The sequence below is a fragment of the Lepeophtheirus salmonis genome, chromosome 6, assembly GCF_016086655.4.
Source record: "Lepeophtheirus salmonis chromosome 6, UVic_Lsal_1.4, whole genome shotgun sequence".
Taxonomy (NCBI): domain Eukaryota; kingdom Metazoa; phylum Arthropoda; class Copepoda; order Siphonostomatoida; family Caligidae; genus Lepeophtheirus; species Lepeophtheirus salmonis.
Window position 1 is genome coordinate 2,258,239 of NC_052136.2, and position 72,089 is coordinate 2,330,327.

At 31.0% G+C, this 72,089-nt stretch overlaps 3 protein-coding genes across 3 annotated transcripts in view; 2 read left to right on the plus strand and 1 right to left on the minus strand.

The window, feature by feature from the left end:
- The window catches only part of Ist1 (IST1-like protein), a 6,903-nt gene extending 1,161 nt beyond the window's left edge, over positions 1-5,742 (plus strand). Inside the window, exons 3-4 of the mRNA XM_040714590.2 lie at positions 891-1,191; positions 5,242-5,742. Coding sequence (XP_040570524.1) covers positions 891-1,191; positions 5,242-5,634 — 694 coding nt within the window. The 3' untranslated portion in view covers positions 5,635-5,742. The remainder of the gene's footprint in view (positions 1-890; positions 1,192-5,241) is intronic.
- Positions 5,743-13,704: 7,962 nt separating this feature from the next.
- On the plus strand, positions 13,705-36,011 carry LOC121119302 (ionotropic receptor 21a-like). The gene is made up of 15 exons (XM_071889091.1): positions 13,705-13,814; positions 16,184-16,331; positions 16,393-16,516; positions 17,977-18,120; positions 20,559-20,649; positions 24,583-24,775; positions 24,846-24,933; positions 26,254-26,406; positions 28,348-28,489; positions 30,912-30,989; positions 31,474-31,607; positions 31,668-31,774; positions 32,868-33,035; positions 33,768-33,861; positions 35,835-36,011. The coding sequence occupies exons 1-15, from the start codon at positions 13,730-13,732 to the stop codon at positions 35,976-35,978; spliced, it is 1,893 nt and encodes a 630-aa protein (XP_071745192.1). The 5' UTR covers positions 13,705-13,729; the 3' UTR covers positions 35,979-36,011.
- Positions 36,012-70,645: 34,634 nt separating this feature from the next.
- Positions 70,646-71,366, minus strand: LOC121120148 (soma ferritin). Its single transcript, XM_040714989.2, has one exon. The coding sequence runs from the start codon at positions 71,275-71,277 to the stop codon at positions 70,735-70,737; it is 543 nt and encodes a 180-aa protein (XP_040570923.1). The 5' UTR covers positions 71,278-71,366; the 3' UTR covers positions 70,646-70,734.
- Between the last annotated feature and the right edge of the window lie 723 nt (positions 71,367-72,089).

Below are 72,089 nucleotides of genomic sequence, written 5' to 3' on the forward strand. Positions count from 1 at the left end.
TATTAACCCATTTGGCTATACTGCTTCCTTCGAATTTTGACAATAGATTGGCAAACTAAAACTTCATTTTCCTTTCAGAAAATGCCATTTACTAAAATTTATATAGAATAAACTAAAAAATAAGTCGTAATGATGAATTTTTCTAATCAAATAACTTAAAATTACTACTAAGTAACGATCTTAAACCATTTGAATATACTACTTTACCAAAATATAAGGACTCCATTGATATTTTGTCTCATGGCAATGTGTTTTTGAAGTAGACGCCACATATAAAATACATATTTTTCTCATTTGGTGAGAGACTATCCATGATTAAACAGAATGTACTCGTCAAGAAAGGCAAACCTTTTAAAAAAAAAAATTATTTGTCTTAAATGCATTCCATGGCAGTTACGAGACGAAATGAAACAATTTTCATTAATGTATTGTCTTACTTAAGACAAATATTTTATTTTCTTGACAAATATTATATTAAATGTGACGACATCAAAAAACTGATGGAATATATTTTAGTATAATGATTCACTTATAAGTTTATATTATGGATTTCATTTTATAAAAATGAAGCATTATTACCTTCAAAACAGTATGTAACTTACTCTATCACTTGGGATTATTTTGTCATGGTAGAACCATACAATATCTAATGGTAAATTGATTATAAGATCCGTCAAACCAAAGTTGTAGTTGTTATCCAATTTTTTAGTTGAAACACAGTAAAATCTATAAAATCACTGTTATCCTATTTCAACTAAATCATATCAAGGGTGGTGCAAGTCTTTTTGAGCATATTAAATAAATTTAGTGCTTTTTTTTTAAAATAAAAAACATGTATCAAATGTTTGTCTATTATCGATATTGTATTAATAATATTTTTTCTCACTAAGGTTTGGTCTATTACAATCATCGTCACAAGTAGACTGTGGATTAGTTGAAGCAGTTTCAAGTTTAATTTGGTCCGCTCCTCGTTTATCCTCTGACGTTCAGGAACTTACAACAATTGCCAAACAGCTTAGTTTAAAATATGGTGAGCCATTTGCACAAGTTTGTAGAGAAAACCGTGACGAAAACGTGTCTGAACGAATTATCCACAAACTAAGTGTTGAGGCTCCTCCTAAACTTACAGTCGAGAAATATTTAATTGAGATTGCCAAGTACTATGACGTAACTTATGAGCCAGATCCACAAGTTAGTATTTTCTAGAATATCATTTAATCTTTGGAAAAGGGTTCCCAAATTTTATGGTATCTATAATTGAGTTCGTTTTTTTAAGTGCAATTGTGTAATATTATGTAGTCCCAAGTTGTCCAAATATATTTTTTGTATTTTTCTTTGTTTTTTATATGAATCAAATGCTTACTTCCCACAACTAACAGGGTGTTGGTTAATTTATATATTTTTCATAATGCAATTATATTTCTAGCTATTGAAATATTAATATTTCATGTATTTTTTACCTTTGAAGTAGTGCTGTGTAAGTCCTTATTTAGGACTGAAGATTGCAATCCCGTCCAGTTCAGTCTTGAATATCAGTCCTAAAAACCTATACAGTTCAGTCCTTGATAACGTCTATCAACTTGATTTCTTTTTTTTAGAATCAGTTTTAGTAATGCCATTCTAAAGGACCGACGGTCCTAGGACTGGACTGGGCAGATTAAATGAGGACTGACACAGCCCCAGTGTTGTACGGTGTACAGTGTTATCTGAGTACTGACACATTTAAAACGGTACTATACTCAATTGGTATTTGAACCGGTTCTTGAAGAAGTGCCATTGTATCACAAAATATTAGACGTAACCCCTGAAACTTATTAACCCTTTTGTGAATGCTTCAAACCCGAAATTGTGATTTTTCCTAAAATGTCAACACGCTTTATTCGTAAACACCCCCCCAAAAAAAAAAAAAAGTCGCTTCCACTATTACATGCAAGCCATAAAATACAGTTAATAGAATAAAAATAGAACCATAAACTATCCACAATTCTATAATTAACTTCGAAGTACTCTATACTCTGTAGACAAGTAAAATACACGGCTAGGTACTTTTGCTTTAAACTAATTTGCCTCAAGACATTTCACCTTAAAATCATCTTGCCTCAAGTATATTTCGCATTAATACATAATTAAATGAGGTTTATAGCTTCCCTTTTGAATTTTCTAATCAAAATATGTAAAGTTTATTATTATAAAATGCATTAATGTTGTTTTCTGTAGAAATAATGAAGGAATTATGCCCCAAAATTCAAATGCATATATACTAACGAAATAAGTTCGAAGCAGGGACAAACTTGCTAATCGAATGAGTTTAATAACGAAAATAAACAAACACGACAACGATACGAATAAAAAAGAAGGGATAATCACTTCTACGTTATCAATTATTATTAGACAAGATGGATTATTCTTATTGGGAAATACTCATGGATTGACGAACAATCATAAGATGAGGCAATATACCTATTTAAAAATATACTTTTTTGAATTTAGATATGTTCCCGCATTTTTCCCATGTTCTGAGATGTGAAACGCTCGAAAATCATTTTTTTAAGGTATTTAAATATGCCCTTTATCCCACGTTATCGGTCTTCAATCGCAAATACCATTTTTGGGTAGTTTTTCGACAAAAAGTATAAATAAAAGACACGATTGAATGTAAAAAAAAAAACACACACACATAAACTAAAATAGGATTATGTTTGAATAATAATTTTTGTATATTTTATAATCTAATTATCAAGATTGCCCAAAACAATGTAGCTAAAGAAAAAAACTTAGGTGGAGGGATTGGAGTACTAAAAATGTATACCTTACATCTATCAATATTATTTTCTCTTAAATCTACACATTTTTTGGGAAGAAGCTATTAATATTTTGTAAAGGTTATAAGCTCACCTCAATTGGCTTATATTAAGATAATTTGTCTTATACTAATTTGAAAATCGGATTTGGGCCTTTTATATATTTTCTTGGACTTCTATTACTACAAACTTAAAATTTTGACAGGTAGTATTTGGATCAAGTTATTATCAAACTAATTTGCTACTTGCCGATGAGGCAGGGTATAGGACATATTTAGATACCTAAAAAAAGGTTTTTGAGCCTCTCACATCTTAGAGCATGGGGAAAAATATGGAAGCATCAAAATTCAAAAATAATTAATGAGTCAAGATTGTAATTCCATCATTAGTCCCACAGAAAACAACCATTTAATGCGTTTTATAGTAATACCCATTTTACATTTTGATTAATCTTGAGGCTAAGTATTTAAGGCAAAAGTAGCGGGCCTCAAATTACATAACTAATAATATATCAGTAATAAACTTAAAGCTACATTTTTATGGTCCCCAGGTAAGTCTGGACCCTGAACTTAACTTAATTGTGTCTATTTGGAGTAGAAGTAAAGGAGGGAGCTTTAATCAACTAGGATTAATAAAATTCCAATTTACTATTTTTGCTAACATCAATTTCATTTTAAAGAGAACTTTAAGCTTAAAAGTATATTTTAAGGCGTGGTATCTAATAGAATTTTGATTTTTAGAGAGTTAATCGATTAGCTACAATACATTTTTTGAGCCATTAAGTATTTACTAGATACTTGTTTTGTTTTGATTATCTAATAATAAGATTATACTTGAAAGTTCGACGGAGTAAGGCAATATCAATCCGATCAAATAGTACATAAGATTAAAGATTTGACGTAATATGAATATGATATAATCCCCCTTGATAGGTTTAGCTTTAATTCAGGTGAGGAGAGGGGGGGGATCCTAACAAAGGATCAGAATATTAATGCTGTAAAGGAGTTAAATGTAGCAGGTACAACTTTCTCTTAATTACAAATTGATGAAGGAAAGCAAATAAAATTACAACTGAAAGAGTTAAAGGTGTAATTAAAAAAAATATATATTTTCACAAATAAAAACAAGAAAACAAATTTCAAAATTGTCTTTTATAAAAATAAATGACCTCCTTCCCTTAACAATATTTTTAATTTATATTTTTAGCCTTAAAAGTGTTTGTACCGTAAAAATACTACTTTGAAGTGAGCAACCCATAGAGAAAGACAAATATGGAGGTGACGAGGATTTTAATTTACCGGTTGGCTTATTTAGGTGGACAGAGAATAAATATTATGATCTTGACAAGTTTAATACAGATGTTTAATTTGGTCTAGTAGTAGATAGTATGTTAAAATTCGACGTAAAAAACCCAGCCTATTAATTGATAACTGTTTCGGCAAAATACACTCTCTTAACCATACAGTTAACAGCTGAAACTAATGGAACAGTCAATCGTATACCTTTTCACCTCTATACTTTATTTCTTTATGGAGCAAACTTACAAAATCTGACATAGGGTAATAGCTCTTTTCCTTCAAAAAATATACTAATTTATAAAAGTATTTATATATATTTTAAGTAGGAAGGTAATAATAGGTCCAATCTGAAAAAATCTCATATGGGGGTTATTAATAAATATAGACAGGGGTGTCTGCAGGATTATATTTTTGGGAAGGGTTGGTTTTTATAATTTTTTTGAAAAAACAAAATCCAAAAATTACAATATTTTGGAGAAAAAAATTTGAGGAATTAAATTTTACTTAAATAAAATTGAAAAATATATTTTTTTGAAAAAAAATTCAAAACTCCGTAGTTCTTCTCAAAAAATTCAAAACTCCGTAGTTCTTCTCAAAAAAATTAAACTTTTTGGAATAAAATTTGATTTTTGAAATTTTTTTCCGAAAAATTTTTATTTTTTATGATTAGATATAGATTTTTAACGATTTTTTAATGAATTTCTTGTGTACATTTGTAAATCTTTGAAATTTTTTATTTTTTTTTATTTTTTCCATGAGATTTAATTTTTTGTAAACATCTGTGGATTTTTCACTTTTTTCCCCTAAAAAAATAATTTATTGTGACTAGATATAGTTTTTTATTTTTTATGATTAGAAATTTTTTTTTTAATGAATTCGAAAAAAAATTTTTTCGTGAAAGTTTTGGATTTTTCACTTTTTTCCCCTAAAAATAATTTATTGAAATTTTTTTGAAACAAAATGTAATATTTAAAATTTTCATCTTGAAAAGAAAATATATAATCGTATAGAAGCCCCTGTTGGCGCTTGTGTTTGTTTTATTTGGTTAAGAAAAGGTGGCGGCCAAAAATATAAGGATGTGCATGTGCTAACCTAAGCCTCGTTGTAGTTATATAATTATATGTTTATTTTTTTATGCGCAGGTTATGAAGCATGATGCAGAGCAGCAATTAATTGACATAGGGATTCCGAATCTTCCCTTCATTCCTGGTGGCGGCCTTGGTGGAGGAGGGTTTGACGCAAAAATTGGAGCTGTTGCAACTGCCCCTGCTGCGTCAATACCTTTTAACTATCCTCAGCCCTCTGTTAAAACCATACCTGCTGCTCGTGTCGATGATGAAATCCCACCTCCTTATTATCCCTCATCCAAAGAATTTGATTTTGACGATGATGATAAAAAGATGCCTTTTCCTGATTTGCCGGATATCCCCTCCGATTCTTCTCGTAAGTCGACTCCAGAATTAACTAATAAGGAAGATGAAATTGATTTGGATGACCTGACAAGAAGATTTGAAGAGTTGAAAAAAAGAAAATAAATTATACTAATATTTTCATACTTTATACTTAAAGGACTCCTCCTTTGCCTATTATTTCATTTTTGTTGAAGAGTTATATTTTCATTCGGAATATACAGTGTGCAAGTAGTTTTTTGTTACATTTAATACTTTTGTTCGTATCTCAGAGATGGATTAGTATATTCCACAAGAACGTCGTGTCAGATGCTACGACGTGCTAGTATCGCGGCTAAACCTCATGGGATTTGAAACGATGATTATGACTGAAAACATTATTAAATGTAAAAAAATCCCATCTCAAAGCTAAGTTTATATCATTTGTCAAAAAAAAAAGACAATTGTAGCTTCTCGGCTATCTGTGAGTTCGTTCGTTTTCACAAAAATGTAGAGGTAAAGGAATCAATATCTTTATTGGACAAGAAAAAAGGACCAAAATCAGTTGGTACCTGTTAGCAAATTATTCCCAAATATGGAATTATTATCCAACAATTGTTGAGAAGTTTTCTCAGCTTAGCAAGAGATAATTCAAACTCAACCTGTGAAGGTTCAGAACACTGATTACCAATCAGCGTTCTCAATGTTGATTGGTCAATAATCCCTGATTAGGAGGAAAGAAGCAGAAACATCGACAGGTGACCACAAAACATACTGCATATTTTTGTTTAAGCGGGGTAAACGCTTGTCTGATCTTGATAAGTTCAATGCATCTATTATGTTTGGATATTATGTTAAAACTCAGAGGAATAAAATTAGCCTAATAAATTGATGGCTATTTCAAGAGAAATACCAAATACTAAGGCATACCAAAAGTAACAGCTAAAGACAGTTTTCTTATATGGTATCAGAGTCAAAATATTTGACGGATGGGTGATGATATATTTCCAAATTTGATTTTGATAACTTTGACGACCTTTTTTCAGACCTTTATTAGAGAAAAAATACGTATATTATAAAATTAATTACCTCTGAGAGAGCAACGACGGACTTAACAGTATAAATGTATGATTTTACTATTACTAAGAATCAATTTATATCTCCTCCTGCAGATTGGGGATCTGGAGAGCAAGATAAAAAAATTACAGCCTTTTATATTAATAAAAGACTCTAATTTTTTTATTGTATAGTAACAATTTGCCTTCGTGGAAATTAAGACTTCTGAACTCTTAACTGATAAATTTTAAACTACTTGAAATGCTTTACTGGATTTTGTACCTAGTTTTTTGGTTTCCTGGAGTAATTTTAGTAGGTATCGTCTCGGTTTCAATCCCTCAAAGTAATGTTCCTGTTGTCAGGACAGATTTCTTTCTTTTGGTATCGGTATATTAAGGCTGAAAGGTTTGTTATCAACCCCTGAAAGTAAAATAGTCTTGACTACAACAACACTCGTACCTCTATTGTGACTCTGGAATATATATACTAGACTGTACCCAAATGATAAAAGTTGGGAATTGAGTATCATCGCATATTTTTTATTTTGCATTTTATTCCTGTAAACAAGAAAATAACCATCAACCTCCAAAAAAAAAAAGGATCCTTCATGGACGCTTTTTGATTTGAAAATCTGTACAATGTCGAAAAAAATTAAATTTTCATGTTGTTTCTCTAAAATTATTAATTTAAATCAAGTGACATGATTTTTATTTTTTTAAGTATTATAGATGAAGCATATATTTTCCAACAATATGCCAACAATCCATTTCTAACTTGCCTCATCGTATGAGTATTTTAGTTCCAAACATGCTGCCAATGAATAAATATTAAGTTTTTGGTACCCCGTATTACGCGCTTTTATTTTGATGTTTCTTCTCCTCCTTTTTATCACTAAAATCTCATTTTTGGGTAGCAAGTATGTAATATATTATTATCAAATATACTTTAGTTGTTGCGAACTAATACTGAATAAAATAAAAATCCTGTAACTGGATTCAAATAGATAATTTTAAGGAAACAACATTAAAATTTCATGTTTTTCGACATTTTACAAATCAAAATACCTACATGAAGAACTATTTCTTGGACGTTTGATGGTTCTATTCTTGTTTAGAGAAGTAAAATGCAAAAATGAAAAATATCAGGCAATGCCAAATTCCCAATTTTTGTCATTACGGTACACCCTAATATATACTCATGTCCGGTTTTACCCTGAATGTGTGGTGCCTTTTTTTTTCCTATTCCACATTTGAAATTCACTTCGAATTTTGTTCTTAAGAAAATTTATATTGAATCTTGGCATTTTTTTAGAAAAAACATAGGGAGTCCTTTTTATGTTTTTCTTTCTTTTCAAATACTCATTTTTTATAAAATATTTATCAATTTAAGACAAATCTACCCCTTGGAGGTTGTTGCTATTTTTATAATTGCTGGACCAAGACAAATTACCCGATTGTCCCTCCTAAAATCGAACCTGTCTGTACTTCGGATTAATATTTGTCTTCGAAGGACCGGTCCTGTAATATATTTTCAAGTAGAGGGATTATATTGTAGTGACGCCATGAGGGGATTACCAGATGGTGCCCCTATGGATCCGGTGGCACTGTTTTGAAGACGCACTTGTTCATGGAAGAAGCGTTGTTACTTCCTTTTTAAATGATAGCTTGCTTTTGTAGTTGATAAGACGTATTGATTTATCTTTGCAAATGATATTTTTTTTCTTTGTTTAGCAGAATTATTTTGTATATAATATGCATGTTTGCTTATCAGTTTGATAGCTATAGTCATTTTTTTTATCTAATCACATTATATTATATGTAAATTAATACCTAATGGCTAAGAGTAATGATTAGGCTTAGGATATCTGAGCGATCGTTCAATCACTCAAAAAAATTCTCACTTTGTATGTATATGTGAGGTAGCCAGATTCTGACAACAGCCTATTAGAGCAAAGGGAAATTCGGCCCAAAATTGACTGTTGAATAATTCCCGTTTCATTTATGTAGAATGTTGGACAAATAGTCAGTGATGGTCATTATGAAATTTATCCCTCTATGTTCTAACAAGACTGTTGAAGGTGTTGCTCACTTCAACTGTGCTCCCACCACTAATATGGACGTTAAAATGTCTTTTAGTATGTTTAAAACTTCCAATACTGATTGAAAGCAAAAGTTATCAAAAAAAAATCTTTTTAATATCTTGATTTGTCTAAATAATATAGCAAAATTTATCAATTAATTATGATAAATATACAGGGTAAGGCAGGAAAACAGGGACTGCTAATTACTGTTTATTTTCTCATTACTATGAGAAGGTTCAGTGATTATTTTTGGATATTTTGTTTCCGCTGTCCTTTTTATATGAATAAACTATACCAATCATTTAGTCGTTTCATCATCGTGAGCGAGCAATAAGCAAAAAGGCAGCGTATCTCAGATTTCCTAGATGCTGGAGTTGATGTGATGAAGATTACGGACATTGTTAAGTGTTCTAGGAGCCTGGTTTTTAAGTTGGCCAAGATCAAAAAAATGGAGAACACCTCTTTCAGGAAGAGAAGGGAATTATTTAAAGAGGGATACGAAGTTCTTGTAAAGTTTAAAGAAAAATAAAACGGAGGATCCTACTAAGTCCATGAATCGCCTCGCAAAAAACTTCACTGTGCCTCCCAGGACGGCTCCCTCTCTCACACATGCCAAAAGTTCTACTCAAGTAACATGGCTCGATTCTGATCCAAAGTGATATGATCCTCTTCCTCAACAGTTTTGAACCCACTGAATTTTTCTATATGGAGAACTTTGGAGAGGGAAGCCAACCGGACCTCACACCCAAATGCGGACTCACTGAAGTCCTCTATAGTGGCTGCACGGGGCATCTTGTCAAAGGAGTTTGTCATCAATTCCTGCATGGCCTTCAGGCGACGTGCATAGGATGTGACCATATTGAGTGAAATAAGTTTTTCAAAAACCTTTTATACATGTTTTGTTAACATTATTTTTTTTTGCCCATTATTGAAAATATAAAATTATTGATGTATTTCTAAATCCAACTCTCGAGTCCACGTTTTGCTGCCCTACCCAGTGTATCACTAATAAATTTACATTCATCATATAAAACTGAATTCTTTTTAAAATTACAAATTGCTCAATTTTGATATTGGGGTACTCATTTTTCAAATTTTAGCGCTCTTTTTCTGCTCATTTGGCTAAAAAACAGCCCAAAAATCCTACGTCTAGTAATAACGGAACGCTTTGAACTAACAATTCATTTGTTTTCTACAAAAAGCAGTTTATCTTTATGATTATTCCCATGCAAAAGGTGCTTATCATAGTATTTTTCCGATTTTAATTTGATGTTATCAGTGACATTTAAATGAAGATAAATTAAATATTATTAAGATTTTGTCATGAAATATTTTCTCGTAGTTATTTCATGTGGACTTGTCTTTCATTAATTGGAACATCAGGAAGGGTTGATATATTATTAAAATATATGTTGTTATTGTTGCTATTATCATATTTGTGCACTTTGCGAATTTTTTATAAGATTAACTCTAAAATTAGTAGCAAATTATAAGCATCCCCTTAAATTTGGTTGATTTTACACTAAATTCACGATCGAGTCTTTAATGATATTCAGAATTTAACGAAATATTTAGCAATAAAATTAAGAAATGAATGGGTAAACTGAAATACCTTTTCATACACGAACATTTCCTAGTCTGGTTATTTGCAAATGGTGTGTGATTTTATCGACGTTTTTTTAGTTAAACGATTTTATTACGCAACCAAACGACAGCAAAACCAAAAATAAACAAGTTTTGTTTTTATCCCATATCTAAAAGTGTCAAAATTTCGGAGCAACAAAAAGGGTGCTAGTCGTGAGAGGGTTGCAGAGACCCTTGGCATTTCCATCCGAACTGCCTACAATATCAAGCCCATTACATCCTCTTACAGCCAAGAAGAATAAAAACTTCTGCAGCCACAATATGACTGACTTCTGACCTGTCTCTATATCATCCTCCTGGATTTCGCAGTTTGGGGCGTCTTGGAGAAGAATGCTTACTGTAGCTCTCATCCAAATTTAGATCACTCTGAGCTGCCATCATGACGACGTGGTACACCATGGACACGGGCTTTATCGTGAAGACCTGCCAATATGTTTGCCGCCGCGTCAAAGCTGTTATTGCTTGTGAAGGAGAACATATTGAATAAAAATTATATATTTGAAATTTAATTTTAGAATTTATTCTCCAAAACATTTCATTTTTTTGTGGACAAGTCTGGATTTTTGAAATTTTTTTTCAAACAATTTAATTGTTTGTTAATAGCTATAGATTTTTGAATTTTTCTACAGAAAATTTAATACTTGAAATTTTTTTCTAACAAATTTAATATTTTGTCAATAGCTTTTAGATTTTTGTGTCTTCTTTATGGACAGTGGGTTGTGTCCTACGCAGCTAATTTGACTATGGTGTTTCTCCGGCTAGCGCAATTAACTTAAAGCCAAGGATTTAATATTTGAATTTTTTTTACAAAAAATTGAATTTTTTGTCAATAGCTATAGATTTTTAAAATTTGTTACGGAAAAATTTAATATTCGAAATATTTTTCCAAAACTTTTTATATTTGAGATATTTTTCCAAAAAATTTTTATCTTTTATATTTAATTTTACAAATTTTTTTCGAAAAAATTAATTTTTTGTGATTAGTTCTAGATTTTTGAAATTTTTCTCCGAAAAAATTCAATATTTGAATTTTCTTTTTAATATTAAATTTTTCAGAATTTTTTTCAAAAATTAAAAAGGGACTATCGACGCCATTGTGATAATAGTAATAGTGAAAGCGAAACGACAACGGTTACAAGTCTAAAAACAGAATTAACAAACTATTTTAACGTCATGTTCAACTTAATATGTAAGTGTGACATACTCTAAAATTCTCATATATTTTTAAAAATTTGTCAACTTCTAATCAATATTATGAATTCCTCTAGTTCAGTTTTCATTTTTCAGTTTATATAAATCATAAAGTAATTAGAAGATATAAAAACGTAAGTAAAATTGACCAAATTTCTAGAGAAAAGTAACCTAACAGTGAGATCCCACCCTTGGAGCTATGATAAAAAAGCCAACACCACTTTGGGCATAGTGATACCCCTATGAATGAAAAATATGTTTCCAAAGGCTCATATTGGGCATTTTTTTTTTATTGTTGATCAAGTACTTGCAAGTGTATTTCAGATTTTTTTTAAAATCAAAATTGAGATCATAAGAATTATAAATATTCTAATTTTGACTTTATTTTTGGAATCATCACATTTCAAAAGAGTTAAATACCAAATTTCAAGGGGTTAGCTCTTTTGCATCAACAAAAATACAATCAAAAGTAGCGTCCGGTCAAAAGACATTAGAGTGACGTTAAAAAATTGGGTCGTAGACGAGTATCTATATCTTAGAAATGACTCAGAATTATGTGCTGAAATTTGGCACACTTAATTTACAGATGAATTTGAGTTTGTGTTCAAAAATCAAACAAATCTGAGAGGGTCAGGTTTTTTTATTTATTTCCGTTGATTTGACATGAAATTACCCCATAGAATGTTTGTTTGTTTGTCATAATTTGAAGTCAAGGTATGCCTATTGGTCTTGAATATATATATATATATGCATGAAACACAAACCTTGATTAATATTTTTCTGATACATAGCCCATATTAAATTGATTTATTCTATTCGGCTACAATTGGACTTATCGATGGCGACAAGCCTCTTAAAAAAGAGTTACATGTATTATGAATGAAGTTTGGATTCATGGCAGACCACTCCTCGTCGACAGAGGACCTCATGGCTTCAATCTTCGGTTCACAGATGCTACAAGCCCTCTTATCGATATTCGGCCAGAAAGTCAAGTCGAGCGGATTGACATCTGGACTGTATGGCGGCCACATTCTCTTGTTCCAGAAATCAATGTTATTAGTTAGGAAGGTCTGAGTAATTTTTGCAGTGTGAGCGGGGGCCCCATCTTCCCAATAGACAACGTTGCTGTATGGGGAATTTGGTTGAACCAAGGGGAGCAGGTTGGTCTTAAAAATGTCCATGTACATGGCTGCCGTGAGTTTGTAACCCTCCAGGAGCTATATCAGGTGTGCCACAATGCCGTTCGAGCCAACAATGTCTAGCACCATGGCTTATGCTGGATATTTGGTGGTGGTCATTGTTCAGAGGTCCTCATTGATTTCCTTGAAGCTGACATAACGTTCAATACGGTGATTGTCACCTCTGTTGGAGTGTGACCCGCACGAAGAAGTGTTGATGTATCAAGCCTTCAATCTCCCTGCCATGACATTTCTCGTTTGATTTCAAAAAATCAAAAAGCAGCAGGGGCTTTAGGGACATTTCTAGTTTTCTTAAAGTTTCAAATTTCAAGCTGGTATGTACTCTTCTTTTCTTTTCTTTTTTAATATGATGCACTGAGCTTTAGCTAGACACGGTCGTTACTAAACCTCGCTTGAAGTCACATTTATTATATATATATTCCGTTTTTCTTTTCTTTTTTAATATGAAGCACTAAGCTTGTGAAGCCTCATCTAAAGTCATATTTATTCTAAATGCATTCCCTTTTCTTTTTTAATATGATCAACTCACCTTAAAAAGGAGTCTCCTCAGACAATTAAACAAACATAGGCACCTTTCTTTACTAATGTAGATAGTGTGATTTCACGGTATTACATCACTAATACGAAAGTGTACACGATATTTTGTCGTCAGGTTATTTTTTGTTGTTGTTTTTCCCGCCCCTTATCAGTGTTTTCAAACTGGATTGGTTGTATTTGCATTAGCTCTTGTTTAGTTGTATACAAGTTCCAACAATGATTGAATAATAGTTCTATAGTTGGCGGCTACCAACTAATTGTGGGCCCTTTAAGGTATAAAAGAAAATAAAGGTTACGACAGGATGTGCTTTCATTTCCTTAAGCATTTGATTAACTTAATTATTGAATTTCATTAACACTCACTATATTCCACGCAATAATATTTAATCATTCTCTGTTTCATTAAATTATTTATATATTCAAATGTCCTTAAAATAACGAAAAGACAATTATAGTGAAAATGTAAAAATATAACATGAAATCAATTTATCTTTTGATTTTGAAGAATAACATCCTCCCTTCATTTTCTTGGAAAATGGTGAATTTGATTACTACTTTGATGAAGTTATTAATCATCTCAAAAGTAAACTTGGTACATAGCCAAAAAATTTACAACGACAGTAAGTACTTCAAAAATATTTATTAGGGGTGAGAGTTAGTGCCTATATAACTAAGAGTGCCGTAACTATGGGGCCCTCACTTGGAGGGTACCCCCAATCAACTAAAGTATTGCACACATCATGGCAAAAATATTCCTTTTTTGATTATAATGCAACAAAACATTTTTCACTTACGTCATACATAAATTATATAATATTGGAAGGAAAGGCCATCTTGGGAGCTCAAAAATTCATATTTTTATTATATAAAATGGGCATATATACAATAAAACTTAATCAAATGGGTTAAAGAATTAAACAAAGGCTTAAAATCTGCAATAATATCAACTTGATGGCATTGATATTTGAATTAAATTAAAGTAGTATGTAATAAAAACCCTTAAAAATGGCTAGATTGCTAGTTTTTTTATGTTGTTGATTGATTACGGACAAGAAAAGTAGGATAGTTAGAGGAAAATGTCTTATTCTTTCCAGTTAACAGTAACAGTTAATTTTTAAAATATATAAGGATTTAAATTCGTATTTTTAATACATTTTAGGGACAGAAATATAATAAAAACAAGATATTTGCATATGTATGTGTATATTAAATGGACATATCTTAAAATATTATTTATCAGCCGTGGCCATAAGCCCCTTGCCACTCCACTACTAGTTGTTTATTTATGAATTATATAAATATGTTTTAATAATTTATAAATAAAAATAGCTCCAAAAATATTTTGATATATCATATGATCAAGGGATCTCCAGACTTTTAATATAATGTGCCCCATTTTCCACTTTAAATATTTTAATGGGCCATTTAGCCTATTAAATTAAATTTAATGTAAATTTGCTTCATAAAACAAAACTATTAGATATATATTTATTTAAAATTTAGGACAAATATAAAAAAAGTTCAAATCCAATTTTTCAAGGTCAAAATGCTTCAAAAAAGTAGCTAATCTGGTTACCCTGCTCAGGAGCGTGCACAGGATTAGATATATTAATTTTAAGAGGGGCTTGGTTTTTGAATTATTTGAAAAAATAATATTTTGCTCTAACGCATAAAATGAAGTTCCCAATTTTTTCTCATTAATTCCCTTCCAGACCCCCCCGTGCGATAATTTTTCAAAAACTCCTTTATGAGAGGGAGAGCTACAGTTCCTCTCTCCTCCAAAAATAAAGATGACGTAAAATATTATATAATGTTTGTACGTATTATGCTCGTTCTACGCGTTTTGATGATATTGAAACAATTTTGCTTAAAAATACTGCTTGAAGTGATAATGAGTAGTGGGCCGCACTTAAAATTAAGCAAGCTGCAATACAGACCCGGGTCAAGGGTTGGACGCCCCTGATATAGGGGAATATAAAAATGTCATCTCAGGAAACAATGAAATTATTAGTTAATTTGGGAAATCTTTGTGACAGCTCGGGGCCATCCTTTCAATAACTTGGAGTTCCCCTCTTTTGCTAAATGTTGAGTTACACAAATGATTGCAAGCGCAATCATTTCTGTAACTCGACATTTAACATCAAAGCCTTCAATATTTTTACAATCCATTTCTGTTAATTCTTCCGGGTTTTTTTTAAAAACTAATTTAAAGCTTTTTAAAGCATATATATTTTTTGTTATAACTTACGTTGATCCTTAAGGCTTCTATTAAATCAAAATTAATTGACAAAACCAGCGCTGTTGGCACGGTAAGAAGTTATGGGGCGCCCTCATGTATAGTTCAGTCGGAAAATATGGATATCAGTAAGAAAAATTGCATTTCCATTGAAATTTCCCTTAAAAATGTTATCCAAAAATGTCTTGTCTTAAAATAAGTAATTTTTTTCTAAAAATTAGGTGATTCAAAAATGTCTTGTCTTAAAATACCTAATTTTTTTCTAAAAATTAGGTTATTCAAAAATAAGTCTGTCAAAAAAAAGTAATTCAAAATTATTAACCCCGCATAGAAAAAAATCCTCCATGGTTAACATAATTGGTCGTTATTATTTTTTTACATATTTCTTCAGACTCCAATTTAGTTGTTTTTTTTCGCTGATAAAAGGTACTTTAAAAAAAAAATTGTTTAAAAATTGTTCTCAAGTTAAGTAACATCTTGGATTTCAACTCTAATTAAAGTTTTGAGTCTTTGATTTAGAACTCAAGTCAAGTATTAAGGTAACGTCGAGTAATTATAATGCTTCTTAAATGATCCTACATTTAGTTTGAACAAATCTTTATACAGACTAGAGGGTATCTCACTTCTACATGAGTTTATTTTCTTCATGTATATTAGGAATTAGTCTTTTAGTTGAGGGTATTATGATAGTTAAGGGGAATAACAAAATATAAAGTAAAGATAAACAGTTCTTACTCTTCTTATAATTTGTAGATTCATCAATGGAAAGTCAATACAGCGAAATCATCGATAAGATAATTGAAAATACATCAAATAACTGCTCTCTGATTTTCTCTGAATTTAATTCCTTCGAGAACCTAAACTTTCTGGATCTTGTTACAAAAATACAAGAAAACAATAAGTAAAGCATAATATTAAGTATTTAAAAGTTTATTTGAGTTCCTTAACGTTATTATTTATAGAATGACTCTCATAACCACATCCCTCAGTCATTGGAGAAGCTCAACAAAGAGTCTTCAAATGAATAGATGTCTTATTCAAGTTGTTGTGGGCGCTGCAAATAACTTGATTCCTTATATTGATGACGTAAGAAAATATATCATTTTTAATTAAGTCTAATCAGGCTTAGATAAATGAAAGCGGGAAATGAGTGCTGTTCAGGTTTTGAATTCTTTTTTGAGCGTTGAGAGTAAAAGTCTTTGCTCCTATTTATTATTATTATTTAAAGACTTCCTAAACTCCAGTACAAAACCAAGTTCTAAAAAGATAATCAACTTAAAACAACAAGCTCCTCAATAAAACAAAAACTTTCTCTCTATAGGATTCAAAGCCACTAAAAAAAAAAAAAAGAGTCGATCTTTTGTTTTCCTTTTCTAACGACTCGATTAACATTTACATTCAACATACCACTATCATGAATGCCTCAGTACTAGTGTTGGATTGGTCTAAAAAAAACATTAAAAAGTCTGGAGTTAATTTTGTCAGTTCTAAGACTAGTCGTTATAGGTCTTTTATGGTATCTACAACAGCTTAAATGACGTAGTTGGTAAATACGGCATTTCAGCTCTTGAAGTTTTATCATAACTTCTTTCAAAGAGACAACATACCTGAGAGCTGTGTGAATGGAATGGATAATACTCAAAGTGTTTTACGTTCTAGCTAGCTATCATTAATTATTTTCTTCGTTTTTATTTTCTTCAATCCTAGCTAGGAGTGAAGAAAATAAAGAGATATGTAGAACTGAAAGACTGACTAATCGGTCCTTAGGACTGATGAATGGAGAACAAGACCGGGCCGATCCGAAAAAATAAAGACATGAAAGGGGAGGAATAAAGAAACTGATTGGTTATGTAATCCTAGGACTAATTCAACACTACCAATATTTTATCGATCCTTATTTATTCGGCCTGGTTTAGTCTTAGGACCGGTCCTATCGGTCTTACGACCGTCAGTACTTACAACCGGTCCTTAAGACCGGTTCATAACTGTCGATCATTGATTTTTTCATAAAAAAATCGATGATTTAATAAGGCAAATAAGATGTATTAAATATTTATTAAGATTATTGCACATCTCTTGCAAAAAATATTAACTTTTTGATTATAATACATTTAATACGAACGTATTATACTGTTACATTGTTATATAGTTTATTCCATTATATAACGGAATAATTAAAAAGAGGAAAAACACCCTCATTGACGTCACTAGATATTGATTTTACCTTCTTTATGGGCGAACAAGTGGGCTGGACTGCACCAAGGTCGTCGGTCCTAAATATAGACCGAATCATCACTAAAAACTACTTTATACTCAGCTACACAAAGAGAAGAAGAAAATACATACTTTGCGAAGAAAAATAATAAAGTGACGTCATTAAGGTTTTTTTTAGCTAACTAAATTTGAGAAAAAATGATCATGGGATCGCGTTTTTTTTTAAATGAAAGGAAATAAATTAAAAAAAAGAGTAACTGAACTAAAAACTCTGAACATCTCAAGCCTGAGTCTAATAAAAAGTGTATTTATTTTCACAAATATATTCATAGATTTGGGATAAGGAATGGTGTAATAGAGGCCACAAATACATAGTCATCACCGACAGAGAGTCAATAAAAGAAGTGGGGCAAGCATCTAAAATCAACGATGTAATGGATTTGATCATTATATTACTGGATGAAATCAATTCAAGTGTTTGTTAATTTTTTCCTTATCATTTTATAATTATTTACATATAGTTATTTGGCAACTTCTGTGTCTATTTGCAATCTTTAGACTTCCAAACTACTTTAATAAGTAACACATGGCTTGAAAAGTCCCGGCCTTAAAAAAAGACAATACTTTTTTTTTGTTCAAAATTATTATTTACTTTATGGAGTGAAGTCTCCAGAACACTTTTCAAGCCATTGCTGAACTTGAATAGTATTTTTCCCATCAAGAAGCACTCTAAGGTTAAAACACAAAAATGTTTTTGATCCATTCTTTTCGAAATAAAAAAAAGTAGCGTCACACTTAGTACAATAACTCACAAACTAAAGAAGAGATTGTCATGATATTTTAACAGCTGTCTTTTAAAGGTTGGTACGAACAGAAAATATTAACAAAATAAATAATTGATTTTGGAATGCTGAAATATTTTTATTAATAAGAATTACAAGTGATATCCCACGATCGTAATTTTGCTGCTGGATTATTTTCGAGCTTATAAAAAACCACCCCAGTAATTTGAACTAAACTCGTTACTGGCTGGAATATTCGTTACTTGTTTGAATACTCATTACTTTTATGAGTACAAAGCTGACAATTTTTGAGTAACTGATATTTTTGGAGGGATACAGACAGCAGCAATTCATTCATTTAGGGGGGCTAAAGTCCCTCCAGTCCATCCCTTGCGGACGCCCCTGTCACTACCTAACACTTTTTCCATGCTAACAAATTTTTGAGTCAAAAAATCATATTTTATGACTGAATTATTGAAAATTTGTCATTAAAAAAATGTGTTTCCCTTCTCCAATTAGTAATATTAAGATTTATTTACATTCTTATCGAAGTCGTATGAAAAAGCTTGCTTTCCTCTTTTGGATGATAAACTTTTTGAGCCAAAAAAATAAAATGTTTATATTCGAAAAACAAGAAGTAGAACAACATATGACTTTCAACAAGTTACGAGTAAATCCTCAAATTTTGGACACATTAGTCGAGTTTTTGGTCTCTTTTTTTTGTTTACTTAATAAAAATTGAGAAGCAATTTACGAGTTTTGCTCGTAACACATCACTAGTTTTTCCTTTTAATATTTATGTATTTAGTTATTTCACTTCGAAATCTAGCTTTGAGTCGCAATTATACTCTAAAAACTTGGGGTAATATATTACAATTGAAAATTGTAATGGTGTTTTTCGTTTTGTACGGCTGAAATAAATTGCGTTTTTAGGGGATGGGCAAAAATGCTGTTGCATCGTATTAGTAATTTATATAAAAGGCTATTAAAAAAATCCTGGTGCTGATTCCAATGCTTTCATAATTTCAATAATAGTTAAAAAATTACAATTTTGCTATAAATTTCTAACAATTACGATGGATAAAATAAATCACCTTCCTTTATTTAATGTTAATAATCTTTACATTAAATGAACGAAGACAATTAGGCCCGACAGCTTTTTCCTAAGGGATAGTAATGCCACGGCAAACTTTCCAAGGGCAAATTTTTCAAAGGCGAGCTTTCTCAGATCCCTATACAAAACTTATTCCCCTAATATAACAACATATGCACTCACCGTATGTGTTTATAACACTTTTAGTCACGTTTAGCTTCTATTCAATTTGTTTGTTCTCAGTTTTTGAGCATTTTTTATCATAAATTATTTTATTACAATATTGATAAAATTATAAGACTCAAGTAATCAACTCACAAGATTGTTTTTTATATCTTGACGGATAATTATTATTTTTTTTTTTTCAGCACTTAGAAAAGTAATAAATAGTTAAATACGTGTAATAAACAAAAGTAACTAAGAATCGTAATCGAAAATTAAACATCCTTTTCCCGATGCTGAACACAGGATTCTCCATTTCTCGATTCTGATTAATCGTCCTATCACTAAAATAAACACATTGGAGTTGATAATTTTTATATAAATCTATATATTAAAAGCGAATATCTGTGTATGTCACATTTATACCTCCCTAATTAAATTGATGTCCAATTTAGGCTTCCTACCGGAGTCAGAATATCTAACCAATATCCATGGCTTTATCTGCTTTCATCCACTTATTGACATTGCAAACCGTCTTTCTAGTTGTTTTTATACGACTCACGGAGACCTTTCCGACTGGATAAAGGATTCTATGCGGATTGTTTTGTCCCTTTCTTCAGACATTTTTGATGTGACTTTTTTAAGAACAAAATATTTGCTTATATGTCTTTTTTACTTACTTTTTATAAAGTTTCAAGATAAGACTCACATGAACTTCACAACAATCAAATTTATAAGTGTTTAAATTTTTTCATTAAATCCGGTATTATAAGGACATATCAGTTATTGAGGTGAAAATACCTCAGGGAGTAATGGATGGTTAATTACCTAATCTACTTTTTAAATAAGCAATTTATAAATTTTTATTTTATTCTAGGTTATAAATATACACCAAATTGAGCCGTATGGAGGGCAAAACAACAATCCTATATTGAAGAGTAAATTCAGTTGGATTAAACGATTAAAAAGTTTGTAAAATTTTTACTCTAATATTTACAATGAGATTAATTTTTTTTATGCATTTTGGTACTCTAATTTAATGGAAGTTATTTATAGTTTTTTTTAAAGCAAAAATTGCTATAAAACCTTTAAAAAATTAGTGAAACAAAACATTTCAAATTTAAATATCTTTAAATGTATGAATCCTCTAAAAACACAAATCTGGTCCATCAACAAAAAAACAAAATGGAATATGTTTTTTCAAAATTGAGTCTGAAAGAAATTTGTATTCTTAATCTAATTATTATTATACTAGAAAGGTTAATATAAATACGAGGTTATGCCTGCACGCGTGTACGACTGATGTCTGACTTCCTCCACACTTTTTAATAGTGACGCCATAGTGTATGTGTGGTTGCGTATTTGTGTCAAAATCTGTCTTTCTTGCCCAGTAGTAATTACGATACATCAAATTAAAATTTTGAGCGCTAGTGATTTGATAGACTATGATTGATTGCGTTTTTTTGTCAAAATCTACCTCTCTTACCCCTCAGTCTGTACCATACATCAAATTGAAATTTCCAGCAAGCCCAATGAAATGATGGTCTGACCTTGTATTTAAAATCCCTTGAATAGTAGCAAGATTATCTGGTATTACTAGGACTTATTAGGCGTCGACAAATAGACACACAAACATAAAAATTGGTTTTAATTATAAATATATATACAGGGCCGTCTGCAGAATTATAAATTAAGGGGTGATTGGTTTTAGTAATTTTTTTTTGAAAATAAATCAAAAACGAATTTTCTCATATTTAATATTTTGAAAAAAAATTGTATAACCCACAACAATATACAAAAAATTAAAATTTTAGGAAGACAATTTCAAAAATCCAAATCAATTCTCTAAAAACTTATATCTCGGAAAATATTTTCAAGACATTCTCAAAAAATTTAAATTTTTTGGAAAACAACTTCGAACATCCCCAGCTTTTCTTAAAGAATTTCAAAACTCTACAGCTGCTGATAATTTTTTTCGAAAAAAAATTACAAAAATTAAATTTTTTGGAAAAAAAATTCAAAAAATATTGAATATGAAATTTTTGAAAAAAAACAACAATTGTAAATTTTCTAGTAAAAAGCAAATGTGGGGGGGGGGCTACTACACCTCTAGCTCACCACCTGTGGACGGCCCTGATATGTAATTATCCTTTCTTTCTTTTTTATATGACGCGCTGAGCTGTGGAATTCTTTATACTGGAAGTCTGTTATTGTAATTTCCCAGCTTTTTCCCCACATGAGTCAGAGATCCTTCTTCTTATAATTTATATGGTCACAATTCTTAGTGCATATGCAGTATTTAGATATAATGATATGATATTTCTCATTACTATGTATTATCATGAAGTTATAAGGTTCTAAAGAAGAGTGTCATTTTTCAGTCTATAAATTTAAATATATCTAGTTCAGAACAGGATACAGAATCAACAAAAACACTTTCATTAGGATATAAAGCATTTTGAAGAAAAAATAAAAAAACATATTAGCTTCTAAGTAAGCACGTTTATTTTGCTTTATTTTTTGTGGTTAAATACATTTTTTATTGATTGTAATTAAGATGAAGTAATAACTAATAAATTTTTCAAATACTAAAATATTTGTATCTAAATGATTTTCAGTACACATAGAGATAATGCTATTTTTTTTTTTGCGTCAAATTGTATTCTACAAAGATGTTTAGCCTAGATAAAGATAATTATATGCAACAAAATGAAGGTCTTGGAGTGCCTGCAAATATATTATTGTTATTTAAGGGGTATAAGATGGACATGACCATTAAAACTTTCCACCTTTATAGGGTTGGTATTTAAATCCTAATTTTAAAGAACAAATTTTTAGGGTATAACTACGATTTAGTGTCTTATTTTGACATAAAATTTGAGTCATACCCTAAAAAAGCTTAAATAACAATAATATATGTGCAAGCACTCTAAGACCTTCATCTTATTGCATATTATTATCTTTACCTAGGCTAAACATCTTTGTAGAATACAATTTGAAGCAAAAAAAAAAAAAAAAAAAAAAAAAAAAATAACATTATCTGTATGTGTACTGAAAATCATCTTGATTTTATTAAACAATTAATTTATTTGATGCTCTTTGTACCTTTGACTATACAATGATTTACAGGCTTTAGAAAAAGTAATGAGACCTTCTCAAAGTACAGTTGTTAATAGGTGTAAAGTTCCGATTATTTTTGAATAGCTTAGATTCTGAGCCTTAGATTGATGTACACGTTGTAAAGAAAAAATTATGTATATGTCGCGATGATGGCAAAAGATGCATCATGTGCAGTTTAATCTGCGCCGGGAGGACCATCTCGGACATCATGAAGGAATTAAACGTCAGTTAGGCCACAGTAGGTCTGGTCAGAAATTGTTTGGCTGACGGAAACAACCTTCAGGACAAACACAAGAGTGGAAGACCCACCAAAGTGAAGCCTGAAGAAATTATGGCGGCGTTTAACGTCAACCCAACGATGAAGATGTCAGTGTACATCAAGAAGAAGAAGGTGTATCGGTGTACGGTAGGGAAGACCATCCGAAAGGCTGGAAGAAGGTCGCTTAGAAGAATTGAGAGACCAATAATGTCTTTACGTCAAAACGAACTCTGTCTTCAGCACTGTCAACAACTCTTGAATGATCTGAAGCACAACAGATACCGGGGATTTTTTTCCCCTGATGAAAAAAACCTTTACCGTGGATCCCGTCTACAACAAGAAAAATAATCAGGTGGTAAGCTTTGGAAAGGTTGACAAAAGGATATGGACAGTCACCAAAAAAAATCATTTGGCCTCTGTGATGATGTTGGGGGTTGTGGAATCAACTGGAGAAAAAGGCCTCCAATTTGGTTTCCTGTAGAATACCAGTTACCCACAGCCTTAATGATTTTGAAGGAAGATGTGGCCCCATAGATCACCAAGGCTCCGGCACATGATGCTAATATTGTACAAGAGTTGATTTGTAGCAACATGAACTTCTGGTCTGAGAACCTTGGCCCCCTCAAAGCCAAGATTGGAATCGAGTGGATTACTCAATTTGGTGGCAAATTGAGAAGAAGGCCTGCAAAGTCCGTTACCCGAATATTAATGCCCTAAAGATCTGCGTTAACCAGCAGTGGAGGATCATGAAAAAAGACTACGTTGGCAATGTGTGGAAGGGGTTCTGGAGAGGGTTGGAGGCTGCCATTGAGGCCGATAGTGGCCAGATTCATAGTTAATGTGCATTATTATAGTAAAGAAAAAGTTTATAGAACAAAATTTTGTATGTATCATCCTGATCAAGTATGAGTATTTTAATGACTACTTAGAGACAGGTCTCTCTACTTTTTCTACTACCGCTAAGTACGTGCTAATAATCAGTGTTCGTCGTTAGCCTTTTTAGGGGGTCTTGAGCCCATAAAAGTTTCTGAAGCCCCTCAAAATTTGATTTTTTATATATATAGGATACTTATATGTCTGTTTTTTTTTGGTGTTATCACACATGGAATCTAAAGTGGTCAAACAGATCAGTTTGAAATTTAGGAAGTAGACGTATAAAATAATCAAACATGTTCCTATGATATTTTTTTCGGCCTCCAAGGTCATTAAAAGGCTGTTTTTATACCGAAAAAACCTTCTTTACCTTCTTTCTTATACATATCTACGTCTCTTCCCTTTTCTTTTCTCCCACTGTCTCTTTCTACATCCCTCTCTCTGTCTCTTTTCTTCTACTTTGATTCTTTGCTTTTTACTCCCCCTTATTCAACCCTACAACAGGGACACCCTCTGCTAGTATTAATATATATAATCAATTATATAACGGCGTTCATAATTTCTGGAGCTAAGCCCCACAAATGATGAAAGCTAGAAACGCCACTGTTTTTAATAAATCAAGACAAAGTAGTCATTCATTTATTCACAGATTTTTATCCATCTGTAAATCCATTTCCCAACAAATTTAAAAACTTGAACGGAAAAGTTTTGAAAAGCGCCTTCTTGGAAACCTTTCCATACATTTTTAGAACTACGGATTCCGTCACGAATGAACAAAAGTACGATGGAATTGATCATAAAATAATTTCAGCCATTGGAGAGCTCTTAAACTATACAATTACGTAAACATAATTAAATTGGATATATGTATAATATATGTAATTAACTCAATTTACCTATTTTTTGATGTAGTTATCGGGATTCTGTGGATGGAAAATATGGATCCAGGAATGCAACAAGTAATGCATTTAATGGAATGATTGGCATGACACAAAGACAGGTCTGAATTACGTCATCATATTTAAACGTTATTTATCAGGAGTAGGGCTGGTTTTAGTGTGAGTAAGGCCTAGAAAAAGATTAATAATTTTTTAATAGGCCTTTTTTTGGTAGGGGAAAAAAATAATAAAATAATAATTTTATTGTTAGAAAGACCATAATTTTGTAAGAAAAGGCAAGCCTTCTTTAGCCTTTTAAAAAATGTATTTCCATATTTCATTTGTTGACTTTTTTTTTTTAGAAGAAATATTTTTTTCTATTTTTAAAATTACCTTTAAAGAAAAAGTTATTTTTTTCCATTTTTGCAAAGTGTTTTTCAGAGGTGGGGACTTGCATTCGAGAGTTCTGACTCAAATTGCTTACATAATCAAAGACCTTGATACTTTTTTTTTGTACGTAATTAATCATTTAATGATAACATAATAGATAGCACTGGTCAACAGCAAAAATGGGTTAAGAACAAGTTATGTTCAACTGAATAGAATTTGATCCCCTGATACCTAATATGACCTTAATTTTTCTATCAAAGCCTTGTGGCCTTCAGAAAAAGAATATACATTTTTTTTATTTTTGACTATTTTTAAGATTCAAAGCTTTTTTAAGCATTTGGTGTTAGGGATATATTTTGTTAATATATTTTAAAGCCTAAGATTAAAAAATTCTAAAACTGTTTTTAAAATATCTGTATCATGCTTATAACTCGAGTTATTTTTATTTAAAATTAAAAATAGGTGTTTTTTATTATGAGCTCCATAGCTTCAAGACGAATAGATTCAAAAAGTTTAAAAGTATCTCATTTGATAGCTGAAATTCTAAGCTTTAATTTGAAAAAAAAAAAAAAAAAAGTTTCCCTAAAAACGCTCCATGTCGTTGTCAATTTGAGATAAGACCACGAAAATATCTTAAGAATAAAATTCATTTTTGAATTGATCTCTTAAATAAAGTCAAATTTCAAATACTCCATACGGAACTTGAACTCGAAAGTTATGACTCACGACTCGACATGGACACAACCTAAGACTTTCGACTATCTATGATGTCCTAAGCTAATCCAACTTCAAAAGTAACATGAAAGCTAAAAAATGCTTTGGATTTAAAACCAAATAAACATGTACATCGATTTTCTTTCTTTTTTTTCCTTGTTGCTAAACTTCATCTATTGGCAGATTTATTTATTTTTATATGTAATCCTCTTGACCTTTGCATATTTTTTTCGAAAGCTACACACGCTCGTTGTTAAAAATGAGTGATACCCCCACACTAACGGACATACATATATACTTTTCTTTATTAATATAGATAAACAAATCTTTTGAAATAGGAGGTTGATTTTACCGTCGGCTCAATTACTCAAACACCCATGAGAGAAGAAGTAATTGATTTCTCATTTACAACTTTTCATACGCACTCAACTTTTATTACAAGAAAACCAGCCCCTGTACCAAAGTGGAAGTCCATGTTTGAACCATTTCAAGTAACGTATTCTATTAGGCTATTCATAGGGATGTGGGTTTTTTTTGTAGAGAAAAAATACAGTATAAAGGTTATAAACAGAACGAAGGTTGGTGCATTTCTGTTTTTTATTCATTTTTGTAATAGATCATGTTGGTTTTAAGTTAACTAAAGATCCTAATAATAACTAATTTTCGGTCTGCGTAAAATAATAACAATATCCTTGTATGTAAATTGTTTTGAAGATGCTTAATCATATAAATATATATCTTAATTTAATTGTAATCTAATACAACGGGGGTGGTCAGACAAGTTAAATGAAATATTTGTTGTCCAAAATGGTTGAAACAGCTAGTCAGATCTATTAGGCATCTGTTGACAGTTACTCCGATTAGTTTCAGCCATTTTGGACAACATATATTTGAAGACTGTTCGATTTGGTCCATTTTCAAAAACAACATTCACATCAACTCACTCAAACGACCGTTACATAACTACTACTTTGGTGAGTAAATGTCAACAAATGCTAGATAGATGTGACTAGTTTTATTTACGAGTGCTGTCATCTTCCCGTTGAGGTCGGAAACACTTCAGAACACCCTCGTATTTAAATTTAGAAGCTTTTCCTCTTAGAAGCAGTAATTCATTTTCTCTCTTCCCCAACCAAAAATAAAAAATAAAAATCATATAATAGGCAGCTGATATTAACAGGGGCTTCATTCAGTAATACCATAAGTGTGGCTCTCTTTCCACTCATGATTTCATTACAAAAATGATATCCTTGTTTATTTTTACATAGTTATGACGTTTTCCCGCTTCTTTATTTGTATACCTACTAGAAGCACACAGGATTTAATTTTCATTATTATTTTATATCTACCGGAAAGAAGTTTTTTATTATATCTCTGGTTAAAGAAGAATTTTCCCTTACTCTTGATGTATTAAAAAAAAGGTATAATAAAATTGTTATATTTTATGTTTAAATATAATTTTATAATATTTTGCCTGCACTAATGCAATACTAAATGTGGAAGGCTCTTCTCTCTATGGAGAGTAATTCATTTTCTATCCCCTTTCAAAAAAAATATATAGCAAGTCTCTGATGTTAATTCAATAATACTTTAGGTGGGGCTTTGTCAGTTCTTATTTATTTGGGTCAGTTCAGTCCTTGGGATCGGTTCATTGGATTGTCAGTTATTGAACTGACCAAAATAAAGAAGAAATAAAGGTGAGTGACGTCATGAAAGACCGAACTTAATTAATTTTAGGACTTAGATGTAGGACTGAACTGGGCCAGACCGAGAGTAAACTGAAGGGACTGGAGTCTTCAGTCCTAAATAAGGACACAACACTAACGATAAGTCTCGCTCCACCTTCGTCTTTCGCTCTACAAATATCCTATCCCTAGTCATTCCATATCAAATCACCCAAAATAAAAGTTTCCATGAATTTTATGATATATTTAGATTTTTACCTGAATACAAAAAAATCTATCTTTTTTTGCCGTCAGATTATTATTTCTCGATATATGGTAATTTACCTTATTTCAAATAGTTATATTTTCTCAACCTGTTGTTCAATTTGAACAAAGAAAATGTTTTGGAAAATTAGAAACATATTAAAAAAGTTGTATTTTGATATTCACTCTTTTTAAGGCAATGAGCTTATATTGTGATCTTTGACTCTTAATTTGACCTCATACATAAATTTATGTCCACGTCAAATTGAATTCATTTTATAGCATTGAATTTGATTTACATTTTTATTCGATTCTAATTCCACGGAAGAGACAATCATTTTATAGCCAAAATTCCTTAAAAATAGATTTTGAATTTGCAGAAAAACCTATCTTTTTTGTACACTAAATTTCATGCAATTCTGAGTTGTTTTTTTGGAGCAATTTGATGTGGAATGATCCTTTCTTAGAAAAAATATTTTTGATCTAATAAAATATTCTTTTTAGATTGAACTTTGGATCTCTTTAATCATTGCGGTTTTTGGATTCCTTTTTTCATATTTTCTATTTTTGAAAGTGTCTAATTTTGAAGAGTCTTTATCGTTTTCATTGTCATCACTAAATATATTAGGATCATTTATAAATCAAGGTAATTTTTTTAAATATGTAATTATCTTTTATTTGCAGATATACTTAAAGACTGACCTTTTTTAATAATAATTATAAACTACATACACGCAAGGTTCAAAGTACTAACTTTACCACAGGAAAACTTCACTGTGAAGAGGACTAACAATAACTGTCAGGCTGGAAGGGTGTGTGGTAAATCAGGGATGTTCTTGCTCCTCGTTAATTTATACAACGCCTGTAGGGGGAAAAAAAAATCTTTGAACGGGACTCATTTAGCTGTCCAATCTTTTGCTTCATTTTATTGTTCTCTGAAGACATAATTTACACAAAGATCAAAGGTTAAGCCAAGTAGCGAAAAGACGACTAGGTGATCAATTTTTGTGCATGTTAAGTTGGTTACGAATATATATTTAATTGCCCCCTAGGGGCAATGAGAGTATTATTAATTAGTATAATACTAGAATTGACATGTTGGGGAAATATTGCGTGTGCTCTTTCTCTTTTTATGTTTATTTTGAATTGTCTCTGAAGTACGCATTCCCACCAATCTATGGTGTAAATTGTTTTTAAAATGTAGATTTTAAGAAGTATATAGGATATAAAATATATAAGTGCAATATTTTCCCTGAAATATTGCTAGTTCAAGTGTAGAAGGTTCTCATCTCAGTAACTCATTTAACGTCTGTTTTCCCCTGATGAGATCTGGAAGAAAACATCAACATCCCATCCCTGGTACCTGAAAATAAGGATTATACCGTCATATAGTTAGGAGGCATCGGATATGTGAAAATAATTTGTAAGAAGGTTAAATCTATCAGACACTTGGTGGATTGTCCTTTTTAGGGAATACTTAAAGATTAACATACAAATGACAAACCATAACATGGAGGAAATTAAAGCTTTAATTTCATAACTTATTCGGTCTTTAATCTAGAAAATCGTCACACAAAGGTCAAGGCATGCATTTTGCATTGGTAAGTGCCAACGATCTCATCGCATCAAAGCTAACTAAGTGTGAAAATATTTGCATATATTGCAAAATATTGTATTTCTGATTCCCTCCGATAATATTCCACATTGAAGAAGATCGTCCAAATGTATAAACATTTTATGAAGAGGTATACATTTTAAATAAAGGAATATTTCAACTGTTTTACATTATTTTATTTGTGTTATTATTAATTAGTTTGCCAATACTTGTATTGCTGTTAGGTAGTCTACTTTTAAGCTATAATGCTTATTCATGTTTTTTTTTAGTAATACAATTCTTCCTAAGATTTTATATTGTTTTAATTCTGTATGCACAATATGAGCAATATAAATAAAGACATTCTTAAAAAAAGTCCGAAACGTTAGAGAGGAAGAAGAGCTCTGTCAAAAAGACCAAACTGTACCCGAAGGAGTGAAATAAAACAGCCCAGACCAATCCCCTCAGGTCCATGAGGACCCATGCAAGAGATCTCGGGGCTTCACACTAGACTGTCCAGAGAGCTATCAAAAAGTGGATGGCAAGGGCCTTGTGAGGGCGGAGAGAATGGCCTGCAGTGTCTGTGTTCCAAACACGGAGGCCCTAAAAGACAATGGCAGTCAGCACCGGGACGCCATGACAGAGGACTACATCCACAGCGGGTGCCATGCCTTCTTCTGATACCTGGAAGCCACCATTGCTGCTATAGGTGGTTACATTAATGTTTACATTAGGGGGCTGTTTTATTGAAATTTGAAGGTTCAAAAGCATATTCGTATGTACAGTTATCCAAAGTTTCATTGATATAAGTAAATTCATTAATCAAACAGTAAATAAGGGGTCAATATTTTAATACTTGACCCATTTTTTATGTTCGAGTACCCTGTATATGTGAAAAAATCATTGCTTTTTTATAAAAAGATGAGACATTATATACCGGGTTGTCAAAAAGTTTTGGAACATGAATTTAATTACGTTTTGAGAGGCTTTGGTTAACTTTATGAAAAAGTTGTCTTACAAAAAAAGAAAAGCTGATTGTTTGGCTTTTGAACACTTTACTTACTAAGTCTCTAGAATAAATATGAACAAAAATGAAGCAAAAAGGCAAGAAGTGGTTTGTTTGTTCCGCGCCAGATTTAGCAATTCTGATATTGTGAAGACCCTTAATGTCTGCAGAACAACCGTCTAGAGGAGCAGGCTTGAGGTCAACAATGGTGAAAAATCAGTGATCGTTATAGAAGTGGAAGGCCGATCAAATTAAAGCCTGAAACGGCAAAACAAGCTTTTTTGGAAAATTGAAACGACCCAAATTCATAAATAATGTTCTCTATTACATAATATACAAGTTCCAATTTAAAAATAATTCTTTAGAATTTCATTTCAATCCACCAGGTGTAATTAATTGTCCAACATTAATTATATTCCAAGACTTTCTGGCGGCCCAGTACATTTTGCAATATTTCATTTTTTATAGGAATCAAACACCCAAGAGAATCTTCATCCCGGATCTTAATTGGATCGTGGTTTCTATTTTCAATATGTATAGCTGCAAGTAAGTTTTGATATTTGACAATAATTGCAAATAACTAAATTTTATACAAAATACTTTTCTTGCGTAAGAAATTAGTTTTTATGCCTAGCCGTCTCCATTACGGAGAATTATTGATTTGAATTTTGTGTTATTAGTTTATTGTTAAATTGTATTGTATTGTTAAAAACTGTAAAATATGGCGTATTTTTTTCTTTCGTGAGTCCATCTTTGATGATCGCTCAAAGAATACTGTGTCAAACATTCACAAGACTGTTTAGTAATTTTTGTAACAACAATTTTAAAATCTTTTGAACACTATCCAACCTAAACCGATCACACATATAACACGCGAGATACACATTACTAAAGCCATCCATTGGAAAAATAATAGATGTCTTTTTAGAACGCCTATTATTATTACTAATTGTTTTGTACATGTCTTATGTGGCAAACAAACTAAAACATATTTTTATAAAAAAAAAAATAACTAATGTATATTTTAAAGCATATGGAGGAAGCCTGATATCTTATTTGACTCTTCCAAGACGACAAGCTCCCATAGATACTCTCAAACAATTGGATAAAAGTGATTTAAACGTGGTGATTCTTAATGGTACCTTGTTTGAGAATGAATTTCGGGTAAATATTAAATACTTTTCCAACTTTGTTACAAATTAAATATCAAAAGACATATTTCAGGATTCCAAATATCCAATTTATCAAAGTTTATGGAAAAAATTCGTTCAAACAGGACCTGATTGTGATACTTTGTTTAACTGCTTTGAATTTACTAGAGATATCCCTGGGTATGTTTTATACTATGAATATTGGACTTTTAAACTAGAATCAGCACTCGCTAGAGTGCAAAACCTTCCCCTAAAATCAAATTGAGTTATTTGTTCCAAAGTTATTTTAAAGTTGGATTTTTTTACGCTTTGTGCAATTTTGTTCAAAATGGATCCGTAAATTTTAGCATAATCCTCGTGACTAACAAACAAAGAGGGACAAAAAACATAACCTCTGTTCAACATCAATTCTAGCTAGAAGTGAATAAATTATAAAGATAGCTAGAACCATAGGATTGAAGGACCGACTTATTGGTATTTAGGACCATTGAATGGTAAAAAGATTGAACCAATAGAAAGCAAGACCAATACATGGAAGGGAATCAGGGACATCCGCAGGGGGAGGGCTAGAGGGGCTGTAGCCCCCTCTCCAAATTAAGAAATTTTTGAAATGTTTCTCCGAAAAATGTAATATTTGAATTGATTTTTTTTAATTTTTATATTTGACATTTAATTTCAGAATTTTTGGATTAGCTCAAGAGTTTTGACACTTTTTTCCAAAAAATTGAATTTTTTGTAAATAACTAAGAATTTTTAAAAAATTTCTCTGAAATATTTAATATTTGCAATTTTATTTTTGAATTTTTATTCCAAAAATCAATTTTTGTTGAACAACTCTGGATTTTTAATTTTTATTCCAAAAAAAAATAATTTTTGTTGAACAACTCTGGATTTTTGAAATTTTTTGAAAATAACTTTGGATTTGGATTTTTTTTTCTTCCAAAATATTGCTTTTTGACATTAAATTTTGAAAAAATTTAATTTTTGATAGTTTTTATTAATTTTTGGAAATTTAGAAAACAAATTATTTTCCACCCAGATATAATGTGGCAGACGCCCCTGGGAATGATATGGAAATCAGCAAATAGCTTGCTTAGCTCATTAATTTCTCTCTTTTCCCGCTCTTTTCTTTTTTATCAACTCAACTTAATCGACTCAAGTTGACACAACATTCTATTTTTGAATCAAATCGACCGAACTCAAAATTGGTTATAATAGATTTAACGGTATTTTGCATATATTTATTTCAAACTTTGGTTTACGTCACTTTCAGGTGGAGCTATATTATGGATTATGATTTATTGGAGTCCTTAAAAATAACATCGTCATTCGATGAAAATGAGGGGGATAACCTTCACCTTGCATCAGAAGAATTTATACCATCACAGTATGCTATTGTGTTAAGGAAAAATTCTCCATATCTTTCAGAATTCGATAGTTCGTAAGTTAGCTTATTTTCTTCCACCAGTTATTAGTTACTAAATTGTTATACAAATAGAGATGTAGTAATCGAGTCAATACCTACTCAAACTCTTAGTCAGGAGCCAAAATGACACGATTTTCACAGGGAAAGACTATATATTAAAATTAAGCCCTCCTGTGCTACTACTGATTTATAAAAGTTTACTTTAAAACAAATTATCTCTTTGTTATGGAAGTTTCATTTCTTTTAGTTTTTTTAAATTTTCTTTCGATTTGGCTACCCATTATAATATTTTTGACCCATTATTCACCAAGACACCCAAAACTGCAAATTGTAGGTAGTCCGAATGGAGATGCTAACGGTCTCTGAAGTCTTCTCAGACACCTGCACGAAGAAAATTGCACACACGTAGCATTTTCTGTCGTTGATCCATCATTTTTACATTTAGAGCCTTGGGATAAGAAAAAAAAAACCACATATATTTTTGACGCAACTATCATTTAGTTGCGTAATGAAACGTCGTAATTCAAAATAACATGGATTAAAGTGCTACTGCAAGTTTTGGCTTCCATCTGAGTATACTTAAGGAATATACCTTATTTATTAACAGTTTTTATGGCATTAGCATTGTAATTAATTTTAACAAAAAAATATGATATAAATAATGCAAGATTTAACGTGTTTTTAAAAAAAATACTCTATATAAAATAATTTACAACACTTAATATTTCTATTCCTAATGATATTTAGATTGATTAAATTACGACAAGCAGGTCTCATAAATCTTTGGAGAAATGATATTCTCATCAAAAGAAGATTTGAAAATAAGCAAAAGTTGAAAAAGGTAAAAAATAATATAAAATAATGTTTCACAAAGAAATTAAATATTTGAAATCTAATTTTATGTTAATAACGTTTGCGAATTAATTTTTTTAAATAATTTAAATTTAATTTTCGATTTTTTTTTCCACGAAATTAAATTTTTCAAAATGATTTTCGTCCTTCTTTATTTTAAATTGACAGTTATTTATACTTTTACATAATTACCGAAAATTCCTATTATATAAAATTAGGTTGAACAATTGTTTTATTTTGCATGAACATGTCCTCTTTTTAAATTTTTGAAAATCTATTAAACACATATGAAGGTCATGGGAAAAGTATATGCAAAGTCCGAGAAATGTCGCTACTGGCGTGTATTGAGATTATATTTAGTTACAACTATGGGGAGAACACGCATCAACTTTCAGCCAGAACGGTCCATTTCTTTTTGTTTGGTATTTGTTTGAATTGAGGAAGTCGAGGGATTTTCAAAAAATAAAGGAAATAGAATATTGTGTGCTTTTTAAACATTACTCTATGAAAGGCACAACGCCTCAAAAGACTAAAATAAGCTGGATAAACATTATGTGGACCTTCGATTAGAACAGTTTATAGGTGGTTTCAAAACTTTAGGTAAAAGTGACGTTTAACATATTGGACTATTCCAGGAATCATTGATAAAATTCATTTTATGGTGATGGATGACAGAAAAGTAGAAAGTGCGTAGGATTGCCAGTTCTTTGAGCACATCCAGTTGGAAGCCTATTCCCATTATTTTTGCAACCACAACTGCTGTGGTTTAAGCTGTTGCATTGTTGTGATGGAAAATTACTTTTTTGTGGGCCAATCGTTGTCGTTTTTCTTGGAGCTCGGTTTTGAACGGTCCAATAACGATGAAAAATATGTAGTTGTAATAGCTTTACCCTTTTCCATATCGTCGATGAGGATTATTCCTTGAGAATCCAAAAGACAGTAGCCATAATCTAACTGTCCAATTCTTCAATTCAAACAAATAATTGAAAGTTGGAATGTGTTACTAACTAAAAATTATCTCGATACGCGCCAATGCCCCTTTGTACAAATATTGACATATCATAAATTAATAAAAAAGTCCTCGGGGGACTCTGTACAGGGTGCAAAAGAAAGGCACATATGGAACAATATATTATTGGATTATGAGGAGAGGGATTTCTTTTTTCGAGATATTTTGACAATTACCCCATTTGGAGGGTCATGAAAGTAAATTGAAAATTTCATTATGGTAACGAGTTTGTCTCTTTGGAATTATTCCGGGGGGAGGCACTCGGAGTCTATTCGTAGACTGAGGGATGAGGACAGAAGAGATCACATCTAATTAAGTAAAACACTACGCCTGTTTCTTGTATCTACCATGAACCATTACAGTATTAGTACAGGATGAACGTAATAGATAATATGGCGAGAGAAACTTCTATACCATGAAATCCATAACTCCTGAAACCGCAAATTTCTATAAATTTACATAAGCAAAAATAACAGTACAAAATTCAATGATTGTCTAATTCTACCTTGAAACTTATTCGAGATCCTTTTCTCCTACTCAATAATATATTCTTCGTTTTGGAATGTCTCGCTTCGTTGCACTTAGCAAAAGTACTTCCTTATTATTAAAAGGCGGCAAGGACTGAATTTCAACTATTCACTGTCGCTGTCTTCAATTTTGAGATAGAAAGAGAAAGTATGATGTACGGGCAAGCTATTGCAATGTACCCAAGAAATATTTATTTCTCAGTAGTGCTAAAATGACTTTTTTCACTCTTTTTCAAAAAAAAAAAAAAAATAAATGGCCATCTTTAATTTAATTATATTTCTTCCTATTCCCTATGACGCCATCAATTACGTCACCCACTTACCCTATTATTTCCAACTAATATAAATGTGGTTTTAGGCATTACCTCCTTTCCCTGAGGGCCCATGTGGTTCGTGAATGTTCTCTTATTTTTTTTATCATTGCAGAATAATAAAAAAAAGGTTGACAAATCTTCTTCAATTGAGCAACCCATAACTTTGGATCATTTACAAGGAGCTTTTATAGTTTATTTAATTGGAATTGGATCTGGAATAATGATATTTTCGTATGAAAAAATTGTGTTATGTTAAAACAATTTGTCTTAAATAAACTCTCTCAATGCATGAATTAAAACATAGTCTTATTGGGTTTTACAAAATATTTATCATATTTATTTAACAGATATTTATTGTTTTCTTTGTTAATTATGTCATAATGAGGAGAGCTATAAATGTAGTAGCAAATTGTAAGCATTTTATGTGTGTAAAAAATAAATCATATAATAGGTTAAGTAAAAAGTTATCAGCGTTTTTCGCTTTATTCTAACACTAAAATAAAAAAATAATAAATAAAATAACATATTTGCCCAACTCTACAATTTACATTATTTCATCGACATTTTCGTTGATTAACCTACCAGATCGTAGCTCATCTTGGACGTCCTTACTATCAGAACGGAATTGTTGAAACCACAGCTTTGATATTGCATTCTGAACGATATTGGGACCCTAAATAATACTATTATTTATGCAAGCATGCTCTGCCTTTTCAACTTGATACTGAAGAATTTATCGAATTTTCTTTTGTTTTCGTTCAATTTTGAAATGCTATTACACACAACTGGCTTCACTAAAGACAAAACTGTAATTGAACTTTTTTTAAGTTTACATTTAACCTTTAAGTATACTTTAAACTTTTTTATGCAATGTATTAATCGAGAGATATATCTCACTAAAGACATGTAGTGAAAAACGCTCCGAACTTTTTACTTGAACAAATATTAACCTAATAACAATTTGAATAATGTTTTTGGAAGAGAGCAGATTAGCTTTTATTAAATTAGATGCGATATGTAGGAAAATAAACACTAGCCCAACTCTTTTCAAAAAAATTTAAATACAAATTGTATATTTCATATATTATTTCAAAAAATTGAATATTTGAAATCTATTTTTTTTCAAAAAAATTCAAATAACTAACTAAGGCCAGCATCAAGATGCAATTTGCCAACATGTCCGCCGATTATATTGTGTTAACCTGCCCGAAGTTCCGACATCGTGTGGAGGCTATGATAGAGGCTAGAGGTGGTCATATTGAATAATTCTTGCCAAGATTGATTGCTAAAAGTTTTTAAATAACGTTTTTCTTTTTACTCTTCTAATAAAAAGTTATTAAGATTTTGGTTTTGCTTCTTGATAACGGAGTATTTCTTTGTCGCACTCAGTAGAATTCTTTACAACTTTTATTTAATGTCTAAAGTATGTATCTGTCTCCGTTTTTTAAATAAATACCCTATGTGTTTTTATTAGGGGACATACAAACATATAACTATAATATTATATTATAGAAAATAAAAAATAATATACGTATATTTTCACATAGAGGGAACTGTCAAAACTTCTAAGCATGTGCAATTTTTTCAACAAAAACATAGAGACTGTCCTGCGGGTAATATATATTGTTTTAGTTTGCTCATGCCTTCTTGATACTCCATTTAGAGAAAAATTATTCTATTTTACTTTTATGTCGAGAGGCCACATATTGAAATTTGGTTAAAACATTGGTCTCCATCCAACAAATAAAACAAAGTGTTAATAATAATATTCAATTTTACCCCAACTTTTCGGATACAAAAGGATCTTTTAAACAATCTGAAAAAAAAAAATATTTCGGCCAAAATCTTTTGAGTATATGAAGTATTTCATTGGGCTACAATTTGTTTTCCCTCAAAATGAAAACTAAGGTTGATAATCTTACGTATAACTTAAAAAAAGGAACTTTAATGAAACGTTTGAAATTCACCAACATAACTTTAAAATTGCAACTTCTGAAATTCAGCAACATAATTTTAAAATCAAAACTTCTGAATCCCTTTACATATAGAGAATGTTCTTAAAAAAGTCATTTTGTAAAGGCTATAGAGATAAAAAAACACTCTCTGAAAACTGAAACTTTATATACATTACTTTTTCATTAGAATACAACAGAAGATTGAATTAACATCTAGCCCTAAAAGTTGGATACCCAAGTGTACACCCTAAAATAAAACTAAGAAGTTGACCTTTTTTGTTATCTTTTACTTTTTATTTGACCTTGGATCTGTACTTTATTTACTTAAAATGTTATAGATTTATTGCTTTAATAATAAAAAGGCTTTAATGATCAGAACATTCACCACCAGTTTCTTCTTATCACTATGAAAATATATTAATAAAATAGGTATTCATGGATGAAAAAGTAATTTTGGGGGTAAGGGCTGGCTGGTTTTTTTTTTTTCTTTTCAGAGAGCTTCAAAAATTATTTTGCTTCGGAAAAGTTGAGCTAAAAGTTAATTTTCTCGTTTCAGGTATTAATATTTCACTCAAAAAAAGATAGATCATATCTTAACCCCTTGGCTCATAACATTGCTCAGCAGCACCTCAGGAAATAGTATATAATATCAAAAAAGGAGGATTTGCATTAATTATGGGATAATATGTCTTTAGGATAAATATTAATGCATTTAAGCATCGGAAATACCGGAGTTTACCTGTTTCATGATTGCTTTAATCCTTTAAATTTCAATAATCAATATATAAGTGTGTGTCTAGGAAATTGTAAGTAAATTATTTTACTAGAATTGTATTGAAAATTGTGTTTTACGAAATAAAATTCTTGGTAGTGTACTAAATTAGTAATAAATGCATTTTGAACTTAAATTTTATTTATCATTATTGTTTATGTACATTCTAAAATTGTGTTAATTTTGAACATTTTTAAATTATATTAATTTTGTTCTGGGGGTATGATTTTTGTACTCAAAACATTGCAAAAAAGTATAAGAAAGTTATATATTTCGCCTATTTTTAATTCATGGAAGAAAGGGCTAATCGTTACTTTTAACTGACTGATTGTTTTGTAGGAAAATAATTCTCCAGGCTTTTTAATTGTTGGCACGTCTCCTACATGTATTTATATGCTTTGTTTTTTAAGTTATCATTCATATCATTTTTCCAATGTAAAGCTTAAGTTGTGGTTGTTTATTTATTTAGGAAGGTAGGGAGGTGAAAGCCTTTCTAGAAAACATGTTATGTTATATTATAATTCTAAGAGATGCAGAAATTTTTTTTACAATTTCCCCTTATAATTTAATTTATAAAAAAATACCCTTCAGTTAAAAGACTTAAATTTGTTGACCTGAAAAGAAAAATAATCATAACAACTCAAATTAAAGTTATTTCCTTTTCTTGACCCATTTCATTAATTTCTTCATTCATACATATATCTTTTTATTGTTGAATTGATTTCCTGGATGAAAACCACCAAAGCATTGTATCATGGATTACACAGGAGAGGGATAGGCACAAGATAAACTAATTTTCTATGTATTATACATTAGTCGTCATAATACTCTTCTTTTCTATAATTTATCCTTTAAGGCTTGAATGGGCTATGAATGTATAAGTGAAAATATTATTTATGTATATATATTTTTTGTATAAAATACTCAGTGATGAATATTATATGTCCCGTTGCTATATTAAAAAAAATTTTAAAAAAACGAAAATTAAGGTGGTAACCCTCACAATTTGAAAAATGCTTGGGAGGAGAGCAGGTTGGCTGTTGTGAAGTTTTATTAGATTAGCTATGAGCAGGTCTAAGAGATTTGAAAAAGAAGTTAACACAAATCCCATCCGGTATATAGGAAGACCAATTAAGCTCAAACATTTAACAGAAGTAATATTTTGCCACTTTTAACACTAAATGACTCGAGTTCTTGGATATTTTTGGGTTTTGGTGGAATGAGCCCGTTTTTTAACTCACCCCCAAAGATTTTTAATAGGATTGAGGTCTTAATTGAACGAAAGCCAGTCCAAAACCTTAATCTCACCTTTTTAACCCACGAGGATGCAAATTTGCTATAATGCTTAATGGGCATCGCCTGTTGGAATAACATCTTACGACCAAGGCATAAACTTTTTGCGGCTGATTTCAAATTTTCGTCTAAAACATTGAAATAATTCTCTTATTTCATTTTCCATTTAATCTGACAAGCCTTTCAGTACCTTTGTAAGAAAGACAGCTCCAAAACATTAAAGATCCACCACCATGCTTTACTGTAAGCACTGCATTACAAGGAGAGAAGGCCTCTCCAGATTTCCTCCTAACGAACTGGGTAGAACTGTCACCAAAAACTCGATTTTAATTTCATTTCACCTCAATTTTGTTGACCAGAAGGTCAACTCCAAGTCTCAATCTCCTAGTGTTCTTTGGCAAACTTTAATCTTGATTTAGGTGTCGAGGTTTGAGTAATGGTGTCTTTCTTGGACATGAATTCCTTCGTTGTGAAGGATTATAGATATAGTTCTTCGTGAAACAACCATCCCATTCTTGTCTAAATCATTTAAAAACACTAAGGTATTTGTTCTGAAGTTAATTTTGAATTCCCAGACCACTTTTCTTTGCAAGCGAGGAGATAGTTTTGATGGCCGACCAGTTCTTTTACGTTTACGAACGTCTCCATATTTCTTGATTATATTGCAAACAGTTGATTTAGGAACATCCAATTTCTCTTAAATTGATTTATATCTACTGCCTTGCTTAAAAAAAATGAACAATCTTCCCGCTGACTTGAGCACAATGTTCTTTGGTCCTGGCCATTCTAGAAAATACCAAGGTAGTTTATCACATCTAAAAAGATTATCAAACGAGGATTTAAAGTACTCAGAATAAAAAAGCTTTTGACTCTCCTGATCTTCTTCTTTGAGTAAAAGTATATTTAAAGATTTATTCTACACTCGATGGAAAAATTCCACAAATATCAAGAACTGACCAAAAAAAACTCTAAAACTTTTGAGGTTGGCAATACTTGTGCACATACTAGTATCTAAATAAGCTAAAAGTATTTTTTAATAAGAATTTATAATGAGCAGTAATTATTTCGGTCGAATTTATAACTTGGAATATTAAAGTACCAAAATATCATAGAAAAAACAAAAAATATATGGGGTGCCAATACATACGCGAATGGCTATTTAGCCTTAATTCAAATCTGAGTCCATCGATGATTTACATATATGTATAACTCCATAAAAATCCTTGGAATTACTTTGCTTCCTTCATAAGCAAAGGGCAATGTTCAATCCGACTCCATTTCTATAAATGTTTTATAGGTAGAAATGGTTACACTATGGTATTAACTATTTATCCATTATCTTACTTTGAGCTTATCAAGGATGATCAGCTTGTCTAATGTTAAAATAAGATAAAAAATATCTAGCGTTGATCATTTGGTAATTTTTCCTATTCCAAAGAATCGGATTCAATAATAGGAAGAACACCAAAAATCCCTTCAATCGTCATCGTCGAGACCAACAAAATTCTTAATATGTTATTAAAATCTATATTCATGTTAAATATTGAGCAGAGTTTGATATATAAATAAATGAAATTGTTTATCGTACTAGTAATAAAAATGGATCTTATGTAAATTTTTGTAGTTTTAAAATTTTTAGTTTAAAAAAAATTGCAATGAAGATAGCTGATTGACCTCATAAGCTTTAATTTGTGTGAGAATGCCATATCGTTGTACTGCTAATGTAAAACAGATAACCCGCATTATGAAAAAACAGATGATGAATTATGTTCACATCAGTTCCCATCGAAACTCCCGCAGAGTTAAATAAATAAAGACGGTAAAAAAAGTTAGGGCCGATTTGACTTATCCTTCATGTTGAATTCCGGAATGGTTGGATAAAAAGTAATTTTGTATTTTTCGCTCTATTTCAATGGTTTAAAGATATGTGAGGCCTGTCGTTGTCTTGATCATTCCTTGTTGTCTCCTATTCACTAATGCTGGCCACTAGCAAATTTTCATGGTCGCTTTGGGTGAGATTTTCTTTTTTTTTTAAAGTAAAAATGTTAAATATGGCGAATTTTTTCCTTTAACACCTTCATACTCAGCGCATAATAATTCACAACGGAACCGGCAAGCGCAATACTGTATAATAAACGTTTGTAGTATACACTCACACCTTTACAACGCCTTTTTGTAAGATTCGCTGTTACCAATATGGAACAATATATACTTAGTCAAAAAAAGGATGGGAAATACAAAATGACCTTTTCCCGAACCTATTTTATGTAATAGAGGTGGATGAACTTCTACCTTAACAGAAATGTTGTTTTACTTGTCAACAACTTCAATGAAGGCATTTGGAAAAACAAAATCCTCCAAAAATTAATTATACATTCGGAAAGCAATCAATATTTATTTGCTGCTTTCACTACTCAGTAAATTGAGTAAGAAGACTTAATAAATGTAATATAAGAGATAATGCAGATTTGCTCATAGTTTCCGTAACAAAGTAAACACCATTGCAAGGAAAATGTCCTTTGTATTCATAATACTATTTATTACAGAAAAGAGGGATATTGCTTCGCAAAGTACCAAGTGGCAACAGTTTGAGTAAAAGGAATGTACATCTGATCAAAAAACATCAAAATTGGATGGTATATTATAAATAATCAGTATATTAAAGATACACGGCGGTCCATTAAAATCTTACCTCTTACTAATTCAATAATTAATTAAGCTTGAGGGATTGAAATTAAATCATATTTTGCTATATTAAAGCATAGAAAATTAATTACAAAACAAAACAAAACCTGAGCTAACTAGCTTCCGTACAAGTCCAGAAAAAGACACTTGAACGTGATCCACAAATTTCCATTCCTGCATTCCAAGCAGTTGGGTGTCTCCAGGATCCCCGTTAATAAGTCCGAAACGTTAAACAAGAAGAAGGGCTCTGTCAAAAAGACCAAACTGGATCAGGAGGAGCTAAAAAAAATCAGCCTTGGCCAATCCCCTCAAGTTGATGAGGGCTCATGCAAGAGATCTTGCAGGGTTTTCGTTTAGAGAGCTATCAAAAAAGTGGTTGGAAAGAACCTTCATAAGTTAGAGAGGCCACTTTTAACACCAGCAATAAAAGATTCCTATCTACTCCTTTGCAAGAGTCTTTAGAACTCTTTCTTGACACTTTTGGCCCCCCACAGCCCTCATGCCAACCTCCTCAACTACAACTTTTCAACTACATGAAGTGTCCGCCATCCAAACACCGAGGCCCTCAAAGCAACTCTACGCTGAAACTGGGATACTATGATAAAGGACTACATCCGCAACGTGTGCCAAGCCATCCTACCTCGTCTGGAAGCCATCATTGCCACTAAGGACGACGGCTTCATTAATAATTAAGAGAGCTCAGACACACATCTATTAATATTATTAATTATGTTGAAATTCTATTGTTAATTAATAGTTGAGTTATAAAATTATAAGCCTTCTGCTTTTAATTTTTTTAATATTGTTAGATAAAATCTTTGATGTTGATGTTCTCATCCCAGTTTTTTTTAGTCTTTGATATTTTTTTATTTCTTACAAATTATAATGTACCTTATTTTTGATTATATTTTTCGAACAGCTATCAAAATTCCCGGACACAGTTAATTACAGCCCAGAAGAGCCAAAACACTTTTACAACATTAATACGGCTTACTTCTGGCCTGCCTCCATGTGGTTGACCTCATACCATGAACATTACCGTCTGGTTTCTTCTGTCTTGGAGAAGAGTGTTTGCAGCACCTCTCATCCAAATTTGGATTCACTTAGATATCCCATCATGATAGCGCAGATCAAGAGCTGCCAATTTGTTCGCCACCTTCTCGAGGCTATTATTGCTTGTGAAGGAGGACATATTGAATAAAAAATATAGCTCGATATAGTATTTAAACATATCGCAAAAAAGTTTTTATTTGTCTTTTTTTTATTTCATAAAAAAAACATTTTTTGTAATGTAGTCATTCTACTGCAAGTTTTGAGTCCTTAATTTCTAAATGTGGTCAAAGAATGACCACATGCTCGTAATTTCATTGCTTAAGAAAAAGAATGTATACACAGAAAGAAACTAAAGGATGATCGCCTGACTTGAACATTTTCAAGGTATAGGAATTTAACGAAAAAGTTGAACAAGTCTAGGTCTGGATTTCATCATCGACGGCTAATGGCAATTATTGCATTTTATTCTCTAAAATATCTTACGGAAGAAAATGCGTGCACTGTCGCTCATCGCGAGCGAGCGAGTGAAAGGGGGATTCGATACGACATTCATTTCTACAAAGAGGGCTTTTTAATTCATATGCAAGAGAGAGTATTGAAATTGGTGAAGGAGAAAGTTGAAGCAACAGTCGTTTCTCCTTCGCTGAACAACATTCACATTCATCACATGGTTAAAGAATAACTAACTTCGGAACTACTTCGGGTCTTGACCTGCAATACCACGAACACCACTATGCAAAATATATATACATATATATATATATTTTAAAAAAACAATAGTAGTAGACACAACCACTGAGTTCATCTTTGTTATTGCTTGACAATTCCTTAAGAAAGTCCGTAATTTCTTCATCAAATCAACCCACGTCGTAAAATATATCTATAAATAAAATAAGGCAAGTTTTATTATTTTGTTCCTTCGGTTTTTTTTTTTTTTTTTTAGGTTTGATGAAGAACTATTGGACAGAAGATTAAAATTGTATAATCTCTTAGAACTCATTAAGAAAATATTATATATAGATTTGTTTTTAATTTGAATTCATTCCACGAACATTTCCGATCTGATAATCTAAAGCTTTTTATTTAATTGATGTATTTGTATAATCTACGAAATAAATTTGAAAAACAGTTCAATGAATATATATTTCAATAAAAAAGTTAGCTAGTATGATTTATCTCAAAATCTGTAGTATGCCATGAATTATCGTCCATTATTCTTATAGACCTTTTGGGGTGTGTCACAAATTAGACTTAAAGCAGCCATTGTTACAACAAAAGATCGAGAAATTGATAGATTTGATTTGAAAGGCCATATTGGGCTTAATATAAGCCCCCAAATCAAATAAAGGTTTTTAACTGTAGCTATAATTCTTGAGTATCTTAACTCATTCCAGAAATTTGAATACAAAGCCTTTAAATATTAGGCTGTAAGTACATATATGAAGTAAAGAAAATAAATTGGGATTTAGTTCCTTTTATTGATTTTTTTTCAAGATTATTCTCATTTTTTTGTGAGGCACAACATATGTCCTTAAATGACCTGGATAAACCACTTGACTCAGGTTTTAACACTAGCACAAGCCTCAACGATATCATCCTAAGGATATTCTATCCATTTCTTGGTAATCCCAGCCTAAAGTCCATTAAAATTATTGCAATAACTAGGTTGCATACAAAATGATTGTCGTAATATGATTGCGTGGTAATATCATCATTTACATTTTGATAGTGAGACAAAATAATTGTGGGTAATATGATTGTGAAGCAAAATCATTGTAAGCAAGATAATTCTTAGTAATATTATTGCAAGACAATATTATCGTGTGCACTTTGATTGCAATTTATATTATATTCGGACAATAAAACACTATAATGATGAATGTGGGCTGCAAGGCTTCAAGGTAGTATAAATTCAACTGCCACTGCTTTAATGAGCTAGAAACCCCCATCGAATGCCCAATAATATACCCTGACCCACGGCTATGAAAGTGAACTGATGGGAATCAAGCCAGTATAACTTCAGCTACCGCTGCTTTAATGAGCTAGAGAACCCCATCAATTGCGCCATAATACACCTTGGCCCACACGTTGGGCAGGTGTACTTTTGGGCTCCAAGGTTATTTATTTTCCTTCGTCATTGCTCTCCTGAGCATCAAGAGCCCCTTTTAATACTTAATAATCCATCACGGCCCTTGGGTTGTGCAGGTGAACTGATTGGCTTCAAAGGACCGTAAATTTCCCGGCCGTGGCTTCCCTGAGCATCAAGGACCCCTTCTAATTTATTATAATCTACCCTGGCCCACGGGTTGTATAGGTAAACTGCTCTCAAGGAAGTTTAAATTCAACAAACACTGCTTTTCTGAGCTCGAGAGCCCCATCAAATGCGCCATAATTTTAAAAATTGTAATCTACATAAAATAATAGAGTCTTGCAACAAGACAGTATAACTCCCTGAATGATAATTATCATTATCATTCAGGGAGGAGACACCAGCCCCCTCAAGCAATCTATGCAGCCCAGGCTAGAGAAAGTCACACAACTTTGCAGATAATAAATACTTTTTAGTTTGCTCAATGCTCATCCCTATTAGCATCCCTGACAATAAATCGTGCTCCCTCCTTCTCCTTGCACTCTACAAAAATCCCATCCGAGTTTATAGTGTAACATAATTTGCAGTCACGTAGACAACTCTATCACGTGGTATTCGTTTCATAGCTTGGCGTATCGATTTGTATTTAACTAATAAGTACCCAAACTACTACAAATAAATCCCCACCTGCATTGAACGACCTGAAGCTTTTTGTGTTTCTATCGTTGTTTTATCTCTAACATTATCTTATGCTACATTAATCTTATCAATGTTTACCATTGGAGTGTATGTAGGTACTTTGTTCTCTGTTATTCATAAATATATATATCTATATGTACATCTATTCCTGCTTTCTTCCTCTCTAAGTACTTGATATACTCAAATACTGCTACTTCTCATTTAGATATGTGGTGAATTGAATCAAAAATAATCCAGAACAATAATGAAAAAAGGGATAAATGTGTTGCGTCAACATAAAAAGAATCTTGAACACACATCAAGAAAATGCCTCATTTATTTTTTTATTGCATAGACTAGTGGTAGTAGACAGCATTGCCGGAGTTATTAGGCGTCTTGGAAGAGACAAAGTTTGCTTTATTAATATAAATGATAACTACACAAGTAATCCTCATTATTACTCGCCATTTTTCACGAGCACACTCACAGGTAGCTAGTATTCAGTTAGTGCTCTTTTATTTGGTCCAGTTTAGTCTTTGGAAGGGGCATATCAGTCCTTAAGACTGTCGGTTCTTCCGACTGTCAGAAATATTTAAATATATGATTAAAAATATAAGAAATAAAGTGGAGTGAAGGACTGAATTTTATCAGTTTTAAGACTGAATTGAAAGGGGCTTCATTCCTAAATAAGGACCCTACAACACTACACAGGGCTACTACTCCTTCTATTTCTTAGGCATAAGTTCCTCAAGAATAATTTTAAAACTTTGAGAATAAAAAAATGATTCGAAGAGCCAGGAGTAATTTTTGCTCGGTCTTAAACTCATCTAAAGTCACATTCAATTTCAAAAACCCATACCTATTCACAAAAATTAAAATTTTTTCGAAAAAAATTTATAAAATTCATAGATGTTCATAGAAATATGAACAAAAATCTAAATCTGCTCTAAAATTTCTAAAATTCAATTTTAAATATAAAATTTTTGAAAAAAATTTCAAATATTTAATTTTCGAAATTTTTTTTCTAAAATCCATAGCTATTTACAAAAAATTCAAAAATTCATGTTTATTATCTAAATATTATGGATAAAAATTTCTATAATTAAATTATAAATATTAAATTTTTTGTAAAAAAAATTCCAAATGTCAAATTTTTTGTAAAAAAATTCAAAAATCAATAGTTATTTTGGAAAAAAATTTCAAAACCCATAGCTATTTACAAAAAATCAATAAGAATAAAAAATTCATTAAATTGAATTCATATGTATTCTAAAATATATTATGGATAAAAATTTGTAAAATTAATTTTTAAATATTACATTTTTTGGAACAAAATTCCAAATGTCAAATTTTTTGTAAAACAATTTCAAAATCCAGAGAGATATTCACAAAAAAACGAAATTTTTTAGAAAAAAATTCAAAATTCATAGCTATTTACAAAAATTTCAAAAATTCCTTAACTTTGGGGGCGGGCCTATAGGACCTTCCCTGTGGACACCCCTGGGATGATATTTATTTTCATCAATAAATTATCTTCTATATCTATCAACAAAGTACTTTTATTAACTCTTGAAATGCGTCGCAAATTGTGCTTTAATTAGTCAAATTGATTGTCATAATAAAGGAATGCAAAATTTATAGATTTTTTGAAAGGGACCATTACGTGGGCAATTTAAGTCTCTTAAATCAAGTAAAGTTCTAAACTGTAGCTAAAGTTCTTGAGTATATTATTTTTTGTTAATTTACGTGAAACTTTCTAATATTAATCAAATGAAGAATAGTTCTATAGTAATCACAGATATTATCTCGTTTTTCAAAGTTACCACCTTTTTCCATAGATGGCCATCATTTTCTAATGATTGGAATTTTCTGATGACAATGTTCTGTAAAAGCAATACTCATAGAACTGTCAAACTCCTTACTTTTGTTCGTGTGTTCAATAAGACAATATAATGCCATAATACATTTTTTGGAGTTTTAAAAATTGGTAAAATATTGTTCCTAAAATAAAAGAAAAGGATCTTAAATATATGTTCATTATAAAGCACTCTGTCATTTTCCATAAGATTTTCTTTAATTATTAATTAATAAAATAAGTGGTCCCTTAAAAAACCCTCATTTAACAGATAGTAGGGAAGAACCGTTATATACTAGGTGGCAGGCGGATAATCACCACCCAATTTTTGATGAGAAAAGTTTTACCTAATTATTTTTATGGTTAATACTACCGGACTGAAGGGAAAGAGTGGACAATTAGTAGAAGAAAATCATATTTTTTCCTTCGCTTGCTGATTGGCTTAAAATCCTCAGCTATCATCGGGTCTATTTTAAAGGTCTTGAAGGAAATTTATGTACTTCTTTTTTGGGCTTAATGTAATCATTTATCCTAATTAGGTAATACTTATTAATTGTAATAGAAGACACAAGAGTCTACCAAGTAATTTAAACAACTATTTTTTACTATGTGAGGTATGTAAAAATTAAATTAATGGGCTGTTCTATATGGATGTCACTGGGCTCCATATTCTAAACATTCAACTTAAATTATTCACTTTAGGCTCACTTTGAAGAATCAACGTTTCTGCGGTAGTCTCCAGAACGACGATGATGTTTGGTACATAATGCTTTTACTACGTTATTTGAACATTCTAAGATAAAAAACTATGAAAACTCCAGATTAATCGAAACAGAAAAAAAGTGAAAGGATGAATGAAATTGTGCAACACATGTCTAGATTATCAGTCACATTTAATTATTTAAGTTTATAATTTCCTAACAATATTATTTAAGTTTATAGTTCATTTAACATTTAAAAAAGATAATTCGGTTCTTTTATAAAGTCTGTTGATTTAGACTTTATAAAGTCTAAATCAACAGCTATTGCACCGATTGTGCATTACATTTTATTTTTTGGAAGGGGAGGACTTCGTTTTTGGAAAAAAAATTGAAGATTGAAAATCTACATCTGTTAACAAAAAATTGAATTATTATGGAAGACATTCAAAAAACCATGGCTATTCATTGAACATTTATTTTTTTGGAAAAATTTTTTTTTTTTATAAGTTTGGATATTTTTTTTGGGGGGGGCGGCCCCTGTGGACGCCCCTGAGAGATTATTTATCAATAGCCTGCTATTTTATGTTTATACCTGAAAAATCCTTACATAGTCTGTAATACAGGGATTTTAACTTTCACCAAACCTTCCTTATGAGAAAAAGAAGCAATTAGGTGAAAAATCAAAATTTATTCATAATTTATAAATTGACACCTAAGTCAAAAGATCATGAATCCATTTTTGTTAATGTAGTTACCTTTAGCCTCTATAACCCTCTCCGCTCGGTTCCGTAAGTGACTGCTGGTAACCTTCACCTTTCCTATTCCAATCTACTGTACTTTACCTTGACTGTGTCGATAAGAGAAGACTTGTTGGCATGGGTACGTCTATTGGTCCTTGCTTCCAGCACAGACAGAAAAATTATCCCATAGAGATCAAATCTGGTTGGTTCTGGAGTGGACGGGGGTTAGTTATATCACGTCGTAACTCTGTTCTTCCAACTATTTATGTACTTTTTATAAACATGGTATGGTCACAGTCCCATTGCCACACCCAAAGGCAGTTACCAACGATCTCCAAGATTCAGAACAGCCTATATAACACTCAAATAGCTGATCTTTTTGCCATTCTGGTATCCTCAAGAATCCCCTCCGGACTTCCTAAGCTTAAGCTTACACTTAAGCTTTTGGTTGCTAATGGCTTTGTCCTCTTCCAACCTCTTTCGACTGGCTCTTTGTCCTTCGTATTAACGATAGCTACGACTACAGCGCATCTGCTGGTTAAAATCTACCTCTCATAATTGCCATTTAAGCTGTCATCCATTAAAGTTAAGTTTTTTTATCGATATATATTTGGGTGTGCTTTATTTCATCGATGATTTTTTCGTCGTGCTATGTATAGCGAACATTTATATAGCGAGTTTTCTTTTATGTGCTTATTTTGAAACTTTATCTATGTATTACTAATTAGTAGTTACGTCAGAGGTAGGAAATTGAAAATAATTAGTCGATCATTCTCTATGGTTGAGTGAACCATTGCGTTTTAATCTTTCTTACGTGGAGATACTTAATTCAATGGATAACAGACTTTGAGAGCTTCTTGGATTGATGATGGTGTTATGATGTTATGGTGTTTGATACTCATAAGTTATGGGTATTAATGTAATTTACTCAAGGACTACTAGAGACAAAGACTGGAGTCAGAAGTTGTTTGTGTCTGAGATTTTCTTTGATTCCATTGATCATTATTATTTGAAAGTAAAAATGAGCTGAAGTTTATTTTTTGACGTCGTGAAATATTTCTTCCAAATATGAGTTGTACAACCCAGAGACTTAATTTCACTCCTTTGAATAAGTATAAAACTACTGGCTTTGATATGCAATTGTTTACCAATGCCCATGCTGTATTTTACCTCTACCAAAATTCCGTAATAGTGAAAGAAACGAAAATCCTTGAGCATGAGACTGTTTTGTCGATTCAACTATTTTTTCAGTACTTGGGAATAGTTCCTAATAGCCTTGCAATCGTAGGAGTAAAGTTGAGATGATTGGATCTCAGATCACAGAATTCAACATAAGTCATTGACTCTCTCCTAATCTTCCATACCTCTGAAGATGTGGTTTAGTTGAGGCTACAAGCTTGTGTACGAGTGTCAATCTACCACAAAAAGTTATATGCCATATCAAACAACAATATCATTGAAGTGTTACTTTAGACTAGAACACCTATTTTATGCCTTGTATGTACATGATTAGAATTGTGGCTATAGAATTGAAAGGGATTCTATCATCAATTTGGAAAATCATTTATCCATCAAGGAGCTACGAATCTCAAAAAACCTTCATCAATATTTTACGTCCAATCTAAGCACTTGCTACATTTATCTTTTTTTTAAATTAGGAATGATATTATATTTAGTGAGAAGATGATCTTTACGAATAATGCCCTATTTCGTTATATTTTTTGTAAGATAAATTGTTAAAAAATATTAATCTTATAAAAAAATAAAATATATCACATTAATTTTTCTCAAAAAGTTATAAACTATATTAAAGAAGTAGTTGTAAATGTTATTTCAATCAAATGAAATGATAATAATTATTATGATGATATCTTATTGTCCATTTACATTTAATGATCCCTAATGATTTTTTATTGAATGTTTAAATAAATTTGATCCTTTCACCACATCCAACAAAAATAAAGTAAATTATAAAGGACTTCTTCATAATGGATGAAAATTAAGATGGGAATAACTAATTGATAGCAAATTTAATTAATATATTTTTAAGTCATCTTTGATATAAATAGTAATCCCAGGCTTTTAAAAAATCTACATTAATCCATATTCATCTTTATTTTTGATCTTGGTGTATACCTTAATATAATTAAAAGTAATGAATGTTTTTGTAATTGATTTGTAAAATCAAAGGTATTTATAGTAGCGACTTTATCAATTCATGTATAACAGCTATGGTCATCGTACAATATAAATTCAAATAGTGTGTATTAATATCATATTTTATTACAAACGTAGCCAAGAAAACGTGAGTTAGTAATTATAAGATTAAATTGGTCGTATCTAGATCCTTAATCTTCGAGCATGAGGATATGAAGAGGTATTATTACAAACAAAATTAAACCTGACATTATTGTACTTTTCCAGATATAATTCAAATATAAATATAATGTAAAAAAAATCAAAATAAAAGAAACTTGATAAGAACCAAGGTTAATAGAAATACAAGGTTATACCATAATGCGTTTACGACTGATGTTTGACTACCACCACGCTTTTAATACTGACGTCATAGTAGATGAGTGGTTGCGTGTTTTGTCAAAATCTGTTTTTCTTGCCAGCAGTTGGTACAATACATCAGATTAAACATTCTAGCCAGCCCGATTACATGATGGTCTAAGCTTGTATTTCTATTAACCTTGGTTAGGACTACAGTCATATAAAAAGAGCTGACAGTCGTCATGGAAACAATTTTCAGGAATTAATTAATTTAATCATACTTTAGACTTAAAAATTGAACTGCCTAGGATTCCAAATAAAAATTAGAAGGTGCATCAAAACGATTTTATAAATAAAGTAATCAAATAAAAATAGAGGTGTAGATTTTTACATGAAGAAAAAGGCAAGTCAACTTCTTCTTGGAAATGAAATATATCAGAGCCTTGAGAGTTTATCATATTGACTTCTTTAATTCCAGAGACTGGGAAGGACGACTTCAAAGTATTTTTTGTTGAATTTCATTCCGGGTGCCAAGAAACTCTATCTTCTCTTTAATGAGGAGGGATAATGATTTGATATCTAAGATAATTATGTTCATACTCTATAAAATAGCAATGAATTGATGATATTTTGTCTTGGATTGAAATGATGTATACAAGCTTCAAGACCTATTACGGAATAAGGATTTCATTTCTGGTTTCACTATTTGATTTGATTAATGTACCTCATATGAAACATAAGTCTCCCTCATTCTTCATCACCATGAGGAACTTCAAGTGATCCTCTTCCTTGAATTGACTCATATGCTTCACTACAGCGTCAGTGAATCTTAATGTGTTACTCCTTATATATTATAATATAGACATAATCGTGATTCTAGATTAAAATAAAGAGCCAGAGGAAAGGGCTTTTTAGAGTTCTTGGATGGCAAGTGCTTCAAGAGACAAATGTACTTCCAGTTATTATCACAAATATTAATTCCTTCAATCCCGAAACACGGATTAGATGACGAGTATGGATAAAACCGACGACAAAATTAAAAATATTTAAATATAAAAATATAATTTGGAAGGTTCTTATTAAATGACGTCATTAGTCATTATTAGTATTGTTCTGTTCTCGCCATTATAATATAAATTATTCGCTAAAACGATCCTAGCTGTAATGATGGCCGCCAAAATAATTTTTGGTAAAAAAAACTTTGCTAAATCGAGCCTTGCTGAAAAAATCTTCGATATAAAAAGCAGATATCGGTAATTTACTGACTCAATTATTTACTTTCAACATCTGATCCAATCAAAATATTATTTCCATATGCTTTTTCTTTCGTAAAGTACTCACATATTATAAGGATATACCGATGCATCGGAATGAGAATCGGCAAGAATCAGATTTTTTTGAAGTATCAGAATCGGTTATCGGAACTTAGCGTATCGTTCTCTTATCATTGTTGTATATATAGAGAAATAAAATGGAAATGACTTGCAGGATAAGTCTTTCCACGCATAAAAGAAGTAACATCCATCTTTCAAGTGTACCTTCAGAACTTATTTTAGAATGTCCTCAAACATTAACAGTTCCCACGAATTCAACACCTATTTTTATATTTGAAAAGTATAGGATCTATTCCTATAATTTATACTTATTCTTTTTCTAGTATGTGAAAAAAACTATTAAAGGGTTACCCCGCGTTGCTGGGTCTATCGAGGGAGCGCGAAATTACACTGACAATGATCAACGTTATTTCTTCTTAATATTAAAAACCCTTTGGTGCGGGGAAGCATTATAAATAATAAAGCGGTTGTATATTATACACATATAAATAAATAAAAATGGTGTTATAAATCTAACATAACATAGCAACATTTGTGAAGGAAACAGTTTGTCTAGACGAGAAGTCCATTTTTTACTTTTGTCAAAAAATTTCCAAATCGATATTCGAGAAGAAAATTGCAAAAACTGTTTTGCACTAATTTTGCATCTAAGTTGTTTATAAAACTTATTGGCATTGTAAGGATAAACACAAACCTACTAATATTTATTTTGTACTTGGACAACAAAAAAAGATATGGAGAATAATGTTGTCGAAAAAATAACCCTCGATAACAGGATAATTTTTACAAATATGTGAGAAAAAGGATACAGAAATTAAATATGCTATGCCGTTGTAATCTGTAGGTTTATAATTATATGTACGAAATACATCGTTTTGTGTCATTTTCTGCCTTGTTTCTAATACATATAAAAAAAGTGAAGAAAGGGAACTCGATATCTTGGGAAACTTTGCATTAATGTACAACATCTAATTCTTACCTTTCATCATCATTTTTCATCATTTTCATCATCCAAGAATCTAAAAATAAAATGAGGAATTCCTCAATTTTAATAACTAATAGAATCTGATCATTTGTAAATTAACACCTCTTTTTTTTAACATCAGAGCTCTAGAGGATATTGATTCAAAATACATCAGAGTGAGAATTCTGTTTGAATCAGCAGGTTGTAATAAAAGTGCCTTTCCAAAGAAAGAGAATTGAACTTTGTTATTCTTAATGCAAAGACATATACGACAAAGAGACTTATAGATAAGGAACAAGTATTTATGTAACGGAGACCTAAGAGTGATATTTATTGCCACATCTTCGAGGTATGCCGTGTTTAGCATCAGGATCCCCAACATCAACAATAATTGATTTGATCCAGGGGTCAATCTTGTGTGCTACTGGCCCAAGGGGTCAATCTAACTTCTACGAACTTTCAATGCCTTAGAAATTAAATTAAATGTTTGTATATGTTTAGTTGTAGATCTTGGCTAGGACGTCTAATTTTAAGCTAAAATACTTATTTATGTTAATATATAGAAATCCCTCTAGCAATCCATATAATGTATTTTTTTGTTTTGTTTATATTTGTAGTATATACGACTTTATTTACATGTATGATATTAATAAAGATGAGAAAAAAATTAAAAGTATTAGAAAATGTTAATAGAAACATCGCCTAATGAAATGTCTTGTTCAGGATTTCTAAGAGGAACAGAGGAGAATTATCAGAAAGCAAGGCTTTAGATTTTGTTTTACTAAATTTTAAAGCCTTAATAGCAAACAGAAAAACAAATAATGATGTATTTCATCTAGTGATGGGACGATTACTTGGAATGGGAGAATCTCGTATTTTTTCTCAAATTTGAATTGGTGAAATAATTTTTAATTTGCGATTCATTTAACTATTTATTACTTTTTTCAGTTATGTCATGAAAATAATAGCCCCCCAAATTAAAGAGTTTTTGCTTTTTACTAGAATATTTTAGAAGTTTAATTATATTTTTCAAATTTAAATTTCAAAATATTAAATTTTTCGAATTTTTTTCCAAAAATTAAATTTTCTATGAATAACTATGTATTTTTGAAATTTTCTCCCAAAAATTTGATATTTGAATTTTTTTTTTTCAATAAATTTTATAATAAAAATTTAATTTATGATATTTAAAAAAGAAATAATTTTTTGAGAACAAGTTTAGATTTTTTTTTTTTTTTTTTTTTTTTTTTTTGATTTTTTTTTTTTTTTTTTTTGAGAACATCTGAAGATTTTTGAAATTTTTTCCTAATAAATTTATATGTGAAATGTTTGCAAAAAAAAATGTTTGAAATATTTTCTTAAAAAAAAGAACTCTTTGAGAAAAGCTGTGGATTTTGAAAATTTTCTCAAAAAAAATGGATTCTTCTTGAATAGCTGTGAATTATGAGATTTTTTTTTTTTAAAAGTTGTGGATTGTAGAATAAAAAGTAGTATATTTGAAGTTTTTTTCCAAAAATTGAAATTTAGAAAAAAAAAATCCTGAAACCAAGTTCCCCCTTCCCCCCCGATGTATGTATAATCATGTGGACGCCCCTGATTGCAAAAGGGTATTTTTTAATTATAATTAAAAAATTAAATAATCGGAATCGCCATCGTTAATTTTAAATAGAATCACATGGGAATCGTCATCGGGATTTTTTTTTTGAACTGTCCTATCAGTAATTACATCCCGAGGAGCTGAGAACGATGCTTATTGCTATAGAAGGAAGCTATACTGCACTTTTCATTAAATTACCGTGTTTGAGGAATAATTCGTGGACATTGGCTAGAGAAGAAATTAAATACTTTTCTTCAACTTCAAGGCACCATTTAAAATCTTTGAATAAGGACTTAAGACAATTGAAAAAAAAAATTTTTTTTTTCGTATTTGTATCAATTATTTTAGTTTTATAGTGAATACCGCATTTTTTTTTACCTCCAATAGATTTTATCAGTTTTACATACATACGTATTTTTTTTGTAAATTTTTTAACATTGCGATATAATCTTAGCCTGAAGCTTGAACTATAAACTAAAATGTTTATTTATAAATATATTTCACGTAACTGCTTCGGTAATTGAGTGTAAGAGCAAAAAAAATAAAGAAAGAAATGATTTCTGCATAAATTATAAATAAAAATACCGGGTGGCTCTTTGGAACCTTACTAATTCAATAATTAATAAAGGTTGAGATATTGAAATTAATTCTTATTTCGATATATTAAATCATAAATAATTAGTCACAAAACAAAACAAAAATGATCTCTTTAGCTAACGTACAAGTCGAGAAAATGACACTTGAATGTGATCGGTGAATTTCCATTGGCGCACTCCAAGCAGTTGGGGGTCTCCAAGAACACTGTCTACGCCATCAGCAATTCAAAAACGTTGGAGAGGAAGAAGGGCTCTGCCAAAAAGGTCAAAGCTAGACCCGGAGGAGTTAAACAGCCCAGGCCAATCCCTTCAAGTCCATGAGGCCCCATGCAAAAGATATCGGGATTTCACACTAGACTGTCCACAAAGCTATTAAAAAAGTCGGTGGAAAGAACCTTGTGAGGGCGGAAGGAAACTTTTGTGACCAGCAATGAAACAAACCCATCTCCTCCCTCTGTAAGAATCTTTTGAATGAGGCTTTAAAACTTCTAAGGCCTTAATGCCAACTCCCTCGACTACACAATGTGGGTGCATGTCAAGGGTAAGGCCTGCAGAGATCAACATCCAAACACCTACGTCTTAAAAGCCACTGTAAACCAGTAATGGGTTGCTATGATAGAGGATTAGATCTGCAGCGTGTGCCAAACCTTCCGCCGCAACCTGGAAGCCATTTGCCACTAAGGACGACGGCTTCATTAATGATTGAAAAAGCTCGGACACACATCTATTTATAGTATTAATTTTGTTGGAATTTTATTTCGAATTAATAAATTATATCTTGTTGAATTTTAAAATTCAAGGACTACAAATTTTAATGGACCACTCGGTACTTATGTTTCATATTATTTACTAACAGGATCCTGAAATTTCAAAAATATTTCCTGGTATCCTCTTAAACGATAATGTCAAGGGAAATGAGAAACTTTTATACTTACCTAAAGCACAAGATTTCATAAACATATTTCCGTCAATTATGCATTCAAATTTATGATATGAAATGCTTTAAAATAGTTGAGAACCATCATTTTATTTATGTGACTTCATTCGGCTCCGATATGGTCTTTAATATCATCTAGTGTGAACCGATCACACTTATACAACGCAAGATATACATTAATAAAATTACTTTTTTTATATAAATCTTAAAATTTTTATGTTAATTTAAAGTAGATAGACCAAAAGCACAGGATTTTGTTGTTATAGCCTGTCTAATAACTTGCTACACACTTAGCAAGTTGACATATTTTATCTACAGATAATAAATGTCTATATATTGTTGATGCTAGAAATCAATAATTCAAGAGGCAGTGTGTAAGCCAGGAAGTTGATTGGATAATAAAGTATATGTATATGAGGCAGGTGATGAATAGAAGGTGAAACGAAATAAAAAGTATTGAGGTCAATAACTTATCGCTACAATAATTATTTATAGTTATCAGCATCTATGTTGTATCTGTTCACTTTGTGTAGGTAGGAATATGTTATTCACTTTTCAGATACGGAAAATCGTTGGCATTATTATTATTGATATTTATTGTTTATCTTTTCAAAATACGATACATGGTAAGCACTTCATACTAAGGACCAATCTTCAGATATTAATAAACATGAGTAGCTTTTTTAATCTTAATCCACAATCGATGTGTACAAAAACAAACAAACAAGGGATCATGTATTTAGCTGTTATACAAAGTGGTCCATAAAAATCTAAACACTTTGAACTTTAACAAGATATAATTGATTAAATAGAATCTCAACAATATTAATACTATAAATAAATGTGGGTCTGAGCTCTTTTTATTATTAATTAATCCACCCTTACCGGCAATGACACCTCCTTCAGCTGTAGTTTTATGTCAATTACGTCCCATTGCTGAGGGACAGTAGCTATGAGGGCTGAAGGGGACCCAAATATGTCAAAAAGTGTTCAAAAGAACTTAAAAGAGTCTTGCAACGTAGGAGATGGGGTTCTTTCATTGGTGATGTCAAAAGTGGCCTCTCCACCCTCACAAAACTCAACTCCTTTTTTGATAGCTCTATGGATAGTTTGGTGTGAAACACAGAGATGTCTTGCATTGACCATAATGGACTTAAAATGATTAGCATGGACCGTTTGGACTTTTTCAAAGAGCCCTTTTTCTTCTACCCCGTTTCGGACTTGCTGACAGCGTAGAAGGTGGTCTTGGAGATAACCAACTGCTTGGAGTATTCGAATGAAAATTCGTCGATCACCTTCAAGTCTTAATTTCCAGAATTGTACGTAAGCTAGAGTGGTTATGCTTTAATATATTGAAATATAAATTAAATTTAGTCACTCAACCTCCATTAATTTTTGGATTAGTAAGTGCACATATTTCAATATACCGCCCATATATAAACGGATTGCAAAATCACTTGTTTTACGTCCTTTAGCTATATACTCCTTAACTCAGGTCACTAACATTTTAGACTCCCTTCCCAAGGGGGCACCTAAAAATATAACCTATATCCAGCACGTCGTTACCTTTATTGTATATCGCAACCTTTCATACAAAAATGAACTAAAAAAGGCTAAAATCAGTTGGTAGTTAGCCGATTCTTCCCAACAAGGGAACTAATGAGAATTGTTTAAATATTAATCAACCAATCAACGTTCAAAATAGGGAATAGGGAAAAAGTAGCAGAAGTATGGACAGCTGACAGCAAAATAAACTATATATTTTTATGTTAGCGAGCTAAAGGTGATACTAATCGGGAGTATTTTGGAGATGTTAAAAAAAAATAAACGGAAAATTAACATTGTCACCGGAGCAATTTGAAAAATGTTTTGAAGGAGAGCAGCTAAGCAGTCATGCCATTTGAGTACTTAGGGTAAAACCGAGTCTACTTTCCGGATTGGGCATAAGGTTGTTATTATTTATAAGTAGCTTTTTTACTTTTATATTTATCACTTAAGCTTATTATATCTGCGCCATTTTGTGAGTATGGATGTTTTCTTTAGTTTGTTTATCCCTCTTGTGTTCTTTTAAGTAGAGAGAGGTCACACTGTTCTTGCACTGAGACCCACATTTTCTTTGGACTCTAGTTTTTTTTGTATTCTTCAAGTAAATGTTGGCCGATCTAAGGGAAACTTTTTTTTTAACTTTTCTTTCCCTCATTAAAAAATTTTTTTATCCTGTTTTATTATGGAAAATACAAATTTAGAAGGACCACAATTGAAATGAAAGTTAATATTGTTGTTTACATAAAAAAAAAAAATTGAATATATTATTGACTTATTTTATCAGCTCTCTACGACGCACCTGGCAATAAGAGATGATCTACGACTCACCTGTTGAGAAAGAAGAAATATATTAGATGTGTAAATCGATTTTAGGTTGTAAAGTACATTGTAGTTATCAGTTCCTGGTAATTTTACCTTAAACTAATTAGTCTCAGAACATTTTGCAGCCATTTTGCCTAAAGGATATTTCGTCTTAATATATAAATAAACTTTAAATCAAATTATGGCATGTTTATTACAAAGAAATGCATTAAATGTTTGTTTTCTGTTGGAAAAAGAATGAAATTATGTTCTTGCCTCATGTAATGTTTGTTTGTCAATTCATGAGTCTTTTTTACCATGAATAATCCATCAAGTCTAATAATAATTACTAACAGAGAAGTGATTAGTAATTCTTCGATTCGAATCTTTGCCGTGTTGTTTTTATTTAACTATTTTTATTATGAATTTTGTCTCTGGGTCGAATTTATTACATAGTTCGATTTTGTGCGTGTATGCATTAAAATTTTGGGACAAAACTCCATCATTTTTTCAAGAAAATAATAACCATTGAATGTGCTTTATTGCAATACACATTACAAATTTTGATTAAAAAATCACAAAGAACATCAATTTTAACGAAAAATAACTGAAACGACTTATAATTCTCATTAGCCTTTTTATTAAGGCGAATCCTTCAGACTAACTGGCTTAAAGGCAAAATGTCCTTAGGCAAAATAGTTTAAGGCAAAATTACTTATCGTCGTATTTGCCATTGAATACCATTATTTTTAATTTGATGTGTTACACCTTTTTAGTTTAATTATTGTAGATAAGTTATTGTCTGATAAAATATGCGACACTTGGATTATTTTTTAAACATATCAAAGTAAAAGTTGAAAAATTAAAGAGACTTGAATCATAAACTGTCTCTGAACAAGATAATAAATAGTTTTGAAAGTATTCACGAATTAAATGTAAAGATTGCGAATTCAACGAAGTAAAGTTATAAACAATTATTTCATAATTCTAAATTTGTAAAAAACTTCATTTGCTAGTTTCATTCTGAGGATCTAGATTAAAGATAATCAATGAATTTAAAGAATATTAACACAGAAAATGTTGTATAAATTTGTTTCTGAAGGATATAACTGTATTAAATAATAATTTACAAATGTATTCCCCTAATCATTATTCAATGTAAGAAACCTTCCACATTGCTGGTAGGATCGCTCTTCTCTTTGAAGGAGAATATCAAACAATAAGTAATATAATGTAAAGTAATGTTAACGATCTTGACTCTAGGTTAATATAACTATGTTACTTTTCCACGGAATAATATGTACCTTATAAGCAACACAATACTCAACAAAGTATTTTACTCAACACGCCTGATACAGGGTTGATCTTTTTTTTTCAATTTTTCAGGAGTAAAATTTAAACAAGTTTTGTTAGAACATTTATATGACAAAATTATCTACAAATAGTGCTCGGGACAACTTTTATTCAATATGTGAGCATACAGCTATAATAATTGCATCAATACGAGGCTTAAATCCCTTGCATACCTTGACAATGTAGTCAGACTTGAGCTTGATACACTCCTTCTTGATGGAACCCTCTAGTGAGGAGTAGGACAACCCCTCTCCTCCAGACGCGCTTAGATTGAGTAGTCCAAGTGATTTGCATCTGGAGAGGAGGGTGGCCTATTATATTGCAGGAAGGCCTGGGTCTTATCAGAAGGATAACACGGAGTTCCGTCTTGAGTGAAAACAAAGTTGTCCCCAAACTTTTATATGGCCCACGGTGGTGCTTTCTTATCCAAAAGTTCTATGTAGGCATCTGCATTGAACCGCTGGGAAGACTCGGCTGGACTTACTTTTTTTTGTTTTGGGACATGATTTGTACTTATTCCCATTGACATCAACAGTGATTTTTTTTAATCAAAAAAGAGCAAAACTTTGCCCAAATTTTGTTGGTCTTGAGAAAATTTAGCAACTTCTTTGCTCTTTCCAACCGTCTCAGCTTATTTTTTGCAGAGATAAGATGGCTTGTTGTCCTTCGTGATTTGCACTAACGTCATTCTAGATTTTAAATAATATGAACAGTTATATAAGATCAACTCTTTACAGGGTGTGACAACATAACTTCATTTTTTTATAATGTATGGCAATAAGGCTGTAGTAGTAGTAGTAACGAGATAAGTTTAGTATCCTTCTATAAGCTAGATTCTTAATTTTTTTGGGAAGTACAGTCAGTCGCTATCATGCCTAACAGTAGTGAGGAAGGGGAGTTTGCAATTGAAAATAAATATTGCAAAACATATTTCGACGTAATATTTTATCAAACTAAAATAATTGTAATTTAGCATTTGAGTTTTTATTTGGCGTGATTAATGGAAATATGCTAGTTTCTTTAATTTTTAGCATAAAAAAAACGATTTTTCAATTCATTTTCATAATTAGAAATTTGCAAAATTCTTTGAAAGCACAGAACTCTGCGGACAATGATGCAAGAGATCTTAAATTAGTAATATTAGATTTGGTATTATGCAAAAATTATAAACTGATGCAGTTTGTCGAAATCTAGTAACTGGAATCGTCTATATTTTGGACAGGCCATCCTTTTTAAGACCTTTGCAAAATTGGCAATAATTAATTATCTAAACATCCAATGTTATCAAACAAGATATCTTGCTTACTAAATAATGCATCTTTTTGTAAAAAATAATTTTTCATTTTCTTGTTCTGTGTTTAAATGAAGTTTCACAATTATTTATTATGTTAAATGTGTTATCACTTTAATCAAAACATTTAAAACAAAAAAATTGGTTTGTGATTTTTTTTTTTTTTTTTTTATTACTAAAACCTAAAGAGTGCCTACCCAAAGGGCTATTAGAGATTTATGAATATTGAGAGCAGGAAAATTGACCATCAGATAAAAACGTTGTTCTTCTAAACAAAATAAATAACTGAAATTCAGAATAACAATGTACGGTTAGAGTGTGTTCCAAAGATTAGAAATATTTTCGAAGTAAGTGATTATATCTATCTCCTTGTTCAAAGTAATAATGTAGATGGTTAACACATCTATCGAGATTTTCTAAATATACGTGTTTAAGTTTGGAACGGACCAATAACCCATATATTTATAAGGACTTTCCATATTATAATCTTCAAACCTCAACAATTCTTCGTATCAAAATCAAGAGGTTCTACAATTTAAAAATGAATCTTGTTTCGAGGAGAGAAAATGTAACAAAGAATAAATTTTGGAAGCATATGAGTAACTGAAGTGCTTCCAAAATTTATTGTCGATGGAGAATCTTAAGTTTGAATGAACCAGTTTTAATACCCATTTATGCAACTTTTTCGCTATGCATCATAGATAAATTATATCCTAATGCAAATAGAAGACAACAACGTATTTTATCTTTGTTTTATGTGTTCAATCAATTTATACGATTTTTTTTTTTTTTTTTTTTTGCCCCGAATAGAGGAGGTTTGTTGTCCTCGAGTGACACAGATAAAAGTAACAGCAGCAAAACCATCCTCTAAAACTAACGAAAATATAAATATTTAAAACAAATAGGTGTTAAAATGCCGAAAAAATATCATTCACATAAACTCATGGTTTATAAAAATACAAGATTAGACCATCATGTAATTGGTCTTGCTGGAATTTTCAATTTGATGTATCGTACAGACTGCTGGGCAAGACAGGTAAGTTTTAACAAAAATTTAAACCAATCATGGTCTATGATGTCACTATATCTAGAATTTTCAATTTGATGTATCGTACCGACTAAAGGTTATGAAAGACAGATTTTGACACAACACGCAACCATACATATCTGGGTTGTTTGATTTAAATCAGGTTGATTTTAATCAAGAAATAAATCAAAAGCTTTTTTTATCAAAATCAATGATTTAAATCATACTTCAATAATATATAAATGAAAAATATAAAAAATAAGCAGCCATTTTGATACAAAATGGTTATTTTTTTAATGCAGCATAATTAAAGAAAAATTATTTTTGTCTACTTATACAACTGAAATAATTATTTCTTGATTATGTGTTAAGCATATTTTGTCTTTATTAACTAAATTTCTTCTCATTCTTTTTATAAAACTAAAATAATTTGTACATTATTTTGTATTTAATATATTTTTACCTTTTTAACTTTTTTTCCGAGCTTTCTTACACAACTGAAGTTATTATCCCTTAATTGTAAATTAAATATAATGTCCTTTTAAGTTAAATTTCTACCGAGTGTAACTGAATCGAACATATTTTTATGAGATATCCTCATTAATAGTTTATTCATAAAGACATGGATTACAAAAGAAAAACATTACTTCATCTAAAATTAATTGGTTGCAACATATTTTCAATTATGAATAATTCTCGTTGTTATAATTGTGTTCAACCATGAACTTGAACAGAAAAACAATTTTTGCTGCCCTCTTTGAACCAATGCGGTTCCTCAGCTTAGAATGTACAAGTCCAAAAGATGTAAAGACTTGTTCTACTCCAGATGACGAGGCTGCGGCAGTCATAACTTGATCAACTGCAGAGAGAATGCAACTGCCGTAGCTGCCCATAAAACCTGCATGGGAGTCCTACCACTCAGTAGCTGACTTGGTCTTGTTTACAGGTTCTGTTAACTTAAATGACTGAAAAGGAGGTGATCTAGCCTGAAACTTCACCATGATATAAACAAGTCCTGTATATTTCTCATTGGTATATTCAATTGCCATATTTATTTATTCTTTATTAAGTTCCTTCCCTTGCAGTGAAGGATCAAGCATGTTGACAAGAAGATCCTCCTTGGTAATGATGCTCAGATATCCAATCGCGCATTCTACCACCGCTGGAAGGAGAAGGGGGCATATAAGAGAAAAACCCACAAGTCCTGGAGTGATAAAAAATGAACTCCTTGTAGGCCTGAAACGTTCCTTGAAGTGATATCCTGGAACTCCAATTAACACTTTTGCCAAAAGTGCCAAGTAAGCTGTGCAACAATCTTCAGGTCCATAAACGCTTACCTGAGGTTAAATTCATACCGCTTCTACAAAATAGATATCCGTACATACAAAACATACAAAATGAAGGTCACCCGGGCTTCCCATGGAAGTAAATTGCTGAACGATTTGATGTTCCGTGGTAAGCGAATAATCTATTATGCGGATGAGAAACAATGGACTTTCGACAGATCCCAGAACGACAGATGGTTGGCTAGAGAGAGAACTAATGCCCCACGTCTTTAAAACAAAGTTTCTGTAAAACATCATGATCATTGGGATTATTGGGTGCAAAGCCAGTGTCATGCCCGTATCTTCATTGATCCATGAGAGAGTGGGGGTGTCGACAGGTCTGACAATGTGATACCTGGGATGAAAGCTCAGAGCAATGGTGACCAGTTTCTGTTTCAACAAGACTCATCCCCTCTCACAAGATCTGCAAGTCCCAAAACTTGTAAAAAGAAGAGAAGGTACCTTTTAACTCCCCCGATATTAATCTTATGGAGTAATTCTTTTAGGGGGAGTTCGAGAGGAAATTATCTGCCATTCACAGAACAACATCGATTTCTTGAAGGTATCTATCACCAAATACTGGAACCAAGTATCTCTGCAGACGTGGTCAAGGCCTGCAAATCCTATAGGCCTCGTATCTACCGAATGATGGGTTAAGATGGAGAACACATTGAATGATATTTTTTCTTTTGTATTATTAGAACTTTTAGATAAAATTTCCAATCTCTACTTGCTTCCCTTATTGAATAGGATGCAGTTAAAGGTAGTCCGGATTTATCTGAACCACCTTGTGGATAACTAGTGATGGATGGGAGACAAAAAACGAGTTATTAATTAAACATAACGTCTTCATAAATTTTTAATAGTCAGAAGAAATGAAATCCCTTGATATTATTCGTAGCTTGAGTAAGTCCCGTCATTGTTATTGCCCTCCTATCGACTATTGTTCAGCCTTAATCTTTTTCAACAATTGTAATCCCCTTTTATCTTAGTTGTCTCCTCACAACCACTAACTAGTAACATTAACCATATGACGTCACAAAAGATCATTTTTCAAAAGGGATGCATGTAGTAATAAACTATCTTTTTAAGAAACGTTGCTGAGTATACGATGCATCAAACGGGTATAAGATTACAACACCCAAAACCTAACACTAGTACATTGGTGTACAAGAATATACTTCAATTAAAATCCTATTGATATATAAAATGTTATTCCAACATAAATTATATATACCCATTTCCAGGGGAAAATTATTCTAATATATGAAACTGGGGGACCCTCTCTCCTTTTTTAAATATTATTTATTCCTGGCAAAAAGATAGATTAAAAAATGGTTGAATCTACTGGGGATTCATAATGAATTTATGTAGGTATGCATTAGGGGACATGAAAATGGAAGGAAAAGAAGAAGAAAACCCTTGTTTCGTATTACAAAAATAAATAAAAATTCTCTGAAAAGAATAGAGAGGATAACTGAAGAAAGAACGAAGTTGTAAGAAAACTAAGAACCCGTGATCCATATATGTATACATAGACAGGGGCAACAACAGGATTATTAAAAAAAAGGGAGGGTGGAGGTTCTTGGAATTTGGATTCTTTTTTTTTAAATTTCAAAAATTAATTTTTTCAAAAAAGATATCAAAATAATGAATTTATTCGAAAAAATATCAAAAATTTACAGTTATTCAAAATTTGATAAAAAAAGATCTCCTATAATGGTTTCTAGAAGAGTAATCCTCATAAAACATCGTCAATCTTCAAATATTTTTAAAATTAAAGTACTAACTTTGTTTGATCAATTATAGTTTTTGTTATTAATTCAACCAATGGTTTAACTAAACCATTGTTTTTGTATGATAAATATATTTGAGTATAACCATCAATGAGAATTGGTTTAAATTAAGAATATTTGATTAACTTTTTAAGAATATCACCTCTAAAAACTATTATGGGACGACGTAGTTTAATGGACAATGCACTCGGAAGAAATTATTCTCTTGAACTCAATGAGCATAGGCTCGCGTCTCGGTCATTCCTAGAGAAGGAATATACTTAATGTATATGGTCTTCCAAGACAATTACTAGATCAGATGGAGTAGTTGTAATACTATAATGTTTACTTATCCTAATCAGTACAACTCCATCTGAACAATTAAAGGAACATTGAAAAAACAAAAAACTAATATGTCCTCAATTTTATGGAAAGAAATTACCCATACTGTTGAAATCACCATAAATGTTAAAAATTGAAATGATTGTTGGGACGAAGTACTTTTGATCCCATCATTGCTTGAGCCAAGACCCTTGATTACAGCATATTTAAGCGTGTTGAGGCTAGGACCTCTTTGCTATACGTGCACATAATTTGATTGATGTCAAGGAACAAATAATTGTCGAATGAACAAACTTGTACCAACCCTTATTAGTACAACTTTTCGTCACTTTGAGGTTGGTTTAATTGATAATTGAGTCCAAAGGGCTTCATATTGAATAAAATATGAGTTATATGTTCCTGTACGATATGTCAAAATATCAAAGATTCAAAAATAAATGTTTATGAGATCATTTAAAAAATTCTTCAATAATCTAAAGTTTTGTCAGATATATTTGGTATTTAGATTAGTAATACAGCATTATTGATTTTTCGGGACTGATAACGGCCATTTGGGCAATTCCATAATTATCCTCATTGAAATAACCGCAAATGGAACTTATCTTACATGAATTTTAAATCGGAGGGCATATTATATTTATTGGAAAAGCAAAAAGTTGAGTCGACACGCATAAAAACAATGAATCACTTTTTAGATAATAAAATACGCCAAGTTTGGCTCTTTACAATATTAGCAACAAAAGGTAACTAATTTCTCTTGTTATGAAAAGAAGATATTGAAAGGCTCTGACAGAAAAGCACATATTCTTATAATAATAATCTACTTATGAACGACATATAATAATATTTTATTTGAAACCCCTCCCATTGTGCAATACATTAGATTCTGATCCTACATTTCTTTGAAATCAAGTCGTATTTATGATTGGAAGTAGATTGCTGAATATTAAAATATACAAATTCATCTGTCCGCTATCAGTCGAATCTTTTGCTTAGTTTGGGAAAAGTATTGACTTTTACAACTATGTTTAAATTACTATATATATAAATATCAACGATATCTCTAGGATTTCTTGTTTACAAATCAAGATAAAGTTCATTCATTAAAATATTAATTTATTGTATCAAACATTTGCGAATGTTGCTCATCATAGGAAAGGAATATATTCAATAGACTTTCAACATTATAGGCATCTGCTAAATAAACTTTAAAGAAAATCGAGAAAAATAGAGGTCAAGTTTTTTTTTTTTTGAAAGATTTATTTTGTTAAAAAAAGGTCATTTGGGCAAATTATTCTACGGAACAAAAAAATTAATAATTAAAAAAAAAAAACTGTTTTTGTGAATATCTGTGAATTTTTGAGTTTTTTTCGGAAAGAAATCATATTTTAAATTAAAATTTTTACCAAAAAATTTAATTCTTATTTATTTTTAGCTGTGATCTATTTTTTTGTAAATACAAATGGATTTTGGAATTGTTTTTTCAAAAACTTATTTTTTAATTTTTTGGAAAAAAAAATTAATTTTCTTTGAATTACTATGAATTTTGAAATTGTTTTCCAAAAAAGTAATTAATTGTGAACAGCTTTGGATTTTTGAATTTTTTTTCCAAAATAATAATTAATTGTGAACAGCTTTGGATTTTTGAAATTTTGTCATAGAAAATAAAAATTTTTGGATTATATGTCTAAAACAAATATAACTTATGCATTAGTATTAGCTATTTTCAAAAAAATTGTCATTACTACAAAATTTGCAAAGAATTTATGGGGCATATCCCCATGGGCCCACCGGCCGTGTGTATAAAATACATCTTGAAACATGGCATACTCATAATTTATCGTCTATCGTATCAACACTGGATAAATATGTGGAAAAAAGAAAACTAAAGGTTTTTTTTTATGAACATTCATAAAAAAAAGTAATTTTCGTGGTAGGGGAAGGGGGGTTTACCCCCTCCACCACAAAAAAAAGTGCTTAGAATTTGCTTTTACATCCCACAATTAGTACTAAAATTGAATTCGATTTCAACAACCCTCCGCCCTAATTATATATTTTTTCTCAGTAATAATTTACCATTAGTGTTATAACCTGAGAAACCCCGGGAAAATGGGAGAAAAATTCTAGCTGGAATATTCTCTAACTAATACAGGGGTGTGCACAAGAGACAAACATGAACAAATTAGACAATGATACAAAAAATTTTATCTAACATTTTTAATGTATAAAACAATTTAATAATATGATTTATCAATAATATTGATATTTAGGAAAACTAATTTTGAATATGACCACCAAAGTCAATCATAAGGGTTCCCAGACGGTGGCGGTATTTGCTGCAGATGCTTTCGATGTGGGTCTGTAACATAGAAGCTAATCAACAAAATTCTTTAAACCCACGACATTAAAGTGTATCTACTTCCTACAAGGTATTATAATCTATGAGATTCAGATCTGTTGAATGGGGAGGCCCAGAGTTCACAATTGCATCCTAACCATTTCTGTACCAACTTGACCTTCTGGGTGAGGGCTCCTTCTTTATGATAGACAAATCCAGATTCTTTGGTGAATAACGAGGCCTATAGGAGCCATATTTGGTCGCAATAACTACTGTTAGGAATATTCCAGTGGCAGGCAAGGCTTCTGCAGGTGGTGGGGGGGAATGGTAACCCAATTTAAACCCAATGTAACCCAATGGTCGCAATAACTACTGTTAGGAATATTCCAGTGGCAGGCAAGGCTTCTGCAGGTGGTGTAATTGAGGAGGGCTGTAACAAAATTGTAATCAATTTAATTTCAATTTACCTTTATAAAAAAAGTTCATTGAAGTAAAGAAAAAAAATAAGAACCTTTTGTCTAAAAAAAAGGATATTAGACGAAACCCTTCTTATGATGAAAAATATTGTTACATTTATCATTAAATGTGATTTGTTTATTTTTTTTAAAGAAAAGAGTGTTCAATTCTATTGTTTGAAAGGTCAAGCTTTTAAAGAGTATTTTTATTAAAAAAAAAAAAAAATGGGGCTTTACTGTAGCCTGTGGCAGCGTCTCTGCCTCCGTGGTATTCCTGAGATATCTTAGTAAAGCTTCCAATGTTGTGTCTATAGGTAGGAGCGTTCGCAAAGTGTGGGCAGGAGGGGCTCTAGATAATTAAAGAGTTTTTTACTCGAAAATCAAATATATGCATTTTTTCCACAAAGTTTTTTTTTTTTTTTTTTTGTGAAAGCTCTAGATTTTTACAATTTTTTCCAAAAAATTTATAATTTGAATTTTTTTTTTTTTGTAAATAGTCGAATATTTTTTACTTTTTTTCCGAAAAAATTAATTTTTACATTTTTTCCCCCTAAATTGTAATATTTCAATATTTTTTTTCCAAAAAAAATGAATTTTATGATTTTTCTCGAATAAAAATCAACCCCCCTCCCGAAAAATAATTAAATATATATATAATCCTGCAGACACCCCTGATATGGCTATTATCAACATTGTTATGGAGAGAAAATGCTCCTCCCCCAGTTCGTACGCCCCCGATAACATCAAATTAGTATTTACATAAACTGTTTCCCCCTTTTCTATATAGACATATCATACAGTGAAATACCTGAGCAAGCTTATTCTTAATTAAGATTTATAGCCTCTGATCCTAATGAAGTAATAATAGCAATTATTATTAATATTATATTAGTTTTATGGTAAAAGAAACATCGTAAACAAGAGTATTAAATTAAAAGTTATAGTTATAACGTCACTGTTATATTTACGTACTAATTATAAACTAAAGGTATAGTCTTTTGAATACATTAATACATCAATAATTACTTGGGGAATGACCGGTTGAACTTCTCTTGAGTTCTTCATCAATCAAATGTATACCCACGCCCGGTCCAACACGTTTCATTCGAGTTAATAGTGTTCCAATACTCTTGATCCCTTCCACTTGCTCCTTCAAGTACTCGGACTCTAAAAAGTCACAGAGCTGAGCATCGTCCTTCTCCGCCGCAACACTATGGATATGTAAAAGAGATGCATTTACGTTTTTTTCCAAATTGAGTGCTGCTTCCATTGCATCAACTGGAGAGTCCCATGACTGCACTGAAGGGGTTTGAACAGTCTCAAAAACCACTTTTCCTCCCCTCAAATGTTGGTAGTCTATCAATTTTTGAGCATGCCTTGTTTCTTCAGATGCGGAAATGTAGAAAAATTTAGCAAATCCATCAAGGGCTACATCATCTCGTGAAAAATATGCTCCCATCGATAAATATGAATAAAATGCATATAACTCCATATTGATTTGTTTATTTATGAGATCTTCACACTCTGGATCGTAATTTTGTCGGATTTGTTGAGCCATGCTTGTAAATAAACTCCAATGAATTTTAAAATTGAATCACTAATGTTTACATCATATAATTTTTAAATAAGAATTATCGTAGAAATAATCTTTTTTACGAAAAAATATATATATTACTTTTAAAACAAATAAACATTTTGAAAAGTTATAAAAATAAAGGAATCATAAGTAATTAGTTTCATTTCCAAATTATAAAAAAATATGATTCGCTTTTGTGTAAAAACAAACTAACAAAATAATGACTTGATAACCCTGAAATATGTTTGGCAGGACTGCAACTTGGCTGTCTTGGGGTTTTATTCGATATTAGCTATAACAGGGGTGTCTGCAGGATTAGTTATATTTCTATTATTATTTTTTTTTTTACACTAAAGAAATCCATAACTATTCACAAAAAATTAAATTTGTTGGAAAAAAACTTCAAAATATTAATAATTTTTTGGAAAAAAATTTGAAAAATTAAATTTGTTGGAAAAAAATTCAAAAATGAAATTTCAAGTATTGATTTTTTTTTTTAATTCGTAATTATTCAAATAATATTAATTTTTTAGGAAAAACATTTTTAAAAAAATTTCAATTATCCGTAGTTAGGTCTAGTTTTGTATACAAATTTAAAAAATCTACACCTAGCCTAGACCCAAAAAATTATATACTGGTAAAAAAAATCAAAAATCCATAGATATTGTCAAAAAATTGAAAAAAAATATTTGAAATTTTTAGAAAAAAAATTATTTATTTGGGGGGGGGTCAGGCTACAGCCCCTCCAGCCTGACCCCTGCAGACGCCCTTGTATAAGCATCTCTGACTGAAAT

Coding starts and splice junctions, on each gene's coding strand:
- LOC121119302 (XM_071889091.1), top strand. CDS start 13,730: ATGGTGAATTTGATTACTACTTTGATGAAGTTATTAATCATCTCAAAA. Junction 13,815..16,183: donor CCAAAAAATTTACAACGACA/GTAAGTACTTCA, acceptor TATAATTTGTAG/ATTCATCAATGGAAAGTCAA. Junction 31,608..31,667: donor TGTTTGAGAATGAATTTCGG/GTAAATATTAAA, acceptor GACATATTTCAG/GATTCCAAATATCCAATTTA.
- LOC121120148 (XM_040714989.2), bottom strand. CDS start 71,277: ATGGCTCAACAAATCCGACAAAATTACGATCCAGAGTGTGAAGATCTC.